Here is a 60,948-nt window from a genome sequence, read left to right as displayed (position 1 = left end):
AGTTCGTAGGCTACTTCTCCCTTACATTTTATGTGTACATTTAGCCTACAAATATAAAAAGCGGACGCCTATTTTGTATGTGTATTGAATTATTTATTACTTGTATTGTAGGGTAGCCTTAAATAAAAACTTAAAATAGAAACTACTACTATCTTCTTCCTCGTGTTGACACCAGATGGCATCCGCGGCTCTCATTTTTGGGCGACACCCTGCAATTCATCCATCCTCTCCCTCTCCATCGCGTCTATCCAGCTTGTTTTTCACCGCGCGCGTCTACGTGTGGAACGCTCGAGCTCAGCCGCGCTCCTGTGATTGGAGGACTGAAGCAGCGTGTGTCTGTGATTGGAGAATTGAATCAGGGCTCATCTCGTTACGTGCACGAGTGGAATGCTCCCTCTACACAGAGGCACAACTACAGAGAAAAGAACGAAAGAAACTAGAGAAAAACGTCTACGAAACCAGGAGAAAATCTCACCACAGAGAGTGTCCATAATTCACGTTTTGAAGTAGACCTTCGTCACGAGTCATAAATCCTAATTTGCAAGGATTTTGAGTTGAATTAGCGGCTTCATCTAAAAGGTAAGTGGGAATTCCGGATATTTGTGTGATGATTTTCTTTCCGGTTGTGGAGGGGGAAAGTTTGTTCTCTCTTGTCATGGTTTCGTTTTGCAAAATAAAGGACGCTTTAAACGAGTAAAAGAATTAATACAATAACTGACAACGGGTTTATTGTGTACAGTGTTTGTAAATGCTTCTTTTGTCCTCTGTCTCCTTTTTTCTTATTCCAACCCATTTTAGTCATATGCTTTTTCTACAACAGCCATATTCTCATAAAGCAAACGTAAATTAAATAGCTAATTCCTGTCTACGTCGCTGCTCCATGTTGTTTATTGTATTATTATTATTATTATTATTATTATTATTTGTTTGGAGTTGCTTCGATAACATCTGTGTTTGGGTTTTGTTGTCAAGTCCCAACATGCATCGTGTAAAATCACGACTACTTACTTGTTGTGTTGCCCAGATTGGTGGGTGTCAGTAGTTGAATTAAAATAAGTTTGTCCTTTATTAGTGAGATGTTGTCTTTGCATTAACAATAGTTAACATAAAGGTTATTTTATGTCAAAGTATCCAATTATCAATTTCCTCAAAACTATGCCTATATTTCTTCATAACACAAGCATAACTAAATGACTACAACAATCAAAAACATTATATTATGATTATTGCATTGACAACATTAATAATTGCTATTGCTAGTTTTGTTATTGAACTAAAACTGATTAAGTTGAAAAGATTGAATATTGGTCAATATTATGTCTCATTTGTTACATTTTTTTCTTAGTTGTTTTCTTATTGTTGAGTGTTTTTAAAGTGACACATTTGTAAGACTTGTATGTTTCCACAATTTAATCAACTTTCTGTGTCAAATTTGAACACCCTTAACTATGAGCTATTGGTATATTGTATGGGATGTTCTCTCTTTTGCCAACTCTTCCATTAGTTGTTTTAGAGGGACATTTAGAATAAAGTGTAAATCTTTTTTTTTTTTTTTTTTTTTTTTTGGGCCACAGCACCTAGAGAATGAACAGACCCATGATTAGTCCCAGGAGTAAATAAACACGGAGACAGAGATAAATCTTGTATGAGGAGAGAGGCAGTTCTTTCCATATATCTTAATTTACTATGGTATTGCTCTTTCAGATTTGTGGAGGGAAAAAGTGCTGAAAACTCCAGATGAAAAACAGAGAACCTTAGAGAGGGCCTGTACTTGCTCTTGGAAGCCCTCTCTCTCTCTCTCTCTCTCTTTTTTTTTTTTTTTTTTGTGTGGAAGTGTTCGGAAACACAAATAGACCTAATGCTTTCCCTGTTATTTTCCCTTTCTCTGAGTTGCCGTAAATATGAATAGTTGTTCAAGTTAACACAGGGCACTGTCTGTTACTTAATATTCTGAAAGTCTTCGATTGTGGAGATATTGATATGAGATGGCATGTTGGCAAGTGTGAATAATGTTAATGAAGGAAGAAGGCACACTGTTTTCTAAATAGGGTCTCCTTTTGCCTGCATGCATTGGGCTGTGGAGATTCCTGTTGTGTGACAAAACAAAATTCTTTCAACTCTTTGTTGTCTGAATAAAGCTATTTATTTGCTTTTTAATTTTTTTAAATAAACTCATTTGTGAGAGTTTAGCTTATAGTGTGAATTCTACTTTTGCATTTAGTTTAGTATAAATACAAACATGTCAGTAGATTACAAAACCTTTGCCAATGAGAATGAACAGTCATTAGACAAATCTGTCTGACATAGATGTGAATGTGAATTCCTGTTTCAAGGGCTGGACTGACCTTATAAACATGCTTCAGGTCAAGTAGTGCTATTTAAACAATCCACTGGATAATCACAATCAATGTATGCAATCACAACAAATAGCCTAGAGTTGTCTTATCTAACACCAACATTACAAATAAAATAACCAGTATTTTTCCTCTTGTTTACCAAAACATCCCAACATATTTTTACTCAGGAAGCAATACTGCAAAATATATTGAGGCCGAGCACTATGTGCAAAATGTGGGCTCAAAAACAGCGTTGACCCCAGCAGCACCCCTCCCACTTCTTGCAGCAAAATGAAACCTTCAGCATTCATCTGAATTGCTCTTGCAGCCACAGGCCAGAAAAGGCCTGCTCTGCTTGCAACTAAAATAGAAGGCCTGGAGTGGGAGGGGAAGAGAGAAGCAAATCTAATTTTCTCCCTAAGAACCAGGCTTTCTTTATTTATATATCGTTATGGCTGTATTTAAAGGAGAAATGGTGGCCCGTTTCCTCCATGCATGACTCGCTCTTTATTTTTCAGCCTGTGGGCCTTCGTCTGGCCATAGAAGATTCTCTCCTTGGAATGGGGGGAGGAGAGAGAACGAGAACGAGAGGGAGGGAGAATGGAAAGGGGGGAAGAGACAGAGTAAAAGAGTCAGGTTTCGGTCCCTGTGCGCTCTAAGCTGAATCAGACAAGAACGTTACTTTAAGCGAAGCTGCTTTTAGTCTTACATGCTCTGATTTGCTTAAAGGGATCATTCACCCCATAAAAATGAAAATTCTGAAATCATTCACTCACCATCAAGTCGTTCCAGACCTGTATGACTTGCTTTCTGAAGAACACAAATGAAGATATTTTGAAGAATGTTTCAGCTGTTTTTGATCAAGAATATAATTTTATAACTTTCTTGCTTTTTATAGGCCGTATATTTAAAGTCAAAGCGGTCATAAGCCGAAACAGCATTAACCCCCATTGAGTTTTATTTTATAAACAAAATACAAACAACAAGCATTATTAAATTTGACCTTCCATAGAAGAAAGAATGTCATACATATTTTGAGTGTAATTAGGGTAAAAAAAAAAGATGACACAGTTATCATCAATTATACATTTTTGGATGAACTAATAAATTTAAGACTCAGGAGTTGCAAGCAGTCTATTCAGTTTTCGTTTAACCTCCTAGGCTGTAATAAGACATGGTGGTGAAAAACTAGAGGAGTGGTTTCACGGCCTTGAATTGCAGAATGAAATGGAGTCTGGGGAGATTTTATCACTTTCTGCAGTAACAGTCAGCCTGTTTATGTCCCTTTTTTATTGAAAGGTGGAGCACACATCCCTGTTTGGTGAATCTTTTCTCACTAAATGTTATCTTTAAATCTTAATGAATGCCAAATCTGCAATTGGCCTATATGCTGTTGTTAAGTGAAGAATGATTCTTTTGAGAAGCTTCAAGGTTGAAATAACACAAAGAAATATCTTGTTTACTACTTTGAAGCGAAGCACATCTTTCATGCATGCAGGTTTGTTTGTCATATGTGTGCTTTTAGAGAAAATGCACAGAAAACATTGTATTTGGAAACTGCAACTAAATTGCATTTTAAGCCTTTAAACCCTCATGTTGGGGTAGAGCTCTATGTAATACCTTTTTCCATGTCACTCTTTATCTGTCTCTTTATAGAAAATGCAATGTCTTTCAGGAGCATTTTGTTGTGACCACACATAACAATAGAGCAGAGTTGGTTGTGGTTAGCTGAGCGTGAAAAGTACACACGTCCATTATTTGCTGTGCCGAGACCTCCCAATGTTGAGTTCTACTCCTTTATCCGGTAGTGACTTATAACTAAAGCCTAGTGTCACTATTATCCCAAGGATTTTTTTTCTACTGGTCCCCGCCAAAAAAAGTAATAAATGAATAAAATTAAATAGGCCTGCTTATAGTTTTTGTTGTTTTTTTGACCCGATGTGACCTTAATAAATAAGGTTATAACACCAAAACTTGTCTAACTCATATACATTTTAAATATTGTTAGAGACAACTAAACAGTCAGTAATAAAATAATAACTTATAATTAAATTACGAGCAATAGTATACAATAGAACAAAAAAAAAAAAAACATGAAATAATGCTTTACAGGTAGGCCCAGTACAGTAGTATTGGATATGAATGCACGGATCCAATATACTGATTTATGTTCAGTGAAGCCATAAGATACTGTGTTTACTCGGATACTTGCCAATTGGGCATTTCATTTCTTTCTTTTTTTTCTTTTTTTTTTGTATATATACATGGGGGTGAGTAATTAATTACTTAATTTTCATTTTTGGGTGAACTAACCCTTTAAGGTCATTATTTTTTGGTAAATTAACCAAAGTATCGACTATTTAGAAAATAAACAATAGATTAACCCTAATTTTTTTTTAGATTTATCGATTTACCTATACTAAATTGAATTCTCATTTACATCTTCTTGCGCTTGGACATATAAAATTGGGTTAATCTAATCTTGGACAAAAAAATTGGGTTAATCTATTGTTTATTTTCTAAATAGTCGATACTTTGGTTAATTTACCAAAAAATAATGACCTTAAAGGGTTAGTTCACCCAAAAATGAAAATTAAGTCATTAATTACTCACCCCCATGCTGTACCAACCCCGTAAGACCTTCGTTCGTCTTCGGAACACAAATGAAGATATTTTTTATTAAATTTGAGAGCTGTATAACTACCACATTGGCTGCCTAAGGGACTGCCTCTTGACGGCCCAGAAAGTCAATGAAGAAAATGTTTAAATATCCCAAGTGACTACCGTGGCTCAACTATATGTTTATCAAGCGACGCGAATAGTTTTTGTGCGAAAAAACAAACAAAAATAACGAGTTTATTCGACTATTTCTTTTCTTCCTTGTAGGCCAGAAACGAGACTTCCTTAGATTTCCACGACGCATGCGCGAGAATTGCAATCTGCTTACACTACTTCAGATCGCAATTCTCGCGCATGCGTCGAGAAGTAATCTATGAATTAACTTTTACCTAATTATATCATTTATCACAAAAGATAAGGTTTATGCAGTGTAGGCCTAATTAGGAAAGGTTTTTACCATGGCTGTGTTCACGGTCACTTTTTGGGATTTACAGCAGAAATATTAATTCACAATATTCATACATTCACAACGATATTCTATAACCCAACATGGAGGTGCCCATAAAACGGTGAAGTTTTACAACGATTGACAGCACGTTATTAAATAAATAAGTCCAATTGAGATATGCTGAATTACCAACAACAGCGTTAAATGCAATTTGTAACCGGTTGCAGAGAGTACTTTTGTGTCTCACAGCCTCGCACCTACGGCAGCAAGTAAAAAGCAGAATGCTGTATGAGCGCAGTTGTATTAAGCACAAAATTTTATTCTAGTGCTGTTTAAAACACTGCATTATTTGGATAATTAGTATTCTTTTTTGTAATACACTTTTGATTGTTTGAGTGTTGGATCTTTTCCCTCTGCTTTGCGTGGGTAGTTATATTTGACATTTTATTATGGAAAGAGTTGCTTCCCAAACCATGCCGTCTGCATTTTTTGCAGCGCATTATGTCAGGTCTGAGATGTGTTTGGCATCTGCACAGAACCACACAACTATAAAGAGGGGCATTTCCAGAGTCTGACTCTCAGTCTGAACTTTGCATGTGCTCAGAGCACTGCTGAACCTGAACAAAACCCTCAATAAAAAAAACATTCATTAGCACTGAGCCCTCCAGCAAGATCACAGGCAAAGAAAACAAGGTTTAATTTCAGCATACAGGTTAAATGCAAAGAACCCCAGGGTTTGGCATTAAGGATGCCCTTATGGCTAGGGGTCAGTGTGAGAGAGTTTTGGAACAGTTCAGGATTCTATTTTGATTCTATTCTGCTCAAATGTTTTTTGTAATCATGTGTCAGTCTTGATAGCATTAGGTAGGAGGTGGTATATTGATTCTTAAAGCTACACTGTGTAAATCTTTTAGTTTATTCTTAGGTAAAAACATATAGTTCTTTCAAAAATATATGTGCTCATTAATGTATATTTACTTCATTCAAGTAATAAAGTATTCTCATGAGTGTATAATATGCCATTGAAAATACATATGGGTAAGGGGTTCTAATGTCGGTCGCCATGTTGCCCCTCCATCTTGAAAGTACATTAGCCAAAGAGGGACATCCCCGTTAATTCAAGCTTCGCCTTTTGCGTTTACGTTTGAGTTAATACTCATGGACGTGGTTGAACTGGAAGCCATGTTAATCTTGGACTACATTGGCCACCGTAGGAGTTAAAACAAAATTGGAATTGAGAGGAACAGAAACTAATATTCAGTGGATGGTCATATACCTTTTCACCGCAACATGGGGGTAAAAATCACACAGTGTAGCTTTAAATGATTATGAATTTGTTGTGTGTGTACTGTGTATATATATTTGTTGTATATATACTGTATATATTAGGGATGGGCTAGCCTGGGAAACCCAGACAACTTCTGGCAAATTTAGATTTGCTCTGAAAGTTAGTCTGGCAAAGAGCTCATTCAAGCCCATTTCCATTTTTGATATCTGTTGAAATCGCGGCACCAATCAGAAACGTTGGGGCGGGCTTTACACGATGATGACAGTGCAGATTTTGTATAGCCTACATTACAAAGATGGATGCCGCCGTCGAACATCACTCGTTCGAATCAGCTATCGTGTCTGTTTTAAGCAATTTAAACGTTTCCTTTTTGTTGAAAGCCGAGCAAAGAACAACACCCTGAGATGTTTCTCCGCCGTCCTCCTTCACCGCTCTGATTGGTTTTAGGTCTACCCGCGACGTCCATTGGTGACGCCCCTCTGGAAATGATTTGTCTATGACGCTTTGCCAGACCATAACTCAGTTACAACTGAGAATGGTCTGGTTTTAACCAGGCTAGGGATGGGCACAAGCACTGGTGTATTCGAACATGACAGTGACAATCGATCATGAAAACGATGATCGCCCTGACTTCTTTTTTTCTGATTGATTACTGTGGCATTTTAGGTACCTAAGATCTGATTAGTGTTAGACAGTATGCCATCCAGAACAGAGAACTAAAGTAAAACTATGACTTTTGAAAGCATGCAGTGATGCCTTGAATCACGTTGGTAATAGAAATACAGTAAAGTACGAGATGTGCTGCAGCAGAACACGATTCTATCGTTACGGAATGTTGTAAATTCGTAGAGTTTAATTTAGTTGCACGTCGGTTTTCAGTGTTGTTGTTACAGGAAGAGCGCTTGCAAAATGGGAGTTATACATTCAGACAAGCATGCCAAGTTCACTTGCAAATTCACATCCTTTTGTGCAGATGTGTTACTTTTGTTTTACATAGCAGACTCAAGGAGATAAGGCTAGCTGAAGGTCTTATACAGCACCATGAGCTAAAGCTATTGTGTTATCTGTTTAAGAGCCATAACCTAAATGAATGGAGAATGGCTGGTTGTAATTGAATGACTTCCTCCGTAATAGGTCTCTGCTTTGTAGAGGAAATGAGTAAAGGTTCATAAATGGTGAATATGAACAGATGTGCTACATGGGGGTCATCATCACTCAACTATTGTGAGCCCAGGGTTAATTATTGGCTTTCTTCTTTATACTTTGCTAGTTGCACATCTTAATGGACTGTTTTAGTGGTGGATGTTTGACTGATCACATAGTTTGCATTAGTTCACATAGTTCGCATTTAAGCTTGGCATGATTATCTGGCTATTTTCAACAATATATTTTGGCTTTTTGCTCATTGGTGGTTTTAAATTGTGTTTGAAGCCTGTGGCTTTGACAGTAAACAAGTTTGCTGTGTCATCTCACACAACTAAAGGTCTTGACAGAAAAAAAGCTTAGCTGTTGCCATCCCCACAAAGCTGAATCATGACTGAATGCTCTTGTAAAAAAACACAAACATTAAGGAATATCATAACCACAGTGCAAAAAGAATGACTGGGTGCTTTGCAGGCACAGTCGAGTCCTCCCTCAAGGCATCTGTGTTCCCATCCACAGTGCTTCAATGAACCATACTAACCTTCTCATTTCATGGGCTTTAATTTCAATTAGCTATGGCTGATCGTTCGCTTTGATCGTATTAGTCTCCCCTCAGAGCCCCAATTGCTTTTTATACACCCTCATGGTTTCCTGTTGGTTTTACTAAACCCTCTGGAATTAACAGCAGTGATGGAATCTTCATGTTTGATTTCCACTTCCTACAGCTGTCGCTCATCTTTCAGCACCGCAACAAAACAGTGTCACAAATCAAGTCACATGATTCTGGTCAAGAGTACGCAAGCCACTCTGATTAGAATCTGAAGCTTGATTCTGTTGTTTTTGATGAGGCATATTTCAAAGATCATCTCTAAAGCTTCGGATTTGGGAAGAACGAAGAAGTCCACATTCCAGGACTTTGGGAAATAAGTTGTAATCCTCTTTCTCAGTGAGGGCAGTGGGGTCAATTCCTCCTGGCACCTGTGTGGATATGAATGTCTCAGACTTGGTGACAGTCTGTCTAAGAAGCATTTTTTGCCCTGTGTTTGGCGCTAATCCACACAGTTCAGTTTAATCCTGGGATCTCCTTTGTGACATTTTCAGTGTAATTTAGTGACTTGCCATGTTGAGTTTTGACATTAACTTTCTTGACATGAAACAATTCCCCCTCTCAATTTCTTCTATTACCATTTAAGCCTCTGTTTTTGGTGGTTCAAAATTCATATGGTTGAGTTTATTAACCTTGTAATACACTTGCAAATATGTACTTTCATTTGTTCAGTGCCCCAGTGTGCTCTCAGGTCCACTTGACAGCTTTTAATTAACATTTTTTTAATGCGAAAAATCCCCCGTTTTGAACTAAACTGTCATTGTGAAAGCACCCTCTAAGAACAATTTAACAATGTGTTTCTTGACCTCCTAATGTTTCGCCGATCCGCCACAACTGTCTGTAAGCTCGTTCATTTTTGAGTGCAGTGGCCATATCTCAAAATCCAATCAACAACTGATGCATAGAACCTAGTCCCCACCCAACATTGATTCTTTTTTCATAATCCAAAAACAAGTAATTCTGAAAATGTTGTCAAGTTGTGACTTGGCAGCTGTTCAACTGACATACTCATGAGAAAACTGTTCAAAACTGTTTTTTTTATTGTATGTTACTCACCAACAAGTTGTTCTTTCACATGGTTACATTTTTCTAATTGGAATAATGAATGGGTGCTTTAGAAATAAAATTAAATTCTCTGATTTGTAATGCAACAAGATAATGCCAATGCACTTATTTGAGTTTTTTTTTTTTTTTTGTCGCTAAATGTTACAAAATTGAATGAAGGTTAACCAGATTGGATTATTATTCATTTTGCGGAGACACAATTATTTGGCCATGTGTAAATGGGACCGTTTTAAGCTATCAGATGAGTAAAAATACTTGAAGTGACGAGCTGTCAACAGGCCATTAGTTTTTCACCTGATTGTATAATCATCTTTTTTGTATTCCATGTCTCTTTAGGTACTCAGAGGAGTTTGTGGCTTTACCTTGATTAACAGTAACTGCTCCTCCTGACTCATGAGTACCCCGGATCATGATGTACTGCCACACTTGCTACCCTGTGAGGTAAGAACCTGTTGCAGACCAGTGTATGATGCTCTCCTTTAATTTGATTGAATTTATCCCTTTTCCCTTTGGTCTGTGTGTTTTTATACTTTTTCATCGTGGTCTGTCGTATATCACAGAAGCCTTTGTGAAATGAAACTGCCAGTAAATGATTGGAGCACTCGGCTCTGTTACCAGAGTGTCACCTCTTTTTCAAAGACTCACTCCAGAGCCAACTACATTAGTAAATGCTGCAGTTTTTCTTTCCTTTTCTTTTCTTTTCTTTACCTCCAAATTTGGCTGTATTTTCGTTTGGGAGAGAAGGAGCATACAACAACCTTGATTACCGAAGCCGAGAGATTAACCCTTAACCCTGTCCCTGAGACAGAGACAGACCTACACAATCAGCGGGTTTCCTGTCTCATAATTATTGGCGCTTGATTGGTCTGTCAGAGACCAGATCCCCCTGCTTCGCCGTTCCCCCCGCATTAATGACTCACGACATATGATAACCGTGTTTACAACGCTGAACTCCATACCGCCACATCGACTGGATCACTGTTGGGATTTTCTCAGGTACTTACGGGCTTTACTTTTGATTAGACTGTAGTGCGAGTTTAGATGTCGCTCTGAGGCATGGGTCAATCAGTCTGTGATGTAGTGAATGGTATGGGCCTGGGATGTTTACATGGGGCTGCTGGGATGGATGGCTGGAGGGAGGGGCTGTTCCACTCAATTGCAGCCACATGTTTGCAAAGGATGTGGAGCTGAACGAGGCCGTGTGATCTGCCAGACTTTAAACAGGGCCTTCGCCTGTGGGCAGCTCTAAAGTTTTCCAGCGCATTCCTTCAGCCTCTTCGTTACTGTGGTTTCTGGGCAAACACACGGCCCTGTCGCCGTACAATTTTGAATTCATAAACTGCACTCACACTGCCTGAGATTCCCATACAATTGCTCAGACAAATCCGTTCTTGTACTGACTTTCACTAACACACAGACCACACACATAACTAAGTTACATTGAGATGAAGCATGAAATATTTCATATGCAGTTGAACATTTGCAGAAAGCAGAAGCAGGAAAACTTTCAAACATGCGCATGAAGCATAATGGAAAGTGACATTGTCAACTAACTCAACTAACTTTTGTTTGTAATACTTTGACCACCTGTTTTATGTGGTCTGTCTGTCTGTTTTGACCTGTTTATATGTGTATCTGTAAAACAAAAATCATGTTAAGTTTACAGTAAAAAAGGCAGCTGTGGTTGCCAGTAATTTACTGTGTATATTTTACAACTTATAACATATATCTCATCAAGGGATATGATGTTAATATACCTACTTTAATTACCAAAACCTGCCTTTTTACCTTAAAATCTACAGCGTGGATGAGCCTTGGATGAGCCTCATCTACCTACCTTTTTACCTTTTTACAAAATCTACAGCGTGATATAATAATACACTCAATGGAAAGCCATATGAATCAGTTCATCGCTAGCTGCCTGTCTATAACACGTAGTCAATACTCATATATGGATGGTGCACAGGGTAATACACACAAGTGCAACTTCACAAAAAAATAAACAGACTTGCATGAATTCAGTTAGACTAAATGGTTTACATTTTAAAAAGACAAATTATTGTTTTATTCCAACTAAAATCAAACTTTTAAAGTGAATGTAAACAAACTGATTGTTGGATCTGGGTTCAAAGTGTCCAGATGTCACTCTTTAACTGAGGAACAAAGGCTTTTACTGCACTTCCTGCTGCTGTGATTAGGTAAACTCAATATCAAGTTGTAAAATGACAGACATTAGTTGTTTAACAGATTGGCCTATTTATGTTGCAGCGTTTTGGAAAATTTAGGAGAAATTCATTGGATCGAAGGCTTAGTTAGTTTATCCTAAATGGAAATTCTGCCATCATTAACTCATCCTCATGTCGTTCCAAACCTTTATTACTTACTTTCCTCTGTGGACACAAAAGATTTTCTTGAATATTCTATACAATGAAAGTCAGTGGGGGATCATTGTTGTATTTTTTGGACTCCATTGACTTTTATTGTATAACCAAAAACTGCCATACAGCTTTGAAATGGTGCGAGGTGAGTGAAAGATAAGAGCAGTTTTGTTTGTGGTTGGACTATCGCTTTAAAAGCTTGGGAGTTTTCTTAAAAATATCCTTGTTTTAATTCGTATACTATGAACTTGTTCTGTACATGAACTCAGAGGGCTCAGGCTGATGTTTTCTGCTTATATCAAACTCCTTCTATGGGGCAGGACGATCTCAGGCAGGAAGAAAGCTTGCCACAGATGATAACAACTCTTTATCATCCCACGGCCATGAAATTTGTGAGAAGGTAATGGAAAATACTGCACTTCTTTCCTTTCTGTGTCATGCCTGTGCAATGCCTTTTGAGAAAAGACAACTCAAACAACTCAATGGTGCTTGAAAACAGCCATCATCCCACAGCGATACAAAAAAAAGATATTCAGCAGTGCCATAGTATGTCTCTCCAATCTACAGTATGTGGATAAGAAGGAAAAAATAGCTTCATTTTAAACACCTTGTGGCAGACATCTTGATTTTAAGCTCATGCAGGAACAGACATTCTGGCAGCACGAGCACTGCAGAGTGTGAAAACGATCTGTTTGATACAGAGGAACCTCCTGCCGCTGCCATTAAGCGTCCTGCCTAGAGAATTGGAGACATCGGAGACCCCTGCATGAAGTGCACTTTTATGCTTTGCTCATCAGTGCAACGTCCTTCAGCTCAAAACAATTTGCACTTAGTGTTTTTGGGGAAGGGGGCAATGTCACATTCAGTTGCCTGCTGGATGACATGTGTTTCTATACACAGTGGGACTAGCCACTTAGTAAAATGGATTTTGTTCTCCGTGTCCAAAAGGAATTGGCTTGCACAAGTCCACACTGTGGTCTGTGATCTGTCTGACAGGATTTCAAACGTATAAGACGTGTAGATTAGGGAACTCAGGTGACCATCCCTGGGTAGAGAACACAACTTTCTGAATCAAAAATCGTCCTATGAGAAGTCCACATGCTTGTGGCTCTTGCAGTTTCTTCTAGCCCCACAATTCTTTTCAGTTTGGAAGTATTCAGTGTTTTCACTACAGAAATTTTAAGATCTTAAAATAATGCTATTCTCCAATGGAAAAGTATAGTTAAAATAATAGCATTTTAATAGTAATACAATCTTAAAAGCCAAATGACTGGGCTACCATTCAAATGCTTGGGTCAGTGAGATTTGTTTACTCCATTTCTTATTATCAATTTCAAAAATAGTTGCTGCTTTATTTTTTATTTTTGTGGAAACCGTCATACATTTTTTTAATACAAATTTATATACATATATATATATATATACACACACACACACTATATATTATTTTTGTTCAATTCTGTCTTAATTTCCAGCAAAGCTGATCTGTGATTGTTGAACTGAGCATGGGTATGTTGTCCAGAACTGGACCACCCTACCATATGTCTCAGTGACGTGAATCCCTCCGTGGAGAGCTAGGTTACATTTGGTTGTGGAATGTGCTGGAGCGTGTGCATCTGCTTAAACAAAGCCTTATTTTCAGCTCAATGTTGTAATTACAGACTAGAATGAATCTAGCCGTCTTGTGAACCCACAGCAGCCTCTGCGCAAGTTTCCCAGGATCTGCCCTGGGCTTGTAAGTCCAAACAGAGAGTGTTTACAGCAAATCTGAGCCACCATTAACACAACTTCTCTCAGACATATTTACTTACTTTTAGAAAAGTGTGCCTTCTGTGTGCGGAAATCTTATGTTTGTAAAATAACATTGTGTTGGAATGAGATGCTAGCATTACCAGAGTCCTCACTGGTGTTAAAGGTGCTTTTCGCGATGTTGGGTGACATCACTGCATGTTGACGTTTGAAGTATTGTCGAAAGCTTGCTCGACCCTCCCTCCACCTCATCCCGTCCCCTCCCCCTCCCATTCATTGCGTGCACAAACCCCCCAACCCCCACCCCCAAATCATTCATGTCAGTTATTGGCTGGAACACTGTTATGTCTCGTGGTCCAGGTTGGTTTGTTTTTGTTGCCGTTTGTGGAGCCTGGGGTGTCTACAGAGACAGTGTTTTTTTACTGTGTGTTGAGAGGACAGGCAGCTAGCAGATAGTTAGGAGATGGTTCCTGTATGTGACAAAAAATGTTTCGGCCTAAAAAACGTGTGACATCGCTTTGAGCACCTTTAAAATGAGACTAGAGAAATTGGTCTCTCTGGAAGCGGTCAGTCTCAGCACAGCTTGTAGTCTACTACTCATCTAGACATATGGATCGATGGGAGTTTGACTTACTCTCTTTTTCCTTTGAAGAGGGAAAGTGGATTGTAATTTTGTTATATTTGTGTACTGAAAAAGAAAACCCATCAAATCAAATTTTGAATAAGTTGTATAAGTTATTTTTGTATGTTAAAACTAAGTTAAAGGAGTAGTTCACTTTTGAAAAAAACTTTTGCTGATATTTTACTCACCCCCATGTCATCCAAGATGTCCATGTCATTCTTTCTTCAGTCGAAAAGAAATAAAGGTTTTTGATGAAAACATTCCAGCATTTTTCTCCATATAATGCACTTCAGTGGGAACCAAACGGTTCAAGGTCCAAAAGACACTTTTAGTACAAACTGCAAACTGTTCAAAGGGCTTTAAACGATTCCAGGCGATGAATAAGGGTCTTATCAAGCGAAACGATCGCTCATTTAATAAATAAATAACAAAGTTTAAGTTTTATAAGCTCAAATGCTCGCCTTGCTCTGTTCTGTGACACGCGTTTGTGACTCTCCTGTTCGAACTCATTTATCAAAATTAACGAATCTTTTTCCGAGTCAATTTGTTTGTTTCGTTCGTTAAATTAACCAAATGACTCGGAAAAATATTTGTTCATTTTGATGAACGAGTTTGAACAGGAGAGTCACAAACGTGCGTGTCAAAAACCTTAATTTCTTTTTGACTGAAGAAAGAATGACATGGACATCTTGGATGACATGGGGGTGACGAAATTATCAGCAAAGGTTTTTTCAAAAGTGAACTACTCCTTTAAAGTTTTTTTTTCAATTGCTGTTAAAATTGGAAAATTGAAAAAAAAAAAAAAAGAAATGTAATGCTAATAATAGAAAATGAGTAAGTGTGTGCAAACTTTAGACTGGTATTGTGTGTCTGCCAACATGAATAGATATGTAGTTCTGTTTAACCGAGGAACTCAGTAGTAAAAACTCCACGTGGGTGATTGGATGACCTCAATAGACTACTCACACCATCATCAGTGTGTTCTTGAACCCACGACTGTCTGGATAGAGCCCTGCGTCTGTTGCCACAAACCTCCACCCTCGTTTCCATCCTTTCAACTTTCTGCACTTTCCACTCAATTTCTCTTTTGTAGATGTAACCACAAAAGATTCATTTTTACCCACCTGTACTGTTTTTTATGGTATCAAGTTAAATAGAGTCACTTGTACCCAACAAACCCCCTTTTATATTTCCATTAGTGTTGTGTGTCTCTTGAGGGTTATTCAACATCCAGTAAGCCGCAGATACAAACCAAAGACTGGCTGTAGGTGTGGAGAGAAACTAAAGGCAGGCTGTGAGAGGGCTGTGCTGGTAGCAGAGCGTGACTGAGATATTGGAAGAGGACTACAGGGAATGATAGATAGATGAGGGCAGAGAGGGGGGAGGAGGACAGGAGAGAAGAAGTGCAGCAGGAGGTTTGGAAGGGGAGTGCTCTGCAGGAACGTTTCAGTATTCTTATGGTAATCCAGCCTTGGATGAGCCTCAGAAGCAGCCAAGCAAACAATGAGAGTGGAGCCAGGAAGTCTGCTCTCCCTGCTGGCCGGCGTGACTTGAGAGGCAGGAGCTGCCTGTAAGGAGGGGCCCCCAGGAGGGGCCAGGGAAACGCATGCCAGCACACATATCCACATACCACATTTACTCAATCTACAAGTTAGAGAGCATGGTTGGCGTTGGTGAAAAGCATGTTTGTGTTGTGATTAGAGGGACTTGTTTTTGTGAAGACTGTATAGAAATGGATGCAAACAGTTTTGGTGATGTACATTTGTAATGATTTAATAGATTATCATTACATGTGCTTTATAAATCAATACCATATTGGTTATCTGCTGATATTAGAGGGTTTTTTTCACTATAGGTGGTCGATATTGGTTACTGAATCGTGTATACTCATTTAACCTGTTTTTTTTTTTCCAAATTAGATTACTTTTACCATCATCAAATGCTCCTTTAATAATGTTTAAAAAGTTATAAACATAATATAAAGTTGATTTTTATATTATATAAATAATACAGTATAGAAAAATATAGATAATATAGATAATATTCCTATATTATAATAATAATATAGAAAATATTAAGTGAATCGTGCATGTTCTGATTTTTGTTCTTTTTCTGTTCATTTGCTCTGTGGTTTTTGTTTGCATGTCAAGGCTTTATTTTTGAATGCATTTCTTCAGTGTGCACCGATCAAGACCACAGACTTAACAGGATCTCGGGTGATCCCTTTAGTTGTTCATCTCTTCTCACCTGCCTTTCCAAAACCTTTCTGAAAGGGGATGTTTGGCCTCTTGTGGTTGTCCTTTTATTCTATGAAATGGACTTAGCTGGAAAAACAAAGATATTCAAAGGCCCTGTCAAAGCAGCATTATCTTTAGGGAAACGAGTGACACGGCTCGCTCTGTTCTTCCTCAGATTTCTGTCTCCACAGTGACTTCCCTTTCAAGCATCATATGATTGACGACTGTGGGAATGCCTTCCCAGAAACCACACGCTATGCCTCAGTGATTTGCTATAAGGTGTGGTCATTCTATATGGTGGCTACAGTTGCTTTACCTTTACCCCCATCTCTCTGGTCTTTCATCCATTCAAAGGAAATTAATGAGGAGCTTTCCTCTGAAAGAATGCTCAGTGAGACTATAAATTATGCGATTTAGCTGCACAACTCCATGGCATCTTTGCCTTCTGCCTTCTGATTTAATAGTGGTCCATCTGCTGCAGAGATTTGCTTTGTGCCAGTTTTCAAACTCTGTTATTGTACTACCACATTGCTAGTAATTGTAGTAGTTCTTAACTAGAGCGAATCGATTTTCCAAAACATGCCTTTGTTAATTGGATCGGATATCATTTCAATAATTTCTAAAACATGAGATTTTTTTTATTTTACTCTATGCTATATTATTTGTGTGTTGCGTGTGCAACTGTGATGGGAATGATCTTGCTGACAAATGTAAGTGTCAGAGGCCTCAAGATATGATTGTTCTTTATCCTTCAGCACACTTCCTGTCCTCAGGCCCTGAAGCTTTCCACACTGACTAGTCCTGGCATTCTTTTACCAGTCTTTGGCCTTTATCTTTCCTATGGTGAAACTACAAAGGGATTCTGGTTGTTTACAGTCTTTAGAGGTACACTATGTAACTTTTGGCCACCTAGCCAAATGCATGCATTTTGCGGAAGAACATTATTTTGGTTGTGCTTCGGCTTTGCGTAACTGTGCGGATGAATATGGTTATCCTACTACTCATAATACATTCACTACTAAGCTAAAGAGATTTAAACAGTTTAGATTTAAAGGATCTTTAGCTAACTAGCTGAAGATGTTATAGTAGCAACATCCATTAATAGACACTAATTCCTTGAAAATAAATCCCAGCACATCGACATCCTTTACGCTTGTATGTAAGCATAAAGCTCAACTTCTGTAGGAATGGATTGTAAATGCTTGCTCTGCTCCGCAACAGACTGTTGACAGGAGAGGCTTTCGGACATCACATTTCTGTTATGAACTCTCCTATTCATTGATATGGGCAGTGAAAAACAAAGACTTTGGTTAACTTTTGAAAGTGCGATCACACTGCAATATTCAAATCTGTGTTTACGAGCAGCTGCCATGTAAATGTACAGTATGAAGCAGCTTCAAAAACAGTGTTTTCAACCACACATTAACGTTAGTTTGGGTATAAACACAGTATTTATCAAAATAAAGGTAAATCTTTTTTTTAAAGTATTTTGACACTTATATGTATTGTATTTTTTTATCGTTACGCAAGGAGTTGGTATGTCTAAAAATCAGTTATTGAATCATTCATTTAAAAGATTTATTCACAAATGCTGATTTATCCAATAATGGCATCCTTCAAATCATTTTTTTATTTAATTCAAATTAATATATCTTTTAAGACTAAAGCAATGACCATTTTGCTGTTGCTTGGCCCTCTGTAATTGTATTGCTGTCAATCACAGACCTGAAAGCATTATGTGGAAAAACTCCAATATGGAGAAAAATTTGTGTGTCTACACAACACAAACTGAATAGGCAGGTTTTAATTCCTCAAAAATATTTAGATATTTAATTGTCAATTTAGTATTTTTTTATTACAAAAGTTGTTACTTTTTAAACTATTATTTAAAAGTTTATAAATATCTTTTTACAATGGTTTAGGCTCTCTATAGTGGCTTAAAGGGCCCGGATGGCTCCCCTCTGGTATAATAATGATAGCGATGATGATGAGGATAATAATAATAATAATTATTATTATTATATTGATAAAGAATTGCTTTTATTAAACATTCACAATTTTAACAGAGTGGGTTAAGTTGTTCACCTGTTGCATCTCTCCATCCCCTGCCCTGTTATCCTGTGTGGTGAGAGATCCAGTCTTTCTTAAGGGATCCCAGTGAGCCAAAGGAGCCCCGCCTTTTGTTTCCCCATTACCCAGGAGTCAGGGAAGTGTGAAAAGTAGGGCGCAGGTCGGGGCTTTTTGTCCCCCTTGGCCAAATGAAAAGTGACAGACACCGGCCCCCTCTCTGTGCCTGTTAATTCAGGCCCCCAGTCCTGCAGAGCCTCTGGGAGCCACTAATTGCATCGAGACAAGCAGGAGCTAAGAGAGAGCAGACACATTATGTTATTAACGCTGGACAGAACCCAACACCAGCCATTTGAAAGGGACACTCCTTAAAGGGATAGTTTAGAGCACCCCCCCCCCCCACACACACACACACACACCACCATATTTTGATGAGTGTTGGTAATAGTTCCGATGACCATTGGCTCTATTGTATGGACAAAACGACACTTCCTCAAATATCTTCTTTTGTATTCCACAAATAGCCTGACTTCGTCATACTCATATTCTTGTCGGAATATGAGTCTGAAACTGCTCTGTAGGGCTTTGATTATGAGGCGTGTCTTAACCGAACCAGGAAAAAACAAACAAACTCTGCACTCAATTGGATAGTCGGTAAACCTACAACCAATCAGAGCAACGCAGTAAGTCAACTACTTTGGATACAGTTGTCAACTACAGAACGTAGCCTAACTTTACTTATTTTAGAAGTTAAATAACGAGTGTTGCTTCTTTTGCTTACTCCTCCATGAATGCGACCAAAGGAGAAACCACAGCGACCACAGGCTTTTCATTACGTCCCATCTTCTTAGCGACCATCAGAGCCAGCTGATAAGTTACACTTTTGCCGAAACCACACTTTTTGTGTGAAATCATATTTATTTTGACCATCAAAAGTTTGCTTTAAATTTAATTGAGTGAGCAGTGCAGCAAAAAGAGACTCTGCGCTGAAACCCGCGCTTCACTGCTGCTCACGCGACACTCCTGCTCAACGCTCACACGCTGCTCCTGCTCCCGGTGTGAATGCACTCATTGATTAACATGCGGAAAAAAAATATGTGCTGCTCTGATGCTTGCGGTGTGAAACGGCCATAATTCACAAGGTTTTCTATATATGCGTTCTGTGTGCATGTGTGATGCCGATGTTAATGCGGCGCCCGAGTGCCCGGCGCCCGACCAGCATAAAATCGGTATATGTCAGACTGAGCCAATCATAGCCGATCAATCGGTGCGTCTCTTACAGAATTTTACATTTTGGGTGGACTTTCCCTTTAGGCAGCCTTCCAGACTTGAGAGCAGCCATTCCACATCTCCACTCTGATACAGGGTCAGGGGTCACGCTCTCACAAGTCACTATGCTAAGATGGAAGTGCAAAGGAATTTTAATACCACCTTGGTCCTTTCTTGCTAGCTTTCTGGCACTGAGGAAGGAAACATGTCACGATGATGGATATGAAATATTAATAAGTGTTCCTCTCTCTTCATTACAGGGTCTTAAACAAGAGGAGGCTGTAAAGAGGCCTTGAAGTCTTCATCACACTCGCATACTCTTCCTTAGTCTACTCGCATTCATCGCTAATTAGTCACTTCGTCTTCAAAGTGGCAGAGTACGACACAACCAAGACAGCCATACAGCGTTGTATCCAAGCCAGCATCATGAAAGACACCTCCATGGTCGTCGTGTTTGCCGTTTTTGGAGCTGCCGTCCTCCTCTCACTGCCAGCTGAGGGTAAGACAGTTTGATTATTGTAAAGTGTCTACACTTGATCATTTCTTTCTTCTCAGTGGACCATGCAGATGACAGTAGATGCAGAGTGTCTGTTTTGAATCACAAACCCCTATAGCAAACAAAAATGTGTTTTTTGTTTGGTTTCGTTTGAGTGAGGGAAGATGGCGAAAACTGGAGATGACTAAAAGGGTCATCTGTTTTGTTTCATCTGGATGCACAATAGAAATGCAGCAGCAATTTATAATACAATCCAGCAGGAGAATTGATTTTGCCGTATTTGGATGATACTCAGTGTTTGCAGAAGCCTCACTGCCTGTTTTAATGGATGGTGCCCTTTAAAAACGTAGCAGGATAATGGCATCACTTTTTATTCTCATCAGGCCTGGAAAGCACAGAATCTGTCTCTTCACATTTGCAAGGCATTAGCGAACAAACACTATCTGCCAAGATATTCATCTGAATTACATTATTCAATTTTATTGATTTGATGCCCTTGTGATCTTCTCTCATATGGTTCAGCAGTAATGGAGACTTTGTCTTCATTTCAGGCAAATGCAGACATGAGGGACTGCACACTTCTTTTCTCTCAAATGACTCGCATTATCAGAATGTAATGGCCCCAGTTAGAGACTGTTGTGTGACATTCGTGTAGTCTTTAGGTAGTTCATTCATTCACACAGTGATTGTATTGGAGAATACACATCTTTGGGTATGTGGAAAGGCCACTGGGGTCACATTTGACTGGGAATAGAAACAATGGTTTGGGTAATTGGGTTGAAATTGTGAGTGTTTTTATATGTTAAGGAGGGGGTTGGGGGAACAGGGTGTCAATGGGCAAGATTGTGGATTGTGTGTATTTTAGGTGTATGCTGATTTTCCTCTAGGGTTTTACACTAGTGTGTTAATGAAGGCAGTTGTAAGGTGAATGGAATTAGTGTTAAAGTGTTTGAGCAAAGCACAAAAAAACTAGCTGTGATCTATGGAAATGTTTTCTTTTATTTTGAATTTCTTCAAAATAGGGGTATATGCAAAATTGGTTTAGGTATGGTAAATTAGGTTGATAAATGATAAAATAAGGGGGAAAACAGGTAGAGTTAAAAAGTTTTTTGGCTGCATTTATTTTACAGGAAAATAGTAATATTATGAAATATTACAATAGATAATAGCTGTTTTCTATTTTAGTATATCTTCAAATGTAACTTATGGTTCAAAGCTGAACTTTCAACAGCCATCACTCCTGTCTTCCACCATTTTTTTTTTTTTTCATATTTTATATTAATGTATCACCTCCCTTTCAAGTTTGTCTCAAATGCTCTGTTAAGTTCCTGTTTTGATGAAGCCCCTCCTTCTGAAACATGAAATGTGCTCTGATTGGTTGGCTGGACTAGTGTGTTGTGATTGGCGAACTGCTTGGAGCGTTTTAAATATTAACATAACAATGGCATTTTCCCATACCAGTTCGAGCCCGATTCAGACCCTGAGAAAGTTTTCAAACAAGATGATCGCACAAAACCTTAGCAAGCACAGCTTTTACTGGACTTTTCAGGGTGGAAAGTTGAAGTTCCTACAATGTTTACTTGTAGTGGTAACTTTGGAAATCTACAAAATATTATAGGCCTAGATGAACTATGATCACTGTAATGTTAATTTTCACAAGAGTCTGCCAGTGACCGGCTGTTGCACCAATAAAATGCAACCTTTTTATTCTGACAGTGTATGATTTACCAGTATATTAAAATTAGGTACATAATAGAAATCGGAACTTTTAACATTACATTTTTTTGCACAAACTATGCAGGCTTCAATTTAAATTAGTTTATTGCGAAATAGCTCAAACATATAATGTTTTTCTGTCTTCTGTTAAGCATTGTTAATGGCCAATCAATGTTTTTTTTGTGATACTTTTGGGAAACGCAGCCCTGTTTGAATGCATTGTCGGCAGTGTGTGAACGCTCTCTGTGATTGCTTGCTTCTGACTTGCCGTATTTGCGTGTGTTCAGACAAGCAGAAAAATAGTTATATTACCCAGTTATTTACTAAACAGGTTATCCATCCAATTCAATGCGTATCGTACGCATTAAACTTCTTCTTAAATAAACAAAATCACTGGTAAAAAAACCACAAAAAACTGTAGTATCGATATTTTTATTTGAGTATCGATACTTTCGATACTCAACATCAGTATCGATACGCCCATCCCTACGTACATCATAGCAATAACATAAAACTTTTAATTGGATCTGTTAGTAGCAAAACAAGATGCTTATCTATAGCTGAAAGCTTGAAAAGTAAGCCAAAATATTCAATAGATAAAGACTGTGGTGATGTGCAAATGCAAAACTTTGTCTGTGCCGTATACTGTGTATATCCACAAGCCTAGCTATGAGTCAAAGCACACACTTATGTAATATTTTGCTATGTAGTCAACAGGTTTTTTTCAGGCTACAAAACAACACTCAGCAATTTTGCAGTGGACTACCCTTGTTGCTTTAAAAAAAAAGTAGATTTATTGTTTACATTTGACTCTTGAGTATCTCAGAGTTGCCCACTAAATGTCATAAGGTCTTACTATTTATTTCTGTTCAGTTCTTTGAAGTTTATTTTTCCAAGTGCCTTTCTATTTAGGGATTGATATCTTGAGAATGTCTATTCTTGGCAATGTGAAAGCTGTGGGAGAGAGCTTTTTCCTCCTATCAAGAATTAGAATTACGCCTCTACGGAGTCTGTTAAGAAAAAAAAAACAGATTGAAAGAGATTAGGAAGTTTAAAATTACTGTGAAAGCTCACAACCCCACTACCTCCTTTTAGAATTAAGCTTGTAATATTGTATACAAAAGGAAATGACCAAGGCAAATTGAAGTCTCTGGGGTTGGAATGCATTTTAGAAGCTTAATTTGCCTGTTTTTTTTTGGTACAACAGTTTAAAAGTTGTTTTTGTTCACTGCAGTGACACAGTTTTAACCTTACACTTGTTTGGGGTGGTCACTGTCTACTTGTTCGGCTCTTTTTAAATATATTCTTCCTTTTGGTGTTCCCCTCCCTGTAAAGGAACAAAAGAAGAAATGGGTGCTGGCTGCTGGCAGCATTTCTCTCACCCATAAAGTCAAACAGAGCCTTTAAAACAAAACGTAACTACCCTCGGTCATTGCAAAGGTTCCTGCTTAAAAGGGGAGGGAGACTAGAGTGCCAATGAGAACAAGACAGAGTGAGAATTGAACTGTAGATGAATGCTGCTGAGCATGTATTTCCCCCTCTTCTTTGTGAAAGCTGATCTGAGGGCAGGTCAGCGTCTGACACAGAATAATCTCTCCTGACTGAATATGGCGGCATGTTCTTCTGAGAAATGTCATGTCATTCAACACATTTAACACAGGCTTGAGCTAATAAATGAACTATGGAATTTTCTGCCTTCATTGGAGAAGGTGAGGTTGAGCACTTATAGGTGGAGGACAGGAAAACCAGCAGCAGGACGTTATAGTTAGTTATAGAAAATGTAGAAACCCAAGTAGGCTGAAATATAACAATCTAATTGAGGCCCTTTTTTATTTATACGGTAAGTTTTCAGAGATTGTGAGAGTAAAAATGAAGCAAATCCTCAAGTAGGCTGTAATATAACAGTCAAATTGAGGCATTTTTATTTATACGGTAAGTTTTCAGAGATCGTGAGAGTAAAAATGAAGCAAATCGTCAAGTAGGCGGAAATATAACAATCAAATTGAGGCATATTTATTTATACGATAAGTTTTCAGAGATTGTGAGTAAAAATTTAAGCAAATCTCAAATTGTAGTTATGTCTAAATTTACGTGTAGCATTTCATACAATTTTTTTTTTGTTGCAAACTTTTATTAGTTGATGGCCACAACATGCTTGTTAATATTAACTTTGAATAAATCACTTGCTTCATTGTCCCTGTGCCCTTATTTCCCATCCTGCACTGCTCTACCACGCTGGGCCGCCCGCCCGGGCCCTACTACAGGAAGCTTGTTGAGTCTATTGTCGATGCTGTGAGTTTCCCTGACACTTTAACTATTTCCGGTATTGCACTGGCTGACAGGTAGCGAGCTAAATATGCCAAATGCATGCTGCTCTCCAGGAAATAATCATTACTGTCTGACAATGAAGGCCTGTGCTGGTGTGCGTCACTGTGCTTTTCCTTGTTTTTGTAGACCACAGGTTCTGAAGCATTTGAATAGAGGACTACGTTGAGCTTCTGTACGCTGACATGCGTGCACTCTAGTGAGCATATGTTCAGCGGTGCGGCACAGGGGCCTGTTAAAGGCAGTCTGAACTCTCACTTTTACAGCTTGCTGTTGGGTACTTGGCTCTAGAGGTGTCTCCAAGCCCATTAGAGCTTTACTTTCATAAAGGCATCCAACTTTATTGGTCTGTGTCAGACAGGCCGTTGTTTTCCACATGTTCTCTTTTTTTCTTTCCCCTCATTCCATTTTTAACAAGCTGGTGTTCAAATAGTGCTGGATTATTATGTGTTGGGGGATTTGGTCCTGAAATGGGAGCCCATGTGATAATTATAATGATCGTTATTAAAGAGATGAAAGTAAATAAATAATAATGGCAGGTTCAGGTTAACGGCCACTTAAAGCTTAAGTCGCTCCTGCCAGCCCACAACCTATAGCCTGGCCTTTCCTCATTGTTCGGTTACTTTTTGTTGTAAACGTGTACGTGTTTTAATGATTAACCTGCGTAGGGATTAAATAAATAAATGTATCTAATATTTAAGCCTCTCACAGAAGGGAAAACCTCCTACATGTCATCCCTCAAGGGGACATGATTCACATGTTATTTTGATGTATCTAATGGATACCCAGTGATGTATTTTGGAACAAGGACATCTTGGAGGATTTTTGTGTTTTTATTTACCCTCTCCTACGTTTCTGCTGCAGACACTGTGAGACTGTCATGAGGACTAGTGTCTTGATTATAGGCTTGTGAGCCAAACGCCCTCGTAGAGACTTGGCTGGCTCGTTGCATCATTTCCTGTTAAGTCTTACTGCAGTGTTGAGAAATAATAGCTAAACCACCGAGAACACATGCAGACTGATCGGTTTTATGTCATTTCTCCACAAAGTGTGCTACATTTCGGTCTGTGCTTTTAAAATTTACTTGTAGAACAGGTTCTTTGCAATCTTTTGCCACTTTTGTGCTTTACATAAACCAGAAGCATTTAGCATAGCCAGTTCATCAAAGTGTGTGAAGTCTGTGAAGCACTCATATTCTCCTCTCACCTCTTGACCAGCCTCCCATTACAGCTTCAGTAGTGACTCTGAGCTGCCTACTCTACCCTTTGCTTTAATAGGGTCAAACCACAGATGTTTACCCAAGAGTTAAAGCTTCAGCTTCTGCCTCATCTTATACAGACAAAGTCTTCAAGCAACACAATGTCATAGTGGGCCCTGAAAAGGATGTAGACACAATTAAAACAAGTGGCTTTTTTTAAAAAAGATCTATAGCGCGCTTTTCAGTGAAGACATTGCTTTAGACACTTTCTGGTTGTTGGGTTTTGTGGAACAGTTAATATGAAGGACTACACCGGTAGTTATTCTGTTAGGACGCATTTTTGAACGTGGGAAACTGATTGGAAAACGTCCATGAAAAATGACCTTGACACCACAATAAAATATCATTGGCACACAACATTGGTTGCCACCGACTTTATATTGTAAGGACAGAAAAAGAAAATCTTCTTTTGTGTTCCACAGAAGAAACTCATACAGGTTTGAATGATATTGGGGTGAGTAAATGATGACAGAATTTTACTTTTTGGGTGGATACTACAAACTTGCTCAGAAAAGTTAGTTTGTGTAAACATCTTTTTTGTATTTGCCACATGGTTTAATATTTTTTATGCAATGGCAACCTTTTAAGTGTGACTTATGCCCGGAACATATTGTATGATTTTAGGGTTTTCCCAGACAAAAGATGACCAATAGTGACATCTGTGATTGTGGCTCCTAAACTGTGGTCCTACATTGTACTGCGAGAGAAGTTCAAATATGGCCGTTGTCACGGTCTTGCGACCAAAGATAGCCTGCAATAAATTGAAAGGCCTGTGTCAAAAATTTAGCATAATCATCTTACAGTGTTTAGTGCTACAACCTCCGTTTACTGACTGGCAAATAAAAATGCTACATGAAATGACGTATTGACATGGAGCTAAAACTTAGGGGAGAGCGGGACACAACCTAACGCTTTTTGACTCTCTCAGTTTGTGTACATCTACTTGGGGTTGAGAGTATACATTTTTTCCCACATTAATTTACCACATGTCTAGTGCAATTATGTGGTTTTGTTATATTAATACAGTGCATACTTTTTTCTTGATTTACCCTGAAAAATGGAAGTGAAATGTGACAACATGCCCCATAGGTATATTGTAACATGTGAGGGGCACATTGTAACATCACCATATGACATATTAAAATGCCATCAAAAACATATACAAGTCAAATCAAAATATTTTCTTAATAAAATACAATTATTAACTTTTTCTTATACAATAATGGCATTTTTTTATAATTAAAAATAAACTAATTTTTGAGTTTGACGACAAACACACCGGAAAACACAGCTGTACAGCATAGATCAAAACAAAATAATAATTAATAATTTCTGAACATTGATTCTCAGTCTTTATCTACGTGTTTCTCATGTTTTCTCAACAGAATCTATAAAAGTATAGAATATAATAACTTATGTCTAATAGGGGCACATTGTAACGCAGTGTTACAACATGCCCCATCTGCACAACTGGGGTTTAAACCCTGCTAGTGTCTTCTGCTAGTTAGCGAAGCATTAAAGAACTATATCAACTGTTAAACAACAGATTGGAGATTAAAATAATATCAGATCTGTTTAATTTTAAATAAATACAAAAAATAGAGATGAAAAATTGACTTTTGCTACGTTTAAATAAATGTTCAGTGATATCTTACAAAGATTTCGGAATTTTGGCACATTTTTTTTCTCTATAGCCTATATACAGTAGTGTTGATATGGCAACTAGTAAATACACCAAGTTTGATCATGCCACCATGTGTGGAAGTATTTAAAACAAAGCGTGTTACAACTAGCCCTGCGTTACTTTGTGCCCCCACGCTCCCCTACATCAAGATCCATTTGCAAAATTGGCATGCCAAGTTGGCCCCTTTTGCCATGACCACGTCCATATTCTCTTCTTTCGCTTCCTCCTCTTTTTTTCAGCGCGCACAAAAACCACAATTGCCAAAACGCTATTCATCTTGCTCTGTTTGTTTACCACTAGCGCATGCTGATAATGCTTTATTCTTCTATACTAACTTGTGCCGTAGCCTACGATTCAATAGGTGTCATCATGCCATAGTCTACATACATGACACACTCAAGTTTATTAGATCCATGTCGTAAAATCTGATTTAGTAATGAACTTGCTGAAATCGCATTGTCTGTAGTAGGCATTAAGTGTTCAAATGCGTTTGGGGCCACTGTGATAAACTACAAGCTGCTTTACCCATCTACACTATGAGATTTCTGATTGGCTTCACCTGTTGCTTGGGGCTCATGAGCGTGCTCCACAGCACCTTCACTGATTAGACATGTAACTGTAGAGTCCTGTGTATATGTTTGGGCCAACTGTATGGAAAATGGAGCCGAAGTGTCTCTTAAAGAGGCTGGCGCTGGAGTCTGAGCTGAGCTGCCTACAGGCTGGGAGAATGCGGTCAGCAGGACTCATTACTGCCTGAGTACTGCCAGACCTCAGACTCCACGGTGACGGCGAGCCACAATCAAGCACACATGTAGGAGCACGGCGATACTCTGTAGATTCTTTTCTCCAAGCCAAGGAGAAAGCAGAGAGGGGGAAAGGGAGCAAATGTATTCAGTGGCTTCATAATGTCAATGAACCACTTGGTGCCTCAGAGGTACTTCAGAGGAGATAGCACAAAAGTCCCATCTGCTCTGATTTAGTAAACCTTCTGGCTCAAAACCTGTTTTATGTGTTTCAGCTCAGATAACATTCCTGAGCCCTGCGGTTGTTTGTGTGCCGCTGATGTGGTTGCGGGAATTTAGCTCGCGCTTATCTGCGCATTGTAGCTGTTAGGACGTGTAGGGATCAACACATCATACAGATTAGCCTGCCTTTTACAGTCATCTTAAAAGCAGCCTGCGTTTCTGACTACACCATGCGCATTCTTTCAATTTACCGGCCTCTCGCTGAGAGCAGGGATTTCAGAGCAATATTTTCTTTCTTTCTTTTTCCTGTCTCTATTCTACTGTGTTTATGTTACCGGTTTCCACCTCCATTATCACACTGGGCCCTGTGTGACAGCATCAGCGCCTGGACCAAACTGAAGTGATCAAAGATACTACATCAAATGCTTTAGCCGGGCGTTTTGCATTTTGCCCAAATGGAGGGGGCCATGGGACAACTTCATGGCTTCAAATAAACATTTCTCATCTGCAAAAAATGAACTATGACACATAAACAGAAGATGTATATCGCTGGCTGTTGCAGAAAAGCAGCATATGAATGGATTGACTCATACACCAGGAGACAAGTATTACATGAAAAGAGAAAGAAAGGACACACTAGAGCGGACTCGAGAGTGTTTGATCAGACTCCAGAGCTCGTGCCACTCGACCCGGTCTTCAACCTCATATTTACACACTATAATCCTGACTCTTGTGTTCCTAATCTGGTCTTTCACTTTCCCTTCTAATCCCACTTCTCACCATTTCACCCTCAGGCCATTTAACATCATGTTTCATGACACGTTCTTTTGTAAGCAATGTTCCACAAATTGACTTGGTGTTGAGTAACATCTTATCGTGCTCAACACATCTGTTCCAGTATCCCTCTCAATAAAACTGATTATAGCCACTGCTTTGTCAAGCACACTTTCATTCCTGGCCTGAGCATGATGTTTTTTTTCCGTTCAGATCATTTCTAGTCCCTAGGTGAATCTCATGATGAAACATGCCCAGGTCATATTTCAGCCTACGATCAAAATGAAAGAAATTACAAAGTGCTGTAAGGAAATAAAACCTGCATTTAGGACCATTAAGATTTTTAATAACCATTAATTATAAAATATACTTCATGTATTATAATAGATTTAACAATAAGCAATACATTTGTGATTTTTAAAGTTTGTTAAAGTTATTTCATTAACAAAATGTCCATTGTTCATATTCATATTAGCTTAGGTCCTTTTGACTTAAATAATGTATTAGTAAATGTTTAAATTAACATTATCTAAGATGAATACATTCTTTAAAGCATTACTAAAATGACTGAAATCAAGGTGATGAGAAATTGTGTGATATTTTACTCACCCAAGTAAAAAAATATATTTTTTCCACATCTTGGATGGCATTGGGGTGAGTAAATAATCAGGATATTTTCATTTTGAGGTGAACTAATTCTTTAATTGTATTTGTATCCAAAATCATGTGTGTGTGTTTGATTTTGGAGTGTAATATGATCTGTAGATTTATTCATGAGATTCATCCCACTACGTGTGCCATTCTGTTCTGCCCTTTATGCACTTTCTCTGTCACAAATATAGTCAAATATATACTCTGTCCATATATCCATATTGCCTCTGTCCACATAGATGCAGCTGTGACTGCACTTAAAATACAGATTTAGGTATTTCTGATTATTGACATGACCTTCTTCTTTATTGATTGCACTGAATATGAGTGTAGACATGTATTGAAGCAACATCTGCTCAGGAACAATGAATTTATGAATTGTGATTCACTGAATTGCGTGATTCTCCTGTAGATGTTTAACAAGCGGTTTGTTTATTCTCTTCCTCCGATATTATTGTGCCACGTCCTCTTCATTCCCCCAGCTGATATCAGCTCTCAGGGTTTAAAAGCGTCCTGGCTCCACGCTTCTGTTATCAGACTGTATATCACTTTAGTGGTCTCCACCCCAGCTGATAAGGCTAGAGGTGTTGCTGTCCTGTAACTCTGCTGATGGCAGGTAAGATCTGCCTACTGGATGGAGTTTGCCATTTATAATTGTTTGCATTTTTATCTCCTGGCCATTTATCTAATATTTATGTTAATTTTCAGAGATAGAGATGTAGGGCAAGTCTAAAGGAGTCTAAGATGTGAGATGGGTCTGAAGCACAGCTCTAGTAATGAGATCCTAGGTGTGGAATGTGGTGTTTTACTAAACAGCAGCATGCCTGTTTAAGTGTGGGCTTATTTTGACTGGGTTTAGGCCTGCCCAGACCTGCGGGACAAGAAGCAGGGCTCTAAGAGGAAGCACCCACAGCAATACTTACCAAACACATGAGTCTTTGTGCCTGAGGCAATATGCACCCTGTCTGTCTGCGACAAATGCTCACACACTCAGACAGATCAGGTTACAGCATAGAGAAATCTCCATTTCTCTCTCTTTGTCCCCGTTTTAAATCCTTATCTCCCTCTTTTACTCAGTCTATGGTGATCTGTTTTCCTCACTCCCACCTATTTATCTAAGATCCCTTGATTCCCTGCAGTATAATTCAGCAGAGACCAAAGAGAATAACAGGGGATTTGTGTCCTTGTGACTGGGAACCCCCACATTTCTTACACATCATCAGAGAAGAGATGACACTGCAATGAGTGACATGTATTTTAAAAGGGTTCATGTCTTCCTTTAGGTTCACTTATTTTAAAAAAGTTGAAAGCTGCACCTCTGGAATATATATATATATATATATATATATATATATAACCCCTTAAACCATGATTTCTATGACATTTTGAGACATACAAATATGATACCATCAACAGATTCAAGGTACCTTCAATTACCTTGAGCTGGTCACAAACAGAAACCTACATTTTATAATTGTACAATATTCCTTAAAAAAGAATAGTGTATTTTGATTTCATAGTGACATTAATAATATGGTTGATATGACTCAATGTTTGTGTAAATATTGAGCTATAATGATGAAGCTATTAGAGACTGTCACATTCTAGGTGGTCTAAAAATCTGATTTCCCCTATTTCAACCCTTCTAGGTGGGCAGAACCCAGATTACATGCTTCACGGCACTGGGGTCAAGCCCGGATCGGATCCAAAGAGACCCCATACTGGGGACGGGTCCACCGTTGCCCCCGAGGATGCTGCCCGCTTCCTTAGCTGCTATTGCTCGATCCACTGCCCCGAAGATGCCACAAACAACACCTGCGAGTGAGTACACCATGTGCTTTACCTACTGCTCACAACAGCCACTTTCAACTTCCTCTAACTGCTCATCTAAATCACAAACACTGTAATTAAATGGTCTTTGTGTGTTTACACAGGACGAACGGCCAGTGTTTTGCTATTGTAGAGGAGGATGAGCACGGCGAGGCTATCCTCACCTCCGGCTGCATGAAGTACGAGGGCTCCCACTTCCAGTGCAAGGTAATACATAAATGGGAGAGTGAAGAATAGATGTTTAAGTGATGAGGCATTATGAATGACTGAATGCGGTTATTGTTGTCCAGGACTCTCCTAATGCTCAGCCCAGACGGACCATTGAGTGCTGTTCCACAGATTTCTGTAATAGAGACCTTCAGCCCACACTTCCACCTCCTATTCCAGGAAGTAAGTGGAACGTCCCTTAAGAACCTAAAAATAATAAATATTTGTGTGTGCATATACAATTCCATTCAAAAATACAGTAAAAACAGTAATATTACAATTTTAAATAACTGTTTTTCATTTTAATGTTTTAAAATGCAATTCCTGAGATGGCCAAGCTAAATTTTCAGCAGCCATTACTCAAGTCTTCAGTGTCACAGAAATCCTTCAGAAATGATTGTAATATGCTGATTTTGGTGTTGAAGAAACATTTCTTATTATCAATGATGAAAACTGTTGTTTGTGATCTCATTGTAATCCAGAGCCTCAGTTATGGAACGCCCACTTGCTGGCCTTTCTGATCTCCGTGACAGTGTGTTGCTTCACTTTGGTGGCCATAACTGTGGTGTGTTACTACAGGTGAGACTTTAATTTCATAACGACATGTTTATCCAGCTGAAATGAATGAAATATGCACTACAGTCTGGTAATTATTGACCAGCATACTGATAACACTGGCACAGACACACCCGTTTAAGATAGTCAAGGGAATTTAGCACCTTTTGCGCTTGATCTAAATGCACGGATATATGGTGTTGCTCTTAGTAATAAGTTACTGATCCCTTTGTGAAACGGCTTCTGTGATGTAACATTGTGTTGAAGGTGATGATATGCTCTGTTTGATCAGGTATAAGCTACAGACGGGACGGAGGCGGTACCAAAGAGATCTGGAGCAGGATGAGGCCTTCATCCCAGTAGGAGAGTCTCTTAAAGATCTTATTAGTCAGTCAAGCACTGGCTCTGGTTCAGGGCTCCCCCTGCTGGTGAGGCACCGTTTCTGAACATGTTTTTCAAAAAAAAAAAAATGAATTGAAAATACGAAATATCAGGGAATTTTAAAAAAACTCTGATTTAGGGTTATGTAAATGAACTTATGTAAAAGGTCATGGGAACTCAATTTAAATGTTTGTAGTAATGAACCATTAAATATTTCGAGTTGAATTGCCCAATTCTCTCGATTCACAGATCCAGCGCACCATCGCTAAACAAATTCAGATGGTACGTCAAATCGGAAAGGGTAGGTATGGAGAAGTGTGGCTCGGTCGCTGGAGAGGAGAAAAGGTGGCGGTGAAAGTGTTCTTTACTCGTGAAGAGGCCAGTTGGTTTAGAGAGACCGAGATTTACCAAACTGTGCTCATGAGACACGAGAATGTACTCGGTAGGTTCCATCAAGAAACACATAGTAGAGACTCCAGTACATATTACATGTGAGCATTGCATTTTAATAATTTGATATGATACTTCCATTGCAAAACCAATATGACAATCATTATTTATGTACAGAGTCAAATACATGTATACTGCATTTATATTTTAATATGAAGGGACGATGAAACATTTTGCTTGTTTAAGGTAGATTAATGTTTTTCACAAATTGTAGTAGTAGTAGTATACTTTATTATCCTCGAGAGGAAATTTGCTTTGGACTACAATGGTTGCTGCATAGAAATATACAATATACAATTTGTGTGTGAACTAACCCTTTAACATTCACACTCTTTCTTCTGGACTTGCTCCAGGCTTTATAGCTGCAGATATTAAGGGCACGGGGACATTCACTCAGCTTTTCCTCATCACGGACTACCATGAGAACGGCTCTCTCCATGACTATCTGAAATACACCACCCTGGACACACAGGCTCTGCTGAGGTTGGCCTACTCTGCAGCCTGTGGTCTGTGCCACCTCCACACAGAGATCTACGGCACACAGGGCAAACCTGCCATCGCTCACAGAGACCTAAAGAGCAAGAACATCCTCATAAAGAAGAATGGCACCTGCTGCATTGCTGATCTGGGCCTGGCTGTGAAATTCAACAGGTGAAGACAATCTAACAACACACACTCAAACATGCATGCAAATAAATGTCCTGGCACACTGGAAATGACTAGAAAGTATCATAGAAGCATACTTAATTTACACTTAATTAGTATGCAGTTGTTTGCAATAATTTGAACACTTGTTTTGCTTTTATTTTAGTGACACCAATGAGGTGGATGTCCCTCTGAGCACAAGGATGGGAACACGGCGGTACATGGCACCAGAGGTTCTGGATGAGACCCTGAATAAGAACCAATTCCAAGCATACATAATGGCTGATATTTACAGCTACGGTCTCGTTGTTTGGGAGATGGCCCGCAGATGCGTGACAGGAGGTATGGTCTGCGTGTGTTAGAGTTTTTGAGGTTATAATAATGTAAACGCACTTTTCAAAGTATGTTTGTTTCTTCTTTATAAATATGTGATGGATTTGTTTTAATAAGGGTATTTTCTTTTATGTGCAGGTATTGTTGAGGAGTATCAGTTGCCATACTGGGACATGGTACCTTCAGAACCGTCCTATGAGGACATGAGGGAAGTGGTATGTGTCAAAGGCATGCGGCCAGTGGTGTCTAATCGCTGGAACAGTGACGAGGTAAGATCAAGCGCTTCAGGTCAATTTGTATCGATCTTGTGTTGACATACACTACCGTTTAAAAGTTTGGGATCTGGAAGATTTTTTTATATGTTTTTTTAAGTCTCTTATGCTCAGCAAGACTGCTATCCAACAATTATTTATTTAATGTTTAATTAGGTATTTTTTAAAATCCAAAGTACAGTAACATTAATTACTACAATTTAAAATAACTGTTTTTTTTTTATCATATTATATTTAAATACGTAATTTATATCTTTGGCAAAGCTGAATTTTCAGCATCATTACTCCAGTCTTCAGTTCAGTGTTGCATGATCCCTCAGAAATGCTGATTTGGAGCTCAAGGAAAAATTCTTATTATTGTTGAAAAAGTTGCTCTGTTTAATATTTTGGTGGAACCTCTGATGCATTTTTTTTCAGGGCTCTTCGAATAATAGTTCAAGCATTTATTTAAAATAGAAATATTTTGTAACCATTTCATTTTTAATCACTGTAAATTACAAATGTGCTTATAAGAAGTCATTGCGTCATTTAACATTTAACTAACAGATGCTAACATTGCTAACAGATGGATGCTAAAAGCCACAGAACGTTTGATGTTATGAGGCCTTTAAATGTCACTGCATTTTAACCATTTAATTGTTGTGCAATACCACCTAAAACAACTTGTCTCTTGTCTCCATCTCCACACAGTGCTTACGGGCCATGCTAAAGCTTATGTCTGAGTGCTGGGCCCACAACCCCTCCTCTCGCCTCACTGCTCTTCGGGTCAAGAAAACACTTGCCAAAATGGTTGAATCACAGGATATCAAAATATGACCAGTTTTCCCTCCATATGCCAGTCTGAGATATATCATGGAGATGTTTATGCTCGATTTATGAACTATTGCCTGTGACCTGTGGGAGCGCTGCTGAGCAGAACATTTGCCTCCCTGTCTGGCTGTAATTCCTCGTCCTGTTGCAGTTAGGCTCTTAGTGTCATGTAGCACCCTCTGCTGGACAGTATGTGCCATAACGCATCCACGAGGAAGTAGGGACAACTGTTCAACAGACATCAGTACTCACACCATACCCATCGCCACCATTTTTCCTTCTTCAGACACTCTTATATATTGGGGGAGAATTGAAGAGCATATGGTGCTTTCTGTGAAAGCTGTGTAACACAATACATTTGTATGGAGGAGTGGCAAGGTTGCACCATTTGCCATGGGAGCATAGTAATGGAGCCATTTAGGAGAAGGCTTGAGGCTCTGTTATTGACTGACTTGAGAGGTGGGCATATTTATGGTGATATTTGGACCGAACCAGCCATATGCTTGGGATGTGCTCCACTATGGCTAGTTTCAAAATGGTTTAATAGTTTAATTCAAATAACTCACTTTGTCATTTCCCGTTAACTATATTAATATTTTAATCAATAGCCTTTTTGAAGAATTATTCCTTCAACTGCTTTCCTTTCTAAGAATCTGTCCATTAGATGTTCAAATACAAAACTGGGTGTTAGCGATAGGGTTTTTTACTTTTGCAAAGACCCGGAATGGATTTGTTGTTAGAAATAGAAGGTTCAGGTATAATGAGTAATGTGATCATAACTCCAGCTCTGGCATGAAGAATTGAAGTACCATCAGTCAAATATTGCCAGCACTGCAGCCATAAAAAAATCTATTCATCTATAAGATATTGTGACTTTCAATCACCCAGAATGGCAGATCTAACCTGCCTTATCGCAGACGTGTCGGTGCAAATGGATGCCTTCTGCTCCCAAATGCCTCATAACCATTGTTTTGTTTTATCCTACAGCCTTCGAGTCAACCTCAGTATATCACATCTGATTTTTTTTTTTTTTTTCAGTGTCAGATTGGATTGCTGTTTTCAATGCCTCATTTGAACTGTTTTGCCTTGAATCCAATGTTGTGACGCTTGGAAATCATTTGACTCATAAATGTCTAATGTGATTGAAAAATGCAAATGCATGTGCTATTTATTCATGTCATGTCATGTAGTATGAACTATTGTGGTAAGATACTTTTACTTGCAGGACTATTAACACTGTTCTTGCAAATGACTTTCTCAATGTTTTTACTGAGCAGCTCAACCTTACAAATACTAGTAATAGTAAACTTTAAAATGAAATTCTACATTTAATGACTTCCTATGAAAGTGTGGGTGTGAATTATCATTTTTCATTGTTCTAACGTGTAAAACTAGACCTTTATCTATAATTTAGTCAGGACAGGCGACTTAAGTTCACCTTTCACATGAACATTTTTCCCCATAACTTATGAGGTCATGTGAACACATTTTTCTTTTTTGCAAGCTTAGTCAATGATTTGAATCATGCAATACATTATTAGCACTTGTGGGGAATTCAGGTTTAACTTCAAAACCAGGGTCCTTTCCCTCTGAAACACGTTGGCCATTTCTTGAAGATCAGGTTATTTCATGGGAGTGTATTTATGCCAGTGATTTATAGCTGCCTGTGAAATTTAAGTAATGAAGATCTCATTCCACTTCTGCATTTCTACAAAGGTACAAGGAAAGAGAGAGAGAGGTACTAAAACTTTTGCTTTGAAGATTCAGATCTTGCATTGCTTGTGCGTGTCTTTTCTCATTGTTTGGGCTGCAGTTTTGTGCTCAAGCCTATTCTGTCCATTACAATCATGCAAGTTAACTGATTTAAGCTTATCTGTTTAGATAAATGACACAATTTGTTTTTTGTCCTAATTGTTTAATGTGTAAGGAAATATGTAAAATGGCCTGAATAATATGAACCTTTTTTTTAACTGTATTGTGCACAGTATCTGGTTTTAAGAGATATGCCTTATGTTTACCAAGAAAAGCTGTTCTGTACACATAATTAGTCCAATGTATCCATTTTTAAGTAAATTACCTTATTTTAGTACACAGTCATGTTTTTTTTCCTTCTTCTTGATTGACATGTGCATTGAATGTGATCATTTGAATGCATGAATTGTTGGATTCTCGTTTTTGGATGTACAGAATTACCCTCACTATTGGTACCTTTTGTTTATTCATATCGCCTCATAGTAACTGGTAAGGCATTATTATTAGAAGGTCTGGTGGTATCTAAATTGTTCTGCTATATAACCATCATCCCCTTATTTCTGACCTGTTTTTCAGGAATATTCCAGAACCAATTACAAAACGTATTTAAACAAGTATTTTTGCACCTTCAAGAAGAGGATACATGCATACAAATTACAGCATGTCTGGCAGTGACGCACAGTGCGTCAGACTTGAATGTATCCTCCCATGCCTTTGTCGCTCACCCAGTTCTTTTCACAGCATGTCCTTGTGCTCTGTAATGAAGAGCAATAGTCCAGACAGTTTGTTATCCCCAGGCTGCGCTTTTCGTAATGATCCATGCATCAATTCTAATGTAACCTCCTCCCCACGCCGAAGCTCCAGCAGAGAGGCTCGGCTCACTGGTCCCCTCTTTTCCCCTTGTTCCTGTCTGAGGGAGGCCACTGTAACTCCACTGCGCTTCAGAACAGCCAATGAAAGGCCTCTCTCAAAGTCTAAGGTCACTAAAAAGAGATAGAGTCCCGTCTCAGGGGCCTGGAACACCCCTGATGTAGGATTAAAAGTACCACCGTAGTTCACAGCAACATTTTTTGATGTGAGCTCCCCATTTGGCCCTATTCTGTAGTCCAGGCTTGTGATGAACACCACAGGGGGATGTGGTAACCGAGCATGTTCTAAAGAGATAAATATATTTTGATGATTTGGTTAGGTAAAATGTATACTTTTAAGTAACAGAAAAACTGCTTTGTCATGATGTAGTTTCAGTGTCGTCCATTTAGAGGCAGTGTTGTTGTGTGTACACTAGCCTCTCAGGACCAAATATCTTCTTCATTCATGTTTAAAACTAATGGAAAGTGGAAAAAAAAACTGTATTAATGAGATATCTTACCTGTTTCGCTGTATCTTTTGCGTCGCTCACTGGAAGCCTTTTCTTCTCTTTTCTCCTGTTCTTCTTGCTTTTTGTGCCCCCTCCTTTTCTTTTCTTCTTTCTTTCTCACCAACCTCCAAACTTCATATAGGTTCAGGCTTCTGGCCGAGCTGGCTAGTTCTTCTGCATTACTGAAGAGTTTTTGAAACATCCCCAAATGATGCTCTAGGCTCTGACGTAGGTATGCTATATCTGCCTGCAGTTCCACAACAGAGCCACCAGGGGGCTCAGTACAGTTGCCACAGCGCTCTTCCAACATGGTTATTCTACCTGCTAATTGCTCCACCTCTTTTCCTAGACTCCAGAAGTCACTGACCGAGTAATCCACATCCTCCTCTCCAGTCAAAGGGTCTAATGAGGACTGGTAACTTTCAGTGCCCTTCACCTGGTTCTTTGTGGCGGTCCCTTCTGAGTATGCCACCGGGTCATCGCTATTCATGTCATCTCCGTCAGGATGCTTTCTCCGAATAGAATTCAGACTCCTATCATGTGTCTCAATCTTTTGCTGCATCACATGCATTCTCTGGAAAAGATCTGGAATACTGAACTCTTTCTTTTGGCTTTGTGACCAGCGTGTGAATTCCAAGACCTCTTCTCCGAGTAGCACTTCCAGGACTTCAGAGTGGCGTACAGCATCATTCAGGAGGGAAGAGAAGGTGGCTGATAGGCCTTGAATTTCAGCCGACTTGTCCTCGTCCCGCTCTTTCAGGCTTTGTATCTCTTGCTGGCTGTTCAGGAGTGAAGCCTGTAGCTGGGAAATACTGTCATGAAGACTCCTGCTTTTGCTCTGCTCAAATGCCAATGATTCCTTCATATTCAGCAGGCCCTGATGAAGATCCTCCATTTGAGTGGCCTGATTCCTATCTAGATTTGCCTCCTCAAGTGCAAGTCGGTTCTGTCTCGTTAAATGTGTCACGTTAGCCACTTCCAGCTCCAACCTAGCTAGTGAACTTCCCATAGATTTGCAGCTACAGACCTGCTCTCCAATTACCGAATCATTTCTTTGTAGTTGATGATAGATGTTGTCCAGGTCAAGCTCAATTTCTCTCAACTGGCCCTCTTGTGCACTTACGTTATCTGTAAGTTCCCCAATGCTTTCGAGCACCTTTACGCGAGTAGCCTCCACCTCCAGACCTGTCTCCACAAAGTGGACCTCAGCGCGTTGTTTGACGTCCCCTATGCTCTGTCCCAGAATCATTAGGTCTCTCTGCAGATCATTGATCTTTCTAGCAGAATCTTTTGACGTGTCAGACAAGCTGCTGAGCTGCACAGAGTTACTTTGTGCCTTCTCATCTAGCCGAGTGATGGCCTCCCACACTCCTGACGCCTGTGTTGGCTGGCCTCCATTTTGATTGACAAACTCAGCATGCTGTCTCTGCAGTGCCCCTTCCAGCCTTTTCTGGCCAAGTCTCACCTCCTCAACCAATTCAGTTAGAGAACGGAGATTCATCTGTTGGGATAAGACAAAATTATTTATGCACTGTTTTGATGTGTTAAGATTTAGTAGTCACTTAAAGGGATACTCCACTTTGATCACACTTTACCTAGCCCAGTTCATTTAATATGGGCCAAGCAGAGAAGCAACCAAACACCTCCACGTTTACCCTATTTAAATACAGTTACACGAGTAGAGTAACTCGACCAAGAATGGTGACGCACAATAAAGCGTTGCACTTTTCTAAGCAAGTAAAGTGGATAACTACTGTATGGCGGGATACCACAGCAAGTGCTTTGGAGCACTTCGACTCAGCGTAGTAATATTTTCACTCGTAAAAAATACTCTCCCTCTTCAGGGTGATGATATAGTACTGCGTCGAGTCCATAGATATACGCATATGCGCCGAGTCGAAGTGCCTCCCAATCACTTGCTGTGGTATTCCGCCATACATTATAGTTCTATACACTTTGCACGCTTAGAAAAGCGCAACGTTATATTTTGTGTCGCCATTCTTGGTCGAGTTACTCTACTCGTGTAACTGTATTTAAATAGGGAAAACGTGGAGGTGTTTGGCCACTTCTCTGCTTGGCCCATATTGAATGAACTGGGCTAGTTAAGTGCTATCAAAGAGCGCGCGCCAGAGCGATTGAGGCGAGAGAGGTATGTATCAACTCGTCTTAGTTAAGGGAATAACCTACGCTATCTCACGACCAATTCGTACGAATGATTCAAAAGTGGCTAATTCGTACTATACGACCAAATTCGTACGATTTGCCCAAACCCACGTGACGTTTATGTTTAGGGGCGGGGTCAGGGGTAGGCCATTCGTAGGAATTCATACGAATTGGCTAATTCGTAAAATATGTACGATTTAGCAAAATCGTACTAATTCATACGAGTGAGGTCGTATGAATTGTTACGAATTAGCCACCTCGTAAAATTCGTACAAATTCCCGTGAGATCGGGTTGGAATAACATGGTTTAATATGAAAAAAAAAAATGGTGGAGTATCCCTTTAAGGAGTCTGAGTGAATTAATGACCTGTGCATCCTGACTCTGACTGATCTGATCATCCATCTCTTCCTTCAGTTTTGTTAGGTTGTGTTTCAGGAGTTCTTGTTGGCTCTGAAAGACCCTCTCCATCTGGTCTTTCTGTGCGTCCAGTTGGGTTTTCATTTGGTCGACCTGACGATGGCTGTACTCTAGTCTCTGCTCAATAGATCCACTGTGACCTTCACCTCTGCTGATGGATCTGCTATCGTCCTGTTCCGTCCGCAACTGCTGCAAGTCCTGAGACAGTGTGTCCACCTCACTGGACAGATGCTCCAGTGTTTGATTGAAGCTTTCCAGCACTGGTTGAAGCTGACTCATCATAGTTGACATTAACTGATGCATTGACAGCAGAATTGATGAATCAAGAAATTGCAGAGGCTGAGAGGTAGGGATCTGTTCTTTGACACCTGGAATATCATTAACAAGCCTCTAATATTTGAGAAATACTGATTTTTTTAAAATTATGAAAGAAAGAAATGGTGAAATAACTCTATTTGTTACTTGTGTGACCTATTAAATATGCAATTAAGATATATTTGTCTATATCAGCATATTGATTCGTCCCCAGAGTAGATATCAATGTGCCTGACATGTGATGGTCTCACATGAGCTTTTAGGATGTTTTCATTAGGAATAACCCTTTCCTTACAAGCCTCCTATTCAAACACATCTCACTATGTTACTGAATATCTGAATAGTACAATTTCTACATTTTTGATTTAGATGAACATCATTTTGGATGTTCCTTTTATAGGCTGTGATTGCATTTAAACAATATGAGCTCATTGCCTATATATGTATAAGAGAGGATATAAACCCCCTTTCAAACAGCTATTCCATGACTCCATGGTTCAGTGATGACCTTTTCCCCTTCTTTCTTAATCTTCTTCCTTCTGTCTACATCTCTGGGTGATTACGTCACGGTGGAGTTTGTTTTTAAGAAAGAGAGGATATCCTCCAGAGGAAGACGTCATTGTTTATAGAGTCATGCCATTCAATTTAGGGTGGTAAAATCTCACAATATGCCTACTGTAATGTGTCAATCTAAATGTATTCCTGTGTGCTTAGGTTTGCTAGGCACAGATTTCATGTCTTACCAACAGGGCTCTGGTTTGCTGAAGAACCATGAATGGGAGCCTCCTGTAGATGTTTGTCAGACCAGCTTGCATCTTCCAATAGGTCTGTTTCCATTTGATCTTCTACAGAAAAACACACAAAAAATTGTTTAGTGTGGGAAATAAGTTAACCGCAACATTATGAGTCCGAGGGTAAATAATGGGCCCACGCATATGCTCAGTTTAGAGGGGTTATTATAGCTCTTAAGCATTTAACTGGCTTAAAATACTTCACCAAAAGTTACATTTAATGACCCAATTTTACATAATATTATGAAACTAAAAATTATTTTTACTAAGAATAGTCTTTTTTTTTTTATTAACCTTTTTTTATTTCATTAATTTCACATGAGACTCCCACAAACACAATGACTTTAGATTAAGAACTGCCAAAGACTGATACTTTATTGAAAACGTTTTAAAGTACAATGTGATTTGTCAAACTGCAAGATGGCTGAAGGGCTAACAGGATCAATTTTAAGGCATGATGGCACATGATGGCTTCTTTCAACAGCATGGGAAAATTTTCTACCACCAATTAAAATATTCGCCTACAGGACATTTTGGAAATTTGGAAAACAACTTTTAGATGTTGTTATTCTTAAATATGATTGTTGCTTTTGCCTGCTGGCATAAGCCAATGCTTCTACAGCTATCCCGAGTGCCAGCTGACTCTTCCTTTCCTGTTAAAGGACACTCACTGAGCCAGGCGCCTGCTAGATATTTCCTCTGTTTGTCAGGAAGGTTGTTTTAAAGAAGCAAGCTTGCAGAAAGAGGAAAGGTATGAAAGGTCATCAATGCCAGCCTTGCCCAAAACAACAGACTTGCCTGAGTTGTCATTGTCATTGACCTCAGACTTTGAAGCATGCTTCTCATCCTCTGGGGGTTTGTCTGGAAATAAAGATACAGAGGAAGCAACACATGAGTCACCTTTAAAGTGGCGGAAGAGCAACATGCATATTTCTAACATGCATATGCTTTGTTGAGTAAAAAGGATTGTATATCCAGACCTCTTCCTGGAGATTGTGTGTTGCCTTTTTCCTGACAGTTGAGTCCTCCATAGCCTGGGCAACACCTCCAGTGCGTAGAAGACAGTGCTGTCTGCTTCTGCTTGTACACAGGCCGTGAAGACTGCCTATACCTGATCATCATAATCATCATCATCATCATCAATAAAGCAAAACATATTTTTAAGAAACGTAAGATCTGAGGTTATGAGGCGACTCACGTGATGACTTGACAGTCAGGCGCTCCATCGGGACAGGGGTTCACTGATTTCAATGTTTGAGTCTCTGTGCAGAGTACGGCTGACGTGACCACACGGTGATTTACATACGCACACCAGTTCCTGATCAGAGAGAGGACGTTTGGAAGGAAAAAACGAGGGAAAAGTGAAAGTTGAGAGCAGAGATTACATGCAATCACAGACTGATGAAGATATACGCTTTTAAACCCCTGTTGTTTTCCTGTTGTACCCTTCCCAACAAGCTCAAGGCAAGATAGTATCGCTGAGCAAAAGGTTTTATATGTCGTTCTATTGGCTCGTTCATTATGTTTGTTTTTATCTGAGAGAATCTGATATGCACACAGTGATTACGATATTTACTCATGCTCAATCTTATTTTGACAAGTCTGCGTTTTTCTGTGGTGTAGTATTTCGTAAACATAGCCTACAAAATTGTATTCTGCAAAAATGACCTGGTTTGCATTATTACAGGAGTTGCATCCTGTCGAATACTGAAATGCATGCTTAAAAAGGTGGTGTTCAGAGTGCTGTTCTTATCATGAATGATAGGCCTATAAGAGCTGATATAAAAGTACATAAACAAGGTTTCCACTGTCAGTTCTATTTATTAATGCAGTCTGTTGTTTTAAAGATGCAGCTTATTCTAGTAAAGCAAACAGTTTATTCCCCTCAAATTACTTGGAGGCATTTCTTTCGGACGGTTCACATGGGATGTGTTCTTGCATCCATATTGTGTTCATGGGACACATGATGCATTGTTCTGCGTTTTAATTTAACACAATGTTTCCATCCAGCTATTTTTATGCAAATATTGAGATATTGTATAAAAATGCTGGATGGAAAACCCTAACCCTTCTAAAAAAACAAGCGTATCCGAATGTAGGATAACATGAGAGCGTTTATTGCATGCATGTTCTGAGGCGCAAGTCATTTGCAATGTATATGAAAAAGAGCGTCAGTAGCTTCATCAATTACAGCAACTACCATTTTTATTACAGATATTCTGTGCCAATTTCCCAGAAAGTGACGATTTTGTTATATTGTGCACAAGTTAAATTTGCAGCTTTGAAAGGAAGCATAAATGTTTAGTTAAAGATGTCTGTCAAGTGCACACATTTTAAAAAAAGAGTGCAGATGGACACAATGCATCTTGTGTGAATGCCCCATATATGGGGGCATCTTTGACTGCTATGATGTTTCTCCATTTGCATTTGAAACACCAGGATGTGGTTTTTAAGGTAAAAACAGTTCAAATTGTATAACATGTCCATTCTGATAGTTGTTTTTAAATGCAAGCACACATTTTGAATGTATGGCCCATTACTTGTGCTTTTTCAGCTGACCTTCCTTTGTGCATCCGTTTCAGTGTTGGTTTCAGAAACAAAGAGATTAGATATACAAGTGTGCTGTCCTGTTTCCTTTCTTTCCACCTTGAACCATAGACCCTTTGTCCAGTAAAACATCAGCCCCTATTCAGCCACTGATTCAGTCATAGTTTGGCTGAATTCCCTGTCTGCCGCTTTTATGGTTTTATCGTTTATCTTATCTGTCTCCGCATGTGCCCACATCTGAACATCCTTCATCAGTCCACCTTTCTTTCATCTTCACCCCTCTTTTTATCTCTCTTTTATTTTTCTTTTAAACACCTAAACACTTTTGATTAGCACTCCTCCTATGTCTTTTCTGGACACATCTGGTTCTCATATTCTTTTGTTCTGGTCCAGACTAAAAGCAAATGCCCTTGAAAACTGCTGTAGGGGTACCTGTCCTCTGCCTCGCTGTTAAGCTGTAGTGAGCATGCCCAGTCTGGTTGAATTCCTCTCATCCGTCCAAGAGAGAGAGCTACTGTGTTTGTTGTTAAGGCTGAAATATCAGCTAATACATGTAAGACTGAGCTGATTATAGAAGTGGATGGATAACTTTTCTGGATCCTATACATATTGGATATCACAATAGAACTCAGTCAGTCCATAATACCTTCCCAGATCACTGAAGCCCTGACTTGTATCTTCATTGTAAAATCACTGTAATTAAGCCTCTCAGGCAAATTCATTTGCTTTTTCTTTCTCGGAACAAAGGGAAAATGAAAAGGACTTTAGTCAGGGTAAATGGCACATTTAATAATATGATATTAAAACAAGGCTGTGTGGGATACATGCACAGTCTAGTCTGTTCAGTGGGTTGTACTGTTGTATACTGTGTAGATAGTTTAGCAAATAAATTAATTCCAGTGAAAGTATACTTGAATTTGATTCCCATCATCTTAAAGGTTTATGCTTAAGTGCTTGAAATTAGTTTTACAGACAAAAATATTTGTTTGAAGGGAAAAAGTATCTTATATTATAATAGTTACGTTTTATTACAAACATGACATTATTACAAAATGATTTTGTAATTTAAAAAATATTTTAATAAAAATAATAGTATTTTATTTAATGAAATGAATAGTTGGGCCAGATAGAGAAGGGACAGCAGCGGAAAAAATATCCCATGATGCACCCTATAAGCCGAGAGAATGATTAAAGTTGTGACTCTTGGCTAGTTGATTTGATTTATAACCATTTTTTGGTCACTTAATGCTATTTTCATTGACTTTATTGAACTTTTCTGATTTGTAGTAAATAGCATTAATAACAAAAAGACAGGCTACCCAGACTTCTGACTAATGTAAAACAATGGTTATATGAAAATTAGAGATGAACTAAGACCTTTAGACAGTATCTTATTAAACATACAAATATTCTCTGTATAATTCATTTGAAATCATTAATTAAATCATTTGACTAAGGTCCATTCACACAAAATTGTACAGTATAGTTATAAATATAAATAGTTTTAAAAATGCCCATTTGACCCACCCTCTTTTTGCAGGTAGACGTATAGTCTCTTTTGAGCCAGCTGGAGACACTGGGATGCTGTGATGTCCAGATGGCATCCCAAAGGTGACAGGCATATGATGTGCTCTTCCTCCAGTCCCAACAGCCTCCTCTTCCTCCACATCAGGGTCCCTGGCCCTCACTTCACTGTGGCAGCTCAGAGAGTTCAGCACGGCCAACAGCAACAGAGGCACAGTCTGGGCCATCTCGCTTTCCAGAGGTACTGAAAGTGTTCCTCCGGATGGCAGTTTTAAAACTAGCCTTAAACAATCCTGGAAACTCCCCACCCCTCTTTCCTTCTCTCTCTCTCTCTCTCTCCGTCCAAACCAGCCGGTATCCTCACCAGTATGTCTCACTCCCCACCCTCTCAGTTCCCACTCCCCCTCTCTCTCTCTCTCTCTCACTCCCTCCTCTCCCTTGACAGTATCAACACCCCAGAACAATAGAAGGAAATCTGCCGCTTGCTAACAACCATAAATCCATGTAATATGCTACTTACAATCTTACAGCATCCTTCCATACTCAAGAACACATTGCAGGATGATGCTTTGCAAGATAATGGTTGATTTCCATGTTTATGCTTTCTTAAGCATTTGAAAGATATCTAAAGCGGCATTGCGTTCAGAGATTTTATCAGAATTTGTAATCATGATTTAAATCTTTGACCTTGTCATTTGCTAGAACCATGCTATACCAGTCCACGTTAATTCCTTTTACTTAGGCTATGTAGTTTACATTCTTACAGTCGTAACACTGTACAAAAGGATTCCATTCATTAACATTTGTAATATGTTAATTGATAACAGACCCGGAAGACAATACAATGTTGAATAAAGTCATAGTTTTTGTTATTTTTGGACTAAAAAGTATTTTCGATGCTTCAAAACATTCTAACTAACCCACTGGTGTCACATGGACTACTTTGATGATGTCTTTATTTCCTTTCTGGACAAGGATAGACCATACATACATTTTCAATGGAGGGGCAGAAAGCTGTCGGACTAAATCTAACTTTGGAAGGGGTTTTATAACTATCTTAAACTTTGTTCAGAAGATGAACTGAGGTCTTACGGGCTTGGAACGACATGAGGTTGAGTCATTAATGACATTATTTTCACTTTTGGGTGAACTAACCCTTTAAAGTATTTTGAACAAACATTAATTAACAATGAACACTAGCATGTTTATAAATTTGTTTTAATCTATTTTGTTATTCATTGTTAGCTCACCATATCTAATGCATATCTAACTAATGTTCACCAATTGAACTTTACTGTAAAGCCCTAACCTCACTCTTAAAAACACAGCGATAGTTTCACAGCGATACCGAATAACCATTTTTGGGTTCTCAAAGAACCTTTCAGTAGTTCTTAAAATAACATTTTTATGGTCTATAAATAACCTTTTAAACATTGATGTTATTGCGTATTCTGTGGCTCGAAAAGGTTTTCAAGAGAAAGGGGAAAAATATGAAATAGATGTCAGCACAGCTACGCTATGTTTACCGTCCAGAGATTGTCTGCAGTGATAAATGGCAAGAGTTTTTATAACACACAAGAGTCCTTGTTCTTAGCCCTGACCCCGTTTCATAAACCATGCCTCCCAAACTCCATCCTCGGAGCAGACCTCATGCTCTCTCTCAGCCTGGAGGGAAAACATCCCACCTACCAAAAGGTCGGACTAGATTTAGAGAGCTTGCGGTGGGGGTTTGTACAGAGAGAAGGAGTTATTGTCAAACTAAGAGGCCATTTTCTCTGTGGTGTGGTGGTCCTCGGGGTCTCCGCTTGACTGCCTCAACAGCGTAGAGTTCAGCTGTGACAACAAACAGGGGGTCTCCTACTCGGCCTGGTCTTCAATGTGGCTTCCTGTTAAAGTCTGTTAGGCTGACCGGACCTTAAGCAGGCTATAAACGTAAAGGGATAGTTCACCCATAAATGAAACTTCTGTCATCACTTACTCCCTCATGTTGTGTTTGAGTTTCTTATTCTGTTGAGAACAAACACATTTTTTATATTTTAAAGAATGTCGGCAGCACCCATTGATTTCTATAGTATTTTTTCCCACTATGAAAGTCAATGGCTATTGTCAACTGTCTGGTTACCAATATTCTTCAAAATGTTTTCTTTTTGTGTCAAACAGAAGAAAGAAAGGGTTGGATAAACATGACGGTGAGTATTAAGTAATGACAACATTTTCATTTTTGGGTGAACTACCCCTTTAAGAGTAGGAGGATGATATTATCTAACTATTATTCATTTTTGGATGTTGTGTTGAGAAGGGTATTTTAGTATTGGACATATTTATAATAACATTTTCTAAGATAAGCATAGTGTAAAACCTTCTATAGCTTTAAAAAGACTTCTAAAAAAGCTTTGACGTGAAGACACATTTAGCTAAAAACATATTGTCTTTAACAAATTATTATTATTTAAATAGCTGAGCGGCAGTATGTTAAATGACTACATGTCGGATTCTTTTTGTAACTTCGCTTTACTAATGAGCAGATCCACATGGAACCTCCCACGCAAAACGGAAAATGTTTTACAGATTTCCAGAATTCATTAACTCTCCTGAGCCGTTCCGTTATGTTTAATGATTTTTTTATTTAATAAAGTATTTCCACAAAATCTTATCCTCCGCTCTTTCTGTGTTTGTTCATTGTTACACAGCTTTCTGGAATAGGCCTACTTTAAGGTGACCAACAGTCCTGTTTTCCCAAGACATGTCCTGTTTTCACGTCCTGTCCTGCCCGTCCTGACTGTTTTTTTTATAAAGAGATAAAAATGTCCTGGTTTTCAAAAAACTACTGGGAAAGATCAGCTCTACAGCAAAATATAGATGGACAAACAAGGAGGATGAGGAAGAAAAACAGTATAAAGAGGAAGAAAACTAAAGATATAAATATATTTTGTTTGTTTTTGTAAGTTAGTGAGAGCTATTTTTGTTTAATTTGGGGGTATTTCTTTTAGTTATTTATTATTTATATATTTATTTTTCTATTAGAGATGAGTCATTATTTCTATCATTATATCATTCATTATTGAAAACCTTTCATAATAAATCAAATCTGATTTTGTGTCTTGTAAAATAACAATTTTCTATTCATACACTCTAAAAAATGCTGGGTTGTTTCAACCCAAATTTGGGAAAAATATGGACAAACCCAAATATTGGGTAAAAAATGTAATTTAAAATTTTAACTTAACTTCAACTTTCACTTTCAGCTGTAAATTTTTTGAAATTACATTTTTAACCCAACATTTGGGTTTGTCCATATTTGACCCAAATTTGGGTTGAAACAACCCAGCATTTTTTAGAATGTAGCCTACAGAGGAGGCATAGCCTACATTAAATGTACTGAAATTAATAAGTCATCTTTGAGTAAACTTCAAGTATCATTTGAATATCTGTTTACCGAGTGGCGAGTGTCCTGGTTTTTGGAAGGCCTAATCACAATATGGTCACCCTAGCCTACTTGATCATATTTGGTCAATCGATCCTTATATTATATTTCCTTATATTTGAAGGACTAATCCACTCAACCAGGTAAGTTAAACCGCCGGCGTGGTTCGCGCTCCCTTATTTTAGAATTATTGTAATACTGTTGTAGTCTAATGTTTGTTTCGGTCAATCTTTTTGTTGTAGTTAGCGGAAGTTTTGACCTTAGGCCTACGCCTTCTGTATCATAGCCTATTTGATAAACAAATTTCTAAGACCTCTCACAAGATGTAAACAACACTGGTCCTGTTTCAGTTTGCAACTGTTTTCTTTATTTCACACGTAAAGAAAACATCTCAAAGATGTTTGTTTAACTTTTTGATTCAGTTTTAAATGTTCTGTTGGTTGTATTTTATCCCAGCTTATATGTAGTGTTAAAAAACTGAAACAGGAAGTGCTTCTGGACCCGTTCTCATCCCAAAGCGCCATAGAAGACGCTTTTGCAAAAGCGTAAATATCCAAATATCCAGACGCAGATATATTTGGGCAGAAGGCGTCCCCTAGTGGTCTAACCCTTACCCTACACCATACCTAAACTTAACCATTAACCGAAGCGTCTCATTAGACGTTAAAGGGTGCCATGTGCGTTGGATATTTACGCTTTTGCAAAAGCGTCCTATATGGCGCTTTGGGATGAGAACGCGTTGTGTTTACATCTTGTGAAATGGTCTTGATTAAAACTTTGCTGAAATACGTTACCTGTTGTATATTGTAAGACACACTATTGGGAGATATAGAGTGACAGCTGATATACTGTATGTACAGTAATATAGTCTGCTGTACTGTTATGAAGACCTCATTGATTTATAATGCAAACTATCAGAATTTCAACTTACTTTTTGGCCATATAAATATCAGCAGTTGAAACAAATTTTATATTTTTGCATTGGGCCTCTGGATAAAACTAAAACTAAAATATTTTTTAGTTAGAGCTCTATAATCTATTTCATCATACTACTGTATATGAACCACATGTCAGGCTTTACAGGGGTAATATAATATACAAGTAAGATGGTAAAATAATTGAATATCCAATAACACAATATTTAATGGCCATGTATATTTATTTGGTGAGTAGAGCCTTAAGCGAGGCAGTTTCTTTTTACCATTTAAGCACAATGTCTACGTATTTCAAACTCTGTCCTTCCATTTGCTTTACTGTAGTTTTAAGTGGGATGTTAATTTAGTTCCAATGAGAAAACCAAGCATGCAGACAAACATTGCGTATGCCATAAAAGGCATGTTCTGACTGGCATGTGTTTGTTTACAGAAGAACACATAACAGCTATACTCACCTGCAAAGAACTGGCATGCAGTTGAGATGCCTTCAGATGCATTTCTGTCTGATATTTTTGTACAGTGTTCCTTTACTCTATTCAGTCTCTGATCCTTTGAGCTCTTCTGACAGTGTAGTATCGGCTTATTCTCAGCTCTCAGTTATGTCATGCTGGCAGAAGAAAATAATAGATATAGATGAGCAGTCTGCAGCCTGATCAATGCTTACGTTCTCTGTATGCTTATGATATCTGAAGTATGAGGATAATTTAGTTGGTGAGAAATCAGCTCCACTTTTAATCTGACATGAGAGTAAAAATACTTCCTTTTCTTACACCCTCCTTTACCATCATGTGCTTTTTTGATCAGTCATAGCCTTGTTTTGGGTAGCATTTTTGCACTCAAAGAGCGAATTAATAGTTTATTAATGATGTCATTCATAATTAATCACTATTTGCATTATTCAAAGAGGACTCCATTACTACAGTATATTTCATTAGTTATTCATAACTTCTCAGCTTTATATATATTTTTTTAAATGAGCTATTATTTCATTTGAAGATCTTGTTTCATCCATAATCCTGATTCATGTGTACAGGTATAGTACTTTTTATATCTTATTTAATGCATTACACAATTGCTAATCTACATGACCACACAAATTATTAAATTATTTTTTTTACAAAATATATTGAATGACTCTGTATTTTATATTCAAACAAGCTTATTGTTGGTTTAACTATATATATACTGTATATGTATGTATGTATGTATGTATGTCATTCCAGATTACTGATGTAGAATGTCATGGACAAGAATATCTCGTTCATTCATAATCTGTAAACTGTATAATCCCACATAGAAACAGCTGACCATCTGATGCACAGCGGAGTGGACGAGCAACCCTGTCGGATTCCATCAGAGATTACAGCTCAGAGGTCCTTCACAGCCTCTATTTGCTGTGTCAATCATCATTCTGTGGTCCTTAACCAATCTGCAGCCACCTGGTGGGTTGACATTTACCACCCTCATCCAATCAAATTGTATCACACCAAAGAATTCCTGCTGAGTAGTGACTTTCAGCTGACAATCTTAATATGTTTACCATGGAAAGTAAAGAATGATTCAGCTGTTTTTGTTAGATTTTTTTGTCTTTTTTACAATCTATGTGCAGGTCTGCAGCAAATACAATTATTTAAATTTTCCCAAAACAGTGGTAATATTAACCCTATTGTAACAGAAATATTCTATCCTCGCAATAAAATAACATATTATACGTATTAACATGCTGTACATTGTACGTGCCCAATGCTCTGCAACCGAAGAAAACATGCAAACAGAGAAAAAAATAAATCATCGGTTTTTACAATAAATGTGCTGCAAATGCTCAACTCAACCAAATACAGAAACACGCTGCAAATGTTTCATGGGTGTGAGTTGCGCATTCTGACTGTCGACGCATCATCCAGGTGGATGCTGCACATTAGTGGTGGTTGAGGAGAGTCCCCCTTCCATATGTGAAGTGCTTTGAGTACCCAGAAAAGCACTACTGTAAAAAATATTATTGGTTTAACTTAAAAAAGTAAGTAACTTGGTTGCCTTAAAATCTTAAGTTCATTGAACTGGAAAAAGTGAGTTAATACAATGAAGGAGATTAATTTAATCATCAGAAACTCTAAATTATATGTTATCTGAACTAAATAAATTATTTAAGTTGATTTGACAAAAGAAAAAAATATTGTGATTACTACACTGTAAAAAATATTGTTGGTTTAACTTAAAAAAAGTAAGTAACCTGGGTTGCCTTAACATTTTAAGTTAATTGAACTGGAAAAAGTGAGTTAATACAATGAAGTAGATTAATTTAATCATCAGAAACTCAAAATAATAAGTTATCTCAACTAAATAAATTATTATAAAGTTTTGATTTGACAAAAGAAAATATGTTGTGATAACAAATCTTGAAAATATTTATTTTTATTATTACCGGGACCCTTAACAAGTGACGAACCTGGCTGGAACATGAAAGGTTCAATGTTCACTCGTCAGTAGTGTTGAACTGAATGGTGAGTTTTTGTTTGTTTTGTGTTTATTTTAACAATTTGGTTATTTTTTGGTCATGTTTCTTTGGTTACACATGGTCTGTTGTTGTGAGGCCGGTTGGGTGTACTGCCAAATTCTCTTAAACACCTTTGGAGATGGCTTATGGTAGAGAAAATAACATTCTATTCACAGACAACAGCTCTGGTGGACATTCCTGCAGTCAGCATGAATTAATGTGTTTGGGATGCTCTGGATCGGTGTATAAAACAGCGTATGCCAGGTCCTGCCAATGTCCAGCAACTTTGCACAGCCATTGAAGAGGAGTGGACCAACATTCCTCAGGTCATGATCAACAACTTTTTTTTTTTTTTTTTTTTTTTTGCACTGCACATTTTAGAGTGGCCTTTTATTGTGGCCAGCCTAAGGCACACCTGTGCAATAATCATGCTGTATAATGCTCTTGGCAAAGGAGAAGCGCTCACTAACATAGATTTAGACCGATTTGTGAACAATATTTCAGAGAAATAGGCCTTTTGTATACATAGTCATATAATATTACTAATATTATTACACACACACACACACAGACACACATATATACTGTATATATATATATATATATATATATATATATATATATATATATTTACTCACACAAATATTTTTTTACTTTGGTTATGGTAAATTATTATATACATGGGCCAGATAAGAATGTTTATACACGCATATTAATTCCCATAAAGAAATAAAGAATCTTTATGGGGCAGAGCACATGTCCCCAAGATGCAAGAGGATAGCAATAATTGTAAAAAATCATCTGGTTTTAATGCACTGCTGGCTAGAGCGTAATAAATATGTAATCAGTCTGTGTTCTACATTGCTGTGAGAAGCAGTGCACGTCTGCTGTGTGTGTGTGTGTGTGTGTGTGGTGGGGGGTGTGGGTGGAGGCTGTAGCCGCAGCACGACTTAAATGCACTGCAGCATCCAGCAGGTTCTGTCTCTCTGCATCCTGTTCTCTTGCGCCTGCTCACCTCTCTCTCTCTCTCTCTCTTTCTCACTCTCATTCTACTGCTTTCTGTCCAGGGTGTCCGTGTATCCATCTTTCCCGGCGCAGAATCTCTCTGTATTCCTCTCTCCTGTCATCTGAAACTTTCAGCATTTAGCCAGACACCGTCAGCCCTCGCAAACACTGCCAGGCCCAGTCCGTCTGCAGAGCACCATAGTCAAAGTCAACGTCCAGGATGGATGCTCTAATGAAGGGATTCTCCATGGCCAAGGAAGGAGTGGTGGCCGCCGCTGAGAAAACTAAAGCTGGGGTTGAAGAGGCAGCTCTCAGGACCAAGGAAGGAGTCATGTATGTGGGTAAGTGCAGATGTTTGCTGCTACTCTCTCTGTGTGTGTCCCACGCAGGGTAAAATAATGCAGTATTACAGACAGTGATAATAATAGCTGTGTTCTGTAAGGGTCTTTGCAATTATTTCCCTATGGATTTAATGTAGATGTGATGGATGAGTCTGCATTTCATTAATATATGTGTGTGTGTGCGTGTTTTTTGAGAGGAGGGTCTCAGAGAGGTTGTGCTCCAGTCTGCTGATGATCTGGGAGAGTGTAGATGGAGGCAGCTGCGAATGTGAGATTCAAGAATGATAAAAAATAAAATAAAAATAAAAACAATGCTGCATAAATGGTGCAAAACAAAACCTGGGGTGTGGTGAAGGAGAGAGAGAGTGATGGTAGTACAGACCTGAACGGGACAAAGTAAAAGCTTATAAATACAATGACAATATCAGCATGCACTAATATTTCAGATGAATTTTTAAAAATAAAAAAATAATGTTTTTTTAACAGAAACACAAACACGTTTTATACAGTTACACTTAATAATTTAAATAATTTTGTTTTTATTTAATTTAAGGCAAGTTGTAATTATTTATATAATATTATATATTTTAATAATATAATATAACATACAATTTAACAAAGCATAGTATACCAAGATTTGGTGCCGTTACTAATTCTTTATTCATGCATAAAAATGCATAGTGCACTACGCTGTAGAAAGGCCATTTTTAGGCAGAGATTTGCATTTTTCAACTTATTTCATGCATAACTGTTGTTTATCTGTCCAATATTACATGAATACATGAATAGAGGATTCCATCCTCCATGCATTATAAAGTGTTTATGTGCATGTGAACGAGAGAGAAAGTAAGGGGGGGCATAAAGGGAGCGGATCAGCTGAGCACTGCAGCATTTACTCCCTCCCCCTCTGTGCTTGCCGTCTCCATGCGTATATGTGTGTGAGAGAGAGCGTGTGCCGATGCAGCAGGATCTGCCTGGTTGTGAGTGGACTGAGATGACTAACGCTCATCCTCTCCCTATGCCACCGTAGCGAGAGAGATGGAGAAATTAGGTGGAGAGCTCAGTGTTATGTCATAGGCTTGTAGCCCCATAGCGTGTGCTTATGCTCATCACAACAGAAATGAACAGATGGCATAAGGAGAACACGACAGACGACTGAGACCGTAAAAAGATGACTATTTACTGCACGGCCAATGTAATGGACAGCGTCTCAAAATGACCTACACACCATAGAGCGCCCCAGACACTCAAAACTCTCACCTCAATGTAATTTTCATCACCTATAAATCGACATTGGTAATCTTACCTAATCCAATCAGATCAACAATCAACCTAGCATGCATTTGGGTGTGATGTAATCTTTATAAGCACTCCTCCCCCAAGGTCACCTGTGCAGAGGTCACAGGCCTGCAAATCCGCTCTCATCGAAGTACATGTATTGTCTGGAGACCTCAGAGTGCTTGTATGGCATTGTGTGCACTAGGGTGTGAAATCATTACTCAGGTTGATTGTTACGAAGGTAGGTTACTTATTCTCTGTTGGTGAGTGAGAAAGCTACTGCGTTTGGTACTGTGAATGGCCTTTGATCCTTTGATTTTCTGAAGATGCAGTGTCGTCAGCATTCGTGTATGACGCAGGGTCTTACGCTGATCTCCTCGACTGCAACCGATCTTGCAAACCCTTTATCAATGAGCAGCTCAGATTCCTCCAACAAACAGATAATGTGTATTTGAAAAGCAGATAGACTTGGACGTATGTAAAGTGATCTCCTGCAAGACTGCAGGGGAGCAGATGTGCTCAGCCATGTAGAAACTACTCAAAACTAAGCTTTCATGTAAAGAAAGATAGAGAGATAGAGAAAGAGAGGGAGAGGGAAGGGAACTCTAAGAATAGAGAGGGATAGACCGAGTGAAGTATAAATATAAATTGAAGACATACTGAAATATGGAAGCAGGTTGCATCCAAATATTACACCATTTCAACATCTGCTTAGATTGCACTAATAACCGAACAGCTGAAATGATGTCCTTTGTGTTGAATTTTTAAATGTATGATGACATCATGGCTGTGATCTGTGGAATATAATGATATTGAGGGTGGATGTAAGACTGACAGACAAACTCTTTGAAGCGTCTGTTAATGAAGTGTTTGGTATCTTATAGGCTTTAAAGTGGTGCTGGAATTCCCCTCTATTTGCACTGATCTGAACAGTCCTCTATCAACTGTGAATAGAGACGTGAGCAGGATTAAATGATGAGATCAGATTGCTTAAACATGACATGAGACTTGCATTTTGTATGTCTTAATGTCTCATGTATGTTGCACATTTTTAAAAATCTGTGTACTTTGCATATTTGCATATTGCTAATGCTTAATGTGTTTGTGCATTTATATAATTTTTCACTTATACACACACACAGTGCGTATACAGCACGACAGCGAAGATGCAGCACAAATTATTCATGCTGTTCTAATAATATTGTCTATTATTATGACTATATCTATGTAAAACTATTTACACTACCGTTTGTTACTGACAAAAGTTTTGGGTCAGTAAGATTAAAAATAAATAAATAAATAAATAAATAAGAGAGAGAACTTTTATTCAGAAAGAGTACATTAAATTGGCCAAAAATGTCATTAAAGGCATTCATAATAACCCATAGGTTTTTATTTTAAACAAATGCTGTTCTTTTGAACTTTCTACTGATTAAAGAGTTTCTCATTCCACAAAAATTCTAAGCAGCACAACTGTCTTCAACATTGATGACAATAATTTGAAAATTATTTTTAATTATAATAATATTTCACTTACTCTTTTCACTGTGTTTTTGATCAAACAAATGCAGCCTTGGTGAGACTTCTTTCAAAAACATAAAAAAAAAAAAAATCTTACCAACCCTGAACTTTTGAACCGCAGAGTAGGCCTATATTCAACGCGTTCTCATCCCAAAGCGCCATATAGGACGCTTTTGCAAAAGCGTAAATATCCAACGCACATGGCACCCTTTAACGTCTAATGAGACGCTTCGGTTAATGGTTAAGTTTAGGTACGCGTTCTCATCCCAAAGCGCCATATAGGACGCTTTTGCAAAAGCGTAAATATCCAACGCACATGGCACCCTTTAACGTCTAATGAGACGCTTCGGTTAATGGTTAAGTTTAGGTATGGTGTGGGGTAAGGGTTAGACCACTAGGGGGCGCCATCTGCCCAAATATATCTGCGTCTCATTTCACGTTAAAGGGTGCCATGTGCGTTGGATATTTACGCTTTTGCAAAAGCGTCCTATATGGCGCTTTGGGATGAGAACGGGCTCCTATATTTCACATTTCGACTCAGAACATCAATAGGGTGGCTTTTCTTCTACATGGAGCTCATTCTTCCGTAAAATGAGGTTTTTGCACCATTCTCATAAAGAACATTTCATGTGCATTTCTTTCAGGCAACAAGACAAAGGAGGGAGTGGTGTCAGGTGTAAACACAGGTGAGAAATTAATAGGTGTGCCTCTTTAGAAAATAGAAATTGAGAATCGAGAAGTCATTGACATACACTATCCCTCACAGTTGCCCACAGGACCACCGACCAGGCGAATATTGTGGGTGAAACAGTGGTAGGCAGTGCTAATGAAATGGGGCAGAAGACAGCAGAGGGATTGGAGAATGTGGGTGCATCAACTGGCATGGTCAACCCGGTGAGTGACAGCGCTCTCATGCGATTCTCCACCGGCATATCGTCCTTTTAGATGACCCAAAAATCCAGTAGCACCTCATTGCAGTACACGAGATCCAGGGGGCGGAGTTGGATCCAGATCTAAGGGGGGTAGATGGGTAAGATTAGGGGTGGGGTTAGTGATCAGGGGGCAGTAGGTTTAGATATATGTAGCCTACTCCTCCCCCTGGATTTCGTGTTCTGCGATGAGGACCATCTCCAAAAATAGCCATACTTATCTTTCTGTTTAATATTTCATGTGTATTGCATTTCAAAGACCTCTAAGTCTAGCCTAACGGATCCATGTCTAACCTGTTAACTACTAAAGGCAGTTTTGTTTGATAATACTGCACTGTTCTACATGTGGCTACTGTATTTATACTGTGTTTTGTGTTTAACATATTCTGTTTGTTTCCCCCCGTACAACTGTGCTGTTGACAGGATGAGGCTTTATATGAGGTGCTTATTAAATGAGCTTGAGAATGGTTTATGAGACTGAGCTTTACATTTAGCTGACTGCTGTTTGACAACACACTGATGGGGCAAATGTGCGCAACCATCCATATAACAGTAGAGTTCAGTTGGCTTCGTTCAATCCCCAATGGAGTCATTCTCTTCATTGTGCATAATGAGATCAAATGGCTGCATTGATTACCTGGATTCCCTTAAAGTTCATGACTTGTCAGTGTTCAGCAATTTCCTGGAAAGAAAACTCTACTTCTGCTCAGAACTCAAGGGAGCAGATTCATGTTGTTTTAGTATTATTTATATACTAGTATATAAATAATATTTCATTTAGTTTCAAATTAGTTTGTTTCTTTAAGTTAAATTTTGAATCTAATATTTATATTCTTTTTTATTTCAGCAATATTCCAATTAATGTAGTTTTAGCTAACAATAAAAACACTGAAGATTTAGTCACTGACAAATAAGTCAATTCTGAAACTACACTAATAGCATCATCAAGATCTATCCTTATATTTACCTGTCTAATACAATCATTGCATCAACTAACAGCCTGTGCACTCTGTCATGTCTTCTACCAGAAGCAGTGTGCATTTCTAACTGCTCATGGATATTGCATGTTTCCCTGCACAATATTACTTGCTGTTTCTTCTTTTCAAATAATGTTAAATAATGGTCTTATAAATTTTAACAAGTTCAATAATAGTCAGGAATAATGTTTATCTAGATCCAACGTTTTGCCTTCAAAACATAGTTTAATACATACATTAATATGTATTTATTAATATACACAAAAGTCCTTAAAATTCTGTATTGTACAAAAACTTTTATAGAAGTCACAGATCAGTTTTCATTCTCAAAATGGGTTATCATAAGGTTTTTAACTCTGATTATAGATATTCAGAGAGCAATTGTGCTTCAAAATTAAATCAAAATGACCCTATATACATTTACATTCTTGGTATTTAGTAAGATTCATTGGTGCACTTTTTACACTTTTACTTTAAGGTCACCGGGGTCTCATTTATAAAATGTAGCATAGACACCACCCTACATTTAATCTTAGATAGTGGTTCTCAACCAGGGGCCACAGCAAAGTTCCAAGGGGGCCTCAAGATGACTTAAAAACAAAACACACATTGAAATAAGATAAAACGGCAAAAAAAATCTAGATATTTCTTATTTTTATTTACTCTCTTAATAACTAGGATTCCCAACTTCCCATCACAGTCTTGAATATAGGCTATACGAGAAAGCCCAAGTATAAAAGTGTGATTTCAAGAATATTTATTGTTATGGACATTGGGCCTTGGAGTCAAAAAGGTTGAGAATCCGAAAACATGGATTTTAGCAAATTCACACTGTAAGAATCAAATCCCGTATTATTAATATCGCCGCTTAGATGTAACTGCAGAACCACAGAAGCACACGTCACAGCAGTCTGAGAACAGCAGCACCTGAAGTTAGGGTGCTGAGGATCGCATACCTCACTTCAACCACTAACCCTAGCCGTCTCCATTACTGTAAGCTGTACCTTAAAGTAACACTAGGTAGTTTTTGCTCTTGGGGTCCCCCTACAGTTGGGAAACAGTATTGTCCTCTACTATTGTTGCAGACTCTGTCATCCTACATGCACACGCCTTTGTTGACAACCATGATAGCCCTGAACACTGTAGGAGGATGTCACATCCTGCTTGCGTCGTGTGTGTGAAATGAATTCATCCCAGGTACAGTGGCATATATTTCAGCATGTCATATGAAAATAATTTCGGGGGTTTTATTTTTATTTTCTAACAACAAATGATCGCGATGCTCAAGTTTACAAGCCAGCGTTATTATAGTAGCCTATAGTCTATTGTTTACCGTTTTCCTGAATCTATATGATACTTCAAAGCAATGTTTGAGTGGTAGATAATAACCATATATCATCAATATTATAATATCAAGCTACCATAAATGAATCTGCAAATTTTACAAATCGATTTGCATTATAGCTTGAGGCAAGAAAAATAAACGAATATCACAGACATGTTAGGTATCCTAAAATATGATTTTGCACATCTTATATATTTCCTTGCATGAATGTAGCCCCTACCAAACTTGTACATGCCGTTTAGAAGTTAAAACATCAGTTAACTTTATTTTGAATATAAGGATAAGATAGCTTCCGTAACATAGTAAGGCAGACAAAAAAAAAAAAAAAAAACCTAAACAAAGATAACGTACAAGTCCAAAAGCATGATAGCCAACTCCGCATCGGTCGGCCCCCTCCTCCTCCTTCAGCTCACGCCAGGACCCGCTGGCCCAAAGTTGATCTTCGTTCTGCCTTTAACGCGATCACTTTCTCTTTTTATCTTTTTGCTTTCCTCCGATAAAACCTTTGCTTTCTTGTTTTTCTGTGCTGCTTCGCCCATGACTATAACATTTGGCTCGCACGTCCGATTTTAAGGAAGTGAGGGTGGTGGTGGAAGTGGCGTATATGCCGTCAAGCAGTTGAATTTTGTAGTTCTCTTTGTTCGGCGGTTAC

The 60,948-nt window shown here is 38.5% G+C and overlaps 3 protein-coding genes across 4 annotated transcripts in view; 2 read left to right on the top strand and 1 right to left on the bottom strand.

Moving 5' to 3' along the window:
- Positions 1–355: 355 nt before the first annotated feature.
- Positions 356–37,273, top strand: bmpr1ab (bone morphogenetic protein receptor type 1Ab). Its single transcript, XM_039664801.2, has 13 exons — positions 356–579; positions 9,843–9,947; positions 20,089–20,327; positions 31,347–31,518; positions 31,632–31,734; positions 31,818–31,917; positions 32,217–32,313; positions 32,582–32,717; positions 32,920–33,112; positions 33,474–33,771; positions 33,932–34,107; positions 34,237–34,367; positions 35,061–37,273. Exons 3-13 carry the CDS (start codon positions 20,255–20,257, stop codon positions 35,184–35,186), a joined length of 1,605 nt encoding a protein of 534 aa, XP_039520735.1. The 5' UTR covers positions 356–579; positions 9,843–9,947; positions 20,089–20,254; the 3' UTR covers positions 35,187–37,273.
- Positions 37,274–37,368: 95 nt separating this feature from the next.
- On the bottom strand, positions 37,369–46,378 carry mmrn2b (multimerin 2b). The gene is made up of 8 exons (XM_039665428.2): positions 46,051–46,378; positions 43,175–43,294; positions 42,957–43,087; positions 42,775–42,837; positions 41,929–42,030; positions 40,820–41,238; positions 38,302–39,790; positions 37,369–38,086 (listed from the first exon to the last, which is right to left on the bottom strand). The coding sequence occupies exons 1-8, from the start codon at positions 46,272–46,274 to the stop codon at positions 37,668–37,670; spliced, it is 2,967 nt and encodes a 988-aa protein (XP_039521362.2). The 5' UTR covers positions 46,275–46,378; the 3' UTR covers positions 37,369–37,667.
- A 7,421-nt stretch (positions 46,379–53,799) lies between these two features.
- The window catches only part of sncgb (synuclein, gamma b (breast cancer-specific protein 1)), an 11,805-nt gene continuing 4,656 nt past the window's right edge, over positions 53,800–60,948 (top strand). Inside the window, exons 1-5 of one of the 2 annotated variants that reach the window (XM_039664799.2) lie at positions 53,800–53,875; positions 53,968–54,246; positions 57,690–57,731; positions 57,812–57,939; positions 58,398–58,415. In XM_039664799.2, coding sequence (XP_039520733.1) covers positions 54,126–54,246; positions 57,690–57,731; positions 57,812–57,939; positions 58,398–58,415 — 309 coding nt within the window. In that variant the 5' untranslated portion in view covers positions 53,800–53,875; positions 53,968–54,125. The other variant, XM_039664800.2, reaches the window with a different exon arrangement.

Source organism: Pimephales promelas, chromosome 17, assembly GCF_988280905.1.
Source record: "Pimephales promelas chromosome 17, fPimPro1.hap1.1, whole genome shotgun sequence".
Lineage (NCBI taxonomy): Eukaryota > Metazoa > Chordata > Actinopteri > Cypriniformes > Leuciscidae > Pimephales > Pimephales promelas.
Note: the sequence above shows the minus strand (reverse complement) of the source record. Positions and strands in the feature narration are given on the sequence as shown.

What these genes read in the sequence shown, in the direction of transcription:
- mmrn2b (XM_039665428.2), bottom strand. Translation starts at nt 46,274, where the DNA reads ATGGCCCAGACTGTGCCTCTGTTGCTGTTGGCCGTGCTGAACTCTCTG. An exon ending in CAATGACAATGACAACTCAG is followed by an intron (nt 42,031 to 42,774) that starts GCAAGTCTGTTG and finishes GTTTTTCTGTAG; the next exon opens with AAGATCAAATGGAAACAGAC. An exon ending in CAAAAGATACAGCGAAACAG is followed by an intron (nt 38,087 to 38,301) that starts GTAAGATATCTC and finishes TTATCTCTTTAG; the next exon opens with AACATGCTCGGTTACCACAT.
- bmpr1ab (XM_039664801.2), top strand. Translation starts at nt 20,255, where the DNA reads ATGAAAGACACCTCCATGGTCGTCGTGTTTGCCGTTTTTGGAGCTGCC. An exon ending in GTTCAGGGCTCCCCCTGCTG is followed by an intron (nt 32,718 to 32,919) that starts GTGAGGCACCGT and finishes CTCGATTCACAG; the next exon opens with ATCCAGCGCACCATCGCTAA. An exon ending in CTGGCTGTGAAATTCAACAG is followed by an intron (nt 33,772 to 33,931) that starts GTGAAGACAATC and finishes CTTTTATTTTAG; the next exon opens with TGACACCAATGAGGTGGATG.